Below are 63,170 nucleotides of genomic sequence, written 5' to 3'. Positions count from 1 at the left end.
CACATGTTTTTTTCACTTCCTGCAAGATTTTTTTCTTTTACACTGAGAAATAATTTTTTGCAGGTGGGAGGATTCTCAGCTTTAGTGACCAGTGCCCCCTTTGCCCCCTTGAGGATATACCCACCGTATTGACGTCATTGATTGGTGCAGTTTTGAGGACTGGCGCTGCAGCCTGTTGTAGTGAATGAAGCTGGTATCGTTTCACTGACTACTCATTTCCAGCCTGTGTGATAACGCACAAGGTAAGACGAAATGTATTGTAATTAGCTCAAACGAAAGACAAAATTCTCAGAAATGTAAGTCTAAATTGTGACAATGTTGACTTCCATTTGTTATGAAAACCACCAAACCTGTAAAAGTTTATTTGCAACTGGTTGACCTGCTGGGCTGGGAGACAGGCGCTGAACGATCTTTAGATGCTCTTTGAATAGCATTTGAATAGCATGCAAAAGTTTAAGTGAAACTGAAAAATGGTGAAATTCATACAGAAAGACTGGATGATTTTTCAACACTAATATCACAAAGATTCAGCTTTTCATCACTCGTTAGGGGTGCATTTTCCTTTTATCTGATTTCGGTTAGGACATATTCCATCCCACCGCCGTCCTGCTTAGATAAGCGATAAAAACATAAATGGATATAATTCTACAGGCTACACTCCATTTAAACTTACCTAATTTACCCTAATTAATTACCCTTAGTGCTTCTAAATGATGCTATCCGTGTTTGTTCAAACCACCTGCCTTATCTCTGAGAGAAGAAAAAGGGGGGAAGCATGGAGAAGTTTAACAGTGCAAACTCCTCTCTGTTCTTAGGTGAGTAAATGTGTGGGAGGTGATCGTTTGAAGCTCCCAAAAAATCAGTGATAAACAAGACGGGTTTGCAGTTTTGTGAGCTAATAAAGCGTATATAACGGTGCGCCTCTGTGAGGTTTGCGCCTTTACGCACGGAGCTGGATTATATTTACTGCTTTTATCCGGCCGTGCCTCAGGCACATCTGTGATCTGTTAAGGACAGTAACTTGAGCAATACTTGAGCTGCAGGAGGCGGCTATATTTTGATGATGTTATTTTGATGTACTTTAGATTTGATGAATCTCTGCTGATCCATCGCTAAATTTGTCTTTTCACGTGTTCCAGCCGTTTGCAGTTTCACAAATGAAAGGTACACACGCCAAATTATGTATTGTCACTGCATTCATATTAAAATAATAATTAATGAATAGTTTATGGACATTAATTATTTTTATTTTATTTTCGAATAACCTGATGTAAACCTTAAACGTTACACACTGTAGGTTTTTGTAGCACAACTGCCATCTAGCGTCAGACTGTTGTGCTTGACATGAACAGTAAACATCAGGATTGCATGAACACAACCACTATTATTATTGAGATTGTTTTAATTGCACATATTAAGGTTCGCAGAGAAAAGTAGAGCAGTTCTGCAGTGTTGTTCACGGGTCTGTTGGAGATGTATTTTCCTGATACACCTTATTTATTGACCCTGATTTCATCTATTGATTTAGACCTGTCGGTCACTATCTGATTTTCGTTGCTGAAGCAGAATGGATGCATGAAAAATGGGAGTGCTGATGATACTGGCAGCTTATACAGGCATGTAAATACACAGGTCCTCCAAATATTTTACGATGCTGAAAAGAATTACACAGCCATGCATTTTGTTATTGTTTTATTAGTCCCCTCTGACACAAGCTTATGAAAGACATAATTCCATATATGTATATGAAACAGCTTTTTTTCCAGTTGAAGAACATTACATGTGTATAATTAATCTTACATTTATAATATAAATCATTGTCAATGTTTTAATGTGACAAAATTCAGGGTCTCTCTCTAGATTTATTCCATGTTACTGTTTAAGTTCCTTATTTACACATCAAATGTCATCATTTGTTTGAAATCTATCTACTTTACATCCAGATGTTTAATCAAAACATGTACTAATTATACCGATTGCTTGTTTTTCTTCTATGAGCTTTTTAAAACTTAAATAGTGAAATACTTCAAAATAGTAAAAAAAAAGTATTGAATATTTTTTTAATTTTCAAATGAAATAATGAAAAATGTAAATAATCAGATGAATATAATGAGATAAAAAGTACACTTGCCTGTGTAGGGTGGTAAGTATAAAGAGCTATGAAACTGCAATACCTCACATTATGGAATTACAGTAAATGTACCTGGTTCCATTCCATCACTGGTGGTCTGTGGAGCTATATAGTAATTAGTCCAATGTGCTAAAAGCTCCCCTGTGTTGACATGGCTCTTTCTACCTGGGCCCGTCTGCTCTGAGCAGTTAGTGTAAGAGCTACTTTAAGGTAATGTGTGAAAACCATCTACTTATTGCATTGAAAGACTAAAATATTTGATGTGAAGTTCTACAAAAACATCACAGTTTTGGATACATTTTTCATAAGACACAATCAGAAGGTCTGAAATTTCGCACATGCAATATGTGAGAACAGTTAACAGAAAAGTTTCTAAAATCTGTTTACAGATGGGGTTGTTAAATGAAGACATTGCATTCCACTCTAGCATACCGGCACCACTGGATATAACCGTGGCCGTGGTCTACTCTGTTTTTGGTGAGTTAAATCTAGTTTACAATACTATCAATGAGTTTTCTCTGAGTTCTGCTCAAGCTGAAATGAATAGCAGCATGAAGCAAGGCATCCTGCAGCGAAGCCTTGCAAGTACACTTTTATTTTTAACTGTGTTACTGTGTGTTATGCATTCCACTTCCACCTATATATACCCACACCCACTGTGTACTCATCCATCTGCATTTACTGTTTGTATCACAGATGTCATACATGGTGTGTGTGTTTTTTATATATATATATAGAACCAGTGATTTTGTCAGTATTAATGAAGATACTCTACATTTAATATTTTACAGAATCATCAGCAATTCTATGTATTTGTATATGTTGCTAGGTAAATATGATAAAGCAGTATCCAGTGTTATGCCTGTAAGACAGTAGAAGTGTGAGTTTCTTATTATTCTGTAGATCCATAATACTTTGAAAGTTATATATACACTTTGTGGCCACTACTGTTCATGTGCTTGTTCGTGCATGTAGACATGATGAAGATGAAGATGAACGGCTGAAATTCAGACCAACCATCAGAATGAGGAAGAAAGTTGTTTTAAATGGTTTTGAATATCACATGGTTGTTGGTGCTGGACAGGCTAGTCTGAGTATTTCACAAACTGCTGATCTACTGGGACACAACCCACACAACCACCTCTATGGTTTATGGAGAATACACGGCATGTTGAACCTTGAAGCAGATGGGCTACAGAAGCAGAAGACCGCACCGTCACTCCTGTCAGCTAAGAACAGGAACACTGCCTGATCTGATAAGTCTTGCTTTCCGCTGCAACATTCAGATGGCATGGATGGGTCACAATTTAGCATAAAGAACATGAAAGCATGGATCCATCCTGGCTTGTATTAGATACTGGAGGTGGTGTAATGGGGTGGGAGATTTTGTTCTTGGGCCTCTCAGTACCAACTGGCCATCGTTTAAACTTCACAGCCTACCTGAGTATTGTTGCCGACCATGTCCATCCCGTTATGAGCACATTTCCTGATGGCTGCTTTCAGGCGGATAAACTGCCATGTCAGAAAGCTCAGATCATGTCAAACTGGTTTCTTGGACATGATCTGAGCTTTCTGTACTGAAATATCCTCCAATGCGATCAAACTAGTAGAGCACCTTTGGGATGTGATTGAATGGGAGGTTTGAGCACATCATGCTGGTGCTTCGTTGTAGTACACTTTATCTAGTACACTTTGTGTTGTGTTTGTATTAATGCACTTTATGTATTTACTTTATTATGTGGCTTTATGTTTTTTGGACAGATATAAAAGTCATATCTAATGTATTCTAGGCAAAAAGCATATTATCCAGTATGTTTGTCTTGTTTTAAACGGACAGCGAATTTGATGAAGCAATTTCTGAAAAGTCAAAACAAAATCCCTCCCATTGTCACCATCAAATCAGTATTTTATTCACATTCAGGGTTTTTGTTCTGGTTTATTTTTGCAGGAGTATGTTCACTATTTGGCAACAGCACACTGTTGTACATCTCTTACAAGAAAAAGAACGTCCTGAAACCCGCTGAGTACTTCATCATCAACCTTGCTGTTAGCGACTTGGGCCTGACTCTGTCCCTCTACCCCATGGCGATAACTTCAAGTTTCTACCACAGGTACAAAACTTGGCGCCTACTCCTTCTCAATCATTGATCTTTGAGCTATATCTTTGCTTTGAGCTGTCCTCTTTCTCACGCCCTCCCACACAGGTGGCTGTATGGGAAAACGGTGTGCTCCGTATACGCATTTTGTGGCATGTTGTTTGGCATCTGCAGTCTGACCACTCTAACCCTGCTAAGCATGGTGTGCTTTGTGAAAGTATGTTATCCGCTCTACGGTAAGTCTTCAAAGAGGCTGTTTTTGCTCAGTGAAATGACACGGGATTAACTACCCTATCCCCAAGTGGCTGAGTGTTGATTTATCTGTGGAAGGAAATGAGCCCTCTGTAAAGCACTGCACATGAGCTTTTCTTTGTTAAGTGACAAGTCAAAGGGCTGTGCTCAATAAGTACTGCTTGTGATGTTGGTTAACACTGTGCAGCTGGGTTTTCTATTTGGTCCCCATCCCAAAAAAGTGCATTTCTTTCAGTGCCTTAAAAAAAAGTGCTGGGACAAAAGTAATTTTAAAGTATGAGCCTACAAATAGAGATATTCACATTAATTGCTTTAAAATTGTAATATTTAACCTTGCATATTTAAATAAGTGCTTATTTTATTTTCAGCACTGACAGACATAATATCTGCGTAGTATATAAGGCTGACGTAACATCACTCGTCATTTGATGAACTTAGATTGCTTTAGAGGGCTCATCTTTTGTCTTCTGCTGCAGCTTAATGAGGCCTCGAGTCACCTAACCTCTTTATGTTCTACCTGAGCTCCTGTGGAAATTAGCAGTCTGTATAATTACCCAATGTACTTTTACTACTCCAGTGAAACTGGTACAGCCTACTTATCACCAAACTAAAATAAAAAAAAAAAGACCTGTAAAATGCTGTGGATATGCACAGAACCTTCTCTGGGGACTGAGCTCTCTCTGAAAAATGTTTAACCATTTTCACTTCTTAAGAAACAGGCCATTGCCAATGAATGAGAATAGGCATAATTAGCCTCCTGGAAGGAGAACTGGCATTCCTGTGAGGCGCTCTTTCAGCAGACTGGCTTACAAGCCTGTGTAGAGATTGCAAAAATTTGAACTTCTTCAGGTTGCCTTATGTTATCTTTTAACAGTAGTCCAATCACTGTCTGTCAGTTGCAGAATGCAAAGGAATGCAACATAATAAAAACACCTTTCTTGGAAGTCCAAAAAAGCCATTGGGAAAAGCTAAACACTTGTGAATTCAGATGCAGTTCTTCAGCACTATGCTGTATATTAACTAGATTATGGAGTATAAGCATCTTAGAGCACACAGAGTATTTTTCACATGGTAAAGCATCATTTACCATACCATCATTTAAAGTATAAAAATGCACTGATCCACAAATGCAGTTGTGTGTCATAAAGAATAACTCACATTCACATCATAAAATATTAACACAGTCTGTTTTTACAGGAAACAGGTTTAACTCTGTTCATGGCCGTCTGCTTATTGCCTGTGCTTGGGTCTACGCCCTGCTGTTTGCATGCTCCCCACTGGCCCACTGGGGGGAGTATGGACCAGAGCCTTACGGCACTGCCTGTTGCATTGACTGGCGCCTGTCCAATCAACTCAGCACAGCACGATCTTATACTGTGGCACTGTTCATCTTCTGCTACATCCTTCCATGCTGTGCTATCTTAGCATCTTACACAGGAATCCTGGTCGCAGTGCATGCATCTCGCAGAACTATGGAGCAACATGCATTGAGGCCGACTCACATGAGCAGCATCCAGATAGTTATTGTTAAGGTGGGTTAAGGTAAACTTCACTTAAACACTTCTGTGGACTGCTTTACCATGTTCTCCCCATAATGTGTGTTTATGTGTTTAAATATGTTATACTGAATGATTATACAGTGCTCGCCAATCACTAAGTAATAAGTAAAAAATTAAAGATGTAGTCAATTTATTCATACCTGCAGTTTTTTTTCACCTGCACTTTCAATTTTAAATTAAAGTGCAGGAAGACAAAAAAACGTGCATAGTGTGATCACCCAGTTATTGGTGGAAAGGCCAGGGTTTATGGGTAGCTTATAAAAACACTGCCTTAGAGAGAAGAGTCCTGTTTAGAGTTCCTCGCCTCGATTTGTTGTAGAAATTGACAGTGACCTCAATATATCTCCCTCATGATGCAGTTTCTCATTAAGAGAGAAGTTCTGGTTTCACTGTGATGGATACTGCTGCCTTTGCTGATTAATCATCATATTCTCTTCTCTGTAAGAACATCTGAGATTCTTTTTTTTTTTTTTTAAAAACTCATCATGAGGAGTGAGAAGAATGCTTTTTAAATCTTTGTGGCCTCTGCATGTTCTCTTTTAAATACAAACTGTTCATATGGGGGTATAGTGGTAGATCTCCTCACCCAGCTTTTTTCTTTAAATTTGTTTTTTGTTTTTCTTCCACCACAGTCTAGAGAGAATGGCAGGGGGTGTCAAAAGCACAAAATTAAATACAGGGAAGGCCAGCAGTGATTGCACAGGCTCACAAAAACACATGGAAGAAAATCTCAAAATGTAAAAGTGTGTCTTTATTTTCTTCCAAGGACACCATTATTCAAATTTGTCTTTACAACAAATAGCCGTTTGTTTCCAGTGCTGTGAAATAGTATTTGCTCCTCATGATTTTGTAGGTTTTTGTAAGTATTTGTCATACTTAGTGTCATGAAACCAGCTGTGTGCAGGCAGGAGAGAACCCAGAAGCAGACTCACGGAAATGGGACGTAACTCAAAAAATGGCTTTATTTACAGAAAGGGGAAGTAAACAATACAAAACTAAACCATATTTTACTGTTGTTACTGTCTTCCTTTTCTGACATGCTGGGTTACTCTTATGCAGTAATACGACTCAAACCTTCAAGAAAGCTTAGCTTTTGTCTCATCAGCCCACAGTCCAGTTTTCCTTAAAGTCTTGGGGACCAACGAGATGTTTGTTGGCAAATATGAGACGAGTCTTTGTGTTCTTTTTGGTCAGTAGTGGTTTTAAACTTGGAACTATCCCATTGATGCCATTTTTGCCCAGTCTCTTTCTAATTGTTAAATCATGAACTTTGTAACCCTTTCAGGATCTTTTAGCCTGCTTCACTCTGTCACACATATTATATTTAAGTGATACAACCTGTATTTAAGTGATTTCTTCATCCAGTATTCTGACATAAGGTAATGTTTTTCAGATAGTTGGGAAAGTTGACAAGTGTTACAGTTGTGTTTTTTTTTTTATTAATTGGATTTGGTGAAAAGAAATGTTGAATTACACTTTCTGTGTTCTTTCTCCTGCTAGCTGAGTGTGGCTGTCTGCATTGGTTTCTTTGCGGCATGGAGTCCATATGCTGTCGTATCCATGTGGGCTGCCTTCGGACACATCGAAAACATTCCTCCCATGGCATTTGCCATGCCAGCCATGTTTGCAAAGTCCTCCACCATCTACAACCCGATCATCTACCTGATGCTAAGACCAAACTTCCGCAGGATGGTATGCAGCGATCTGGGTGCACTATGCCAGGTCTCTATGAAGGGCTGCATCTGCAGCCAGTGCCAAGTAAAGTGCTGCTTAAAGCCAAAGATCAGGGTCAGACTTCGTGCAGTCCACAGACAGACCATTCACTTTGCTTCATCCAACTCTGCTGCTCAACCACCAATAGTGACATTAAAGGGTCAGAGCTGTGAGAAGGGCAAGGATGTGTTTGAGTGCTTCAAACACAGCCCTCAAATATTTGGTGTCACTAAGCCAGCTGCCAGTAGAGAGTTATCACAAGATCGAGACATTCCAGTTCCTCTAACGCACGTGCAGAACGCAAAAAGTGAGTGCCGAAAAGAGAAATCCCTTATAGCCACCTCATGGGGGAAAAGAACTTTAGAAACGAATAATTTCTGTATCAATCTGGAGATGGTTCAAAGGCATGCAAAAGTGGCCTGGCCCTGATATTTGTTTAGATTTGTGAGCTTATTCACAAACTGTATCAATATTTTCAGGCATTAATGATACATACCTGAAGTGTTTGAGCAACAACCATGTCATATATTTATTTATTTATTTATGCTTCTTTAACTTCTCTTCCTATTCATGAAAAATGTGCCAAGTTGCATGGCTCGGATGACTTTCTTGGGGGGATTCCACCAACTGAAATAACTTCCCAGGGAAATTTATCAGATACTTTGAAGGTATTCACTTTTTAGGTATTGCTCTGGGTTTCAGTGCAGCTAAATATGTAAAATACATTAAAATATTCCTCCACCTCAAACACTCTTCCAAGCACTGATGGAAAAAACACGCCTACATTTCGATTCCACATTGGCTAGGTCAGACGAGTGGAGTCTCTCTGTAAATGTTCAAAATCATCATTAATTCATTTCTACTTTCTAGGCTTTACATATCTAGGATTTGTTGTTCATATTTGACTATTCTTCTGGCTAACAGTGCCCTCCAGTTAAAGGTGAAATTATGCACTCTAAGAGAAGTGCTATGCAAATAGCTGCCAGCCTTTTACTATTAAAATATTAGTCATTTGTTCCAGGTAGAAGAAAAACTTTAGTTTGACCTTTGGAGATTCAGCATGTATGACACACCCAACTTATTACTTTAGCATGTTTGGGAGGCATTTATTATATTATACTACGTATCATTATCCCATAGCAATATTGAGTTAAGCTATTTATAATCATGGCTTTGTGTATAAAAGGTATTTTGTGATTTGCAAGGTAATCGTTTTTCCTTTGATTATTTATCACAGCAGCACACCCCTGTGTATAGATAGAAACTGAGAGTCAGCACTTCCTTTACTGTAACATTACAAACAGTGTTTACACTGACCACTTGCAGGTACTGTAATAGTGGATGGTGCTTTGTGAATTATCTATGTATGTGATCTAGAAAATGAAATATTTGTGCTTAATACTGTTTTTAAGTTATTATTCAGTCTAACTCAATAACACAAACTTCAAATCAGTCTGAGTAGAGAATACTCAATACTCAATATTTTATGCAACAATATTTTTTTTTACTTGTATATACTCATGAGCCACTTCATTCGGTGTATATGTATTCAACTGCTCTGTCATGCAAATACCCAATAAGCCAGTCACATGGCAGCTATTCAATACATGGTCAAGTCAACGTGCTGAAGTTTAAACTGAGCTTGAGAATAGGAGAGACAGGTGATTTTATTTGGTTTACAGAGTACGGTCTGAAAAAGAGAAAGTATCCAGTGAGCTGCAGTCATTTGGGTGAGAATGCCTTGTCAGAGGAAAATAGCTGGTCTGCTATGAGCTGACATTATGGCAACAGTGACTTCTTGTTAAAACCAAGGTATGCAGAAGAGCATCTCTGAACACTGAAGCAGATGGCCTTATCATACTGTGTGTCACTCCAGCTAAGAACAGGAAACAGGCTACAATTCACACAGGCTCACCTAAATTAAAAAATGCATCCATTTATGAGCACAGTGAACCCATCTCCTGATGCACCATGTTAAAAAGCCCAGATCATCTCAAGCTGGTTTCTTGAACATGACAGTGAATTCACTGTATTCAAATGACCTCCGTAATCACCAGATCCCAATCCAGTAGAGCACCTTTGGGATGTGGTTGAATCTTTTCTGTAAAGGTAATGTGAATCTGAATCTGGACAGTTACTCAGGACCAAACAGACCATTTACATAAAGCTTTGTTTTTAGATTCATGGCTGATGTTCCTTTACATGAGGTCATCCAAGGACTCTACAACAACTTCATCTAAATAAAATATTGTTGTTGGGTTTTTTTGCTCCCTCCCATGTTTTTCCTTTTATGTCCTGTGTACATAAGTAGATAATCAGATAGTCTACAGACCCAGAGAGCACTATTTAAACATCATCAAATCTGAAACTAAATCTGCATTTGTATGTAATATAAGTATGTATATGTGCCTTTGTAGCTCAGAGCGTTATCACTAAACCATCAACTTCAAGGACTGATGTTCTTTATCTAATAAACTCCCCATAGAAAAAAATTCTGATTTGCAAAAGTACACTAGCACCATGTCGGTAATTCATTAAAAAGTCCATCAAAACACGAGTTTGAATTTCTTTTGGCTTTTTATAGTCTGGATTGCTCAGTTCACTCAGAGATCACTCAGCTCCAATGATTTGTCTCACAATTTTTTATTGTTAAAAAAATGACCTGTGTCTCACATCTCACCATGTATCCTGGCAGTTTGCCATATAACTGGCATTGATATTGGGTATGACGGAAAAATAAACACACACTGGGGGCGATCGTGGCTCAAGAGTTGGCAGTTCGTCTTGTAATCAGAAGGTTGCTGGTTTGAGCCCCGGCTCCGACAGTCTCGGTCGTTGTGTCCTTGGGCAAGACACTTCACCCGTTGCCTACTGGTGGTGGTCAGAGGGCCCAGTGGCGCTAATGTCCGGCAGCCTTGCCTCTGTCAGTGCGCCCCAGGGTGGCTGTGGCTACAGTGTAGCTTGCCATCACCAGTGTGTGAATGGGTGGATGACTGGATATGTAAAGCGCTTTGGGGTCCTTAGGGACTAGTAAAGCACTATACAAATACAGGCCATTTACACAATATTTACTTGGAAGGAAAATGTGTTTTTCGGTGACATAAAGTATTGTGCAAAAGTCTCAAGCCACCTGTCAATTCTTTACATTTTGCTAGAAACAAGAGAACAGTGTAGAGCGATTTACTGAAACGTGCAAACATGGAAATACAGTATAGGAGGCAAAAACAGAGTTTATACAATTCTAATGATCTTAAAACCATGACTGAGATAGATTGCTGTAAACATCTGTAAACATCTCACTTGGTACATATTGATTTGAGCCACAAATTTTAAATTTGGTTACCCACTGATTTTCAACCCAGTTCTTGTGTTTCTTGTGTCATACCTCAGCCTTTTCTCCCCATTCATCTGGTGTAAATGCATATTTTTTAGGCGTGCCACAGTGTTTGTCCTCCATTTATTTAGTTTGCTCATATTTTTTTAAGGACAGACGCCACATCATACTGAGATGTAAGTTTTCAGCTAACTGCTCTTTGGAAATCCCCTTGTTGGTGCAAAAAGCTATTTTATGCCTGTCTAACTGCTTTATCTTTGGTCTTTTTCACAGACCCAGCTAAAATGTGAAAAACAAGAATTTGTTTTTGTTGCAAGTAAAAAAAAGCACATGTGCCTAAAGATACAACTAAAAATAGTTTCTTTCCTAGGGTGTCTGTTATGTGTAGACACAACACTTGCTCGTCCCTTGTGTTAGGTGCATTTCTTTTGCTTGAATTATTCATTCTGTAGAGTCAGGTGACTTAAAAAACAAGAAAAACATTCCTCTGAAAGTGGTCGGCTACAATGACTGAACTGAAAATGAGTGAAAAACAGCCCATGGCAAAAGAAACACATATTAAGACTTTCAGAAAGCCTGGAGAGCTACAGCTCAGGACAAATCTTTTCACGCACAATATGAAGAGTGGCTCAAGAATATTGCACAGTACTGCACTGGAGAACGACACACTTAGAAATTAAAGCCTGTTGCTGTTTTAAAACATATGATATAGTGACCGCTCGGGACTAGTTATCAGTAACTAACTTCATAAACATATTTGTCAGAGGATAACAGCTGTAATGAATATGATGAAGACTCTGCTAGACTAAAAAAAATCATTCAAAGTTTGAAAAAAAGGAGGGTTTTTTCATACATGGAGTTCTTTTGTAATGCTGAAATTTAGTTTGCATGAAGATGAAGAAAAGACATTTGACATGCAGACCCTCAATACTGTCTCTAACTATACACACACACACACACTCTCTGTCTTTGGCAAGACGCTATAATTCTGACGGAGAGAAAGTAACGTTTCAATCCAAAATGCTTATTATGTTTGAATGAATCACTTCATTAACATTAAAAGAATTGAATCACCAACTCACGCGTACTTTTGCTTTACCGTCATCAGATTAATGGTAGCAGTTTGGCTTACTCGTGACAGCAAACGTTTTCATTTGTATTTCATTGTTCCTTATGACGTTTTGCTGATGATGTTTTCAGCTTGTCACAGGCTCATTGGCCTTACCTGTTCTGTGATTGTAGTCATTATGTTTGTGTTGGACTGGAATAAACGTGTGCCACACACCATTTGACAGTCCCTGTACATGAATTCATTATTCTGTTAATGTGCACAAACCCACTGGCTTCTTCATACCAACCAAAACCCAACAACCTCGAAACAGTTCATATTCAAATTTAAACCTTAGCCTGAAATGAATATTTAGAGACTTGTCACCATATAGAGCAATACAAAAATCCACAATTTCATGTTAATATCTTCTTAGCAGGCGAAGCTATATCACAAAGGCATTCAATTTCATCGAAACAGTGTTTAGTAACTTGTCAAAGACTATTTCCTAAGAAAGTTTAAAGAAAACTTAATGACAGTTTTCTTTGCTCACAGAAAACTGACATTAAGCTCTATGTTTATCATTTTTGAAAAGCAGAGAAATGTATTTCAGATGAGGTGATAAGTTTTCAGTGTGTCCACCTCTACTAAAATGATCCTTCAGGCTCAGAGCCATGAGCAGAGTTTATAATTGCGGCCACCGTAGATGATAAATCAATCAGAGAACATGAGACACGTCAGTTGCTGTAAGGTTTATCCCAGTGAGGAAGACGAATTGCAGATGTCTAGTATTTTCTGGATGACATCTACCTTTATGTTTCCGTCTAGAGCTCGGCAAAGCTTCCCAACTGTACACCCAATACAGCCCTCCTTCATTTTCCAGCGCTCCAGCATCTGGTGCACCATTTCTGGCAGGCCATCACGATAGCAATCATGCTCTATGGTCTCTATATCCACATTGGTCAGACCCAAACGCCGCGCACAGCGCTTCCACTTGGTCCCAATGTTTTCTCTCAGCACGTCCAGGTGCTCCTCCATCACAGCATGGTCCTCTAACGGAAACACAAGATAAATATATTACAGAGGTGCCAGCAGCAACAGAATATGCTGCATCCAGCGAAAGAAAGTAAAGTTTTATGAGGAAGGAAATGCAATATGTTTGTTAGAACTCAAGGAAACACAAAATGCGTTTTGGTGAATACAGTACTGTGCAAAAGTCTTGAGCCACCACTCTTTTATTTGTATCTTGCTTCCAAGGAGCCAGGAGTCATTTTTAAAAAGTGGTCTTGATCAATAGTTCTCCAGGCTTTCTGACAGTCTTTCAAAGTTTTTCTTTGGACACTGGCTGCTTTTTTCACAGATTTTCATTGCATTCCTTGTACCTGACCGTTGTCAAAGGAATCTTTTTTCTTTAAATGAACCAGTGCTGTGTCTCCACAAAGCTTATTTCAAATTGTATTTCTAGGTTCTTTGTTACTAGCAGTCTGTTCCAAAAACACATCATTTGTTCACATTTTCTCCAGTCGAATTGATGAAAAATGCCAACAAACAGTATTTTTGCACAAAAAGATGTTTCCTAAAGACCTATTCTCTAAAACGTTGGCATATCTTGGCATTAAGGTTAGTTTAATTTAAGATATATTAGAGATAGAGATATATTAGAGCCATTCTCAATGAAGGGAAACCAGGAGACGAGGCTGAGGTATTCCAAATTACACAAGAACTTACTGGAAACCAGTGACAACACTCATATGGAGTGATGAATTCAAATGTTAAAGTTTTAATTCAGATTTTGATCTGCCATTCAATACCATCTGGAAAGCAACAGCTTAATTTGCAACAGCCTGAATTTTCAGCATGACAATGCATTACTGCAGTATAGGCCTACCTGGATAGAAAAACACTGTCATGGATTGAGGCAGTGTGGGATCATCTTGAGAACAGAAGAAAAGGCAGCAAACATCCAAAGAAGAGCTTTGAATGTACTTCGAGAACCCTGGAGAACTACTCCTCAAGACTACTGAAAGAGCTCAGTCAGAAGAATAAAGATGGTAATACCAAATACTGACCTTGTACAAACTCTATTATTGCCTTATATACTGGATTTCCTTTGATGTTTGCACGTTTCAATAAATTTCTGCACCTATTTACCATTTTTTTCTAGCAAACCATGAAGAAATGAAGAGTGGTTGAAGACTTTTGCACAACACTGTAACACTATATGCAAAAATATTTCATTGCTCACAGAAAAACTTAGAAGGGCAAATTAAAGCTTATGGGTTTCTAATGGTCATATGTGACTAGGGATGGGTATCGTTTAGGTTTTATCCGATACCGGTGCCAAATCGGTACTTTTGAAACGGTGCCGGTGCTCAAACGGTGCTCAAACCGGTGCTTAAAGAATGGAGAACACAAAATTGGTCCAAAAACCTCTCATGTTCAGCTGTTTTTTGTAAAAAGATAACAATGTTAGCCTTTTCTGCAGCTATGGGGCATATATGGTATCACTCTTGGCTGGAAGCAGTGCTTAAACAATGGAAAAAACACAAACTTTGTCCTAAACCTCTCATGTTTAACTGTTTTCCACTTTTTCTTTGGTCATTTTAGCCTTTTTGGCCAGGGTGAAGGGAGTATCTGCCATCAAACAAGAAGACAGCCGCATGTAGCTATGATGATGTTTGCTAGTTCACCTTACCTGCATTAATGTAATAACGTGGTTAGCCTACTCAACGTAAATTAGCTACTCACGCAGAGAAGAACTGCTGCTGCTGCCACCATCATCCGTCATCATTTCTGCTACACTGGCAGGGCTAGGGGCCAGGACTCTCCTCTTCGTGTTTTTGGGGGATGTTGCATAACAGGCAACCCACCCGCAGTAGATGTGCTCGGTGTGAGGTCTCGCAGCAAGCTATCAAATACGGCGCATTTCTGGGCTTTTAAAAAAAACGCTATGCGTCGCCAGGTGTTTCATCGGATTTGAGGTGTTACCTCCTTTGACAGTATCACAGTATCAGCTTAAAGCACTTGTTGCAGGCTGCTGAGTTTGCATATTTTGCTATGAAGTACAGCCAGACTTTTGACCGCTTCGCCTTGGACATTTTTAATCTGTAGCTCTGCTCTAACAGAACGTACGTACCTGGCCCCGCCTACTATCCTCGGAAACGTAAAATGATTGGCTAGAATCTAAAGTGTATCACAGCTCAGGAAAAAAAAGCACCGAAATAAAGCACCGAAATAAAGCACCGAAATGTGCGCTGCTTTTCGGTCTGGTTACTACCGTTTATGTCAGATGGCACCGGACACCGGTACCCATCCCTATATGTGACCAAACTATCTCCGGGGTTTGGAAAGATGAGCCAATAAAAATAAAAATCACAACAACGTGTTCAACTACAGCTCTAGTAAATTAAAAGTGCATTTGTGATCTTCAGGCATGAAAAGTTCATAAACAGACAGAAATGTTATGTTTTACCATATTTCTGAATGCCTTCTTTGATGGGAGAGTTAGTTGAGCTGTTAGCAGATACAGATGACAAGCTAAGAGAGGGGTCATAACCTCTGATGCTCATTGTGTTGTTGCTTCCAATCTGAATCCCGCTGGCATTCTGAATGTAAAGGGGTCCTGGTCAGAAAACAAAAACAAACACACGTAAACACAACTGATCCAAAAACAAGGAGATAACACAAAAAGCTGGAGACACCCCTCAGGGATTAGATTCAGAATTTCTTCAAACACTTATGTTTTAATAGTACCCTGATCGTGCATCTGGCAACTCTTTGAAGTGGTCAAAAGATGTCCAGAGGTGAGGTCAGGGGCAGACGTATCAGACACTGGGTAAGTTGGCCAGGACTGCTGCCGGTCGAAGTGGGAGTGGGGATGTTGCTGGTTAAACGCTGACAGAGAGGGTGTGCTCGAAGATATAGGTAAGGGGAATGGAGTAGGTGTGGAAGAGGTCTCAAAGGCACCTGCAGAGGGACGATACCAAGGCTCTTCCTGGTTTGCGGGCCGCAACGGCTCAGCTTTTGTCCAGGAGAGTACAGAAGATTTTTCTTGTTCTGGTTGCCGTGCAGAGTGATCCGAAATGCTGACGTTGCTTCGCAGGAAAGGATTTGCGGTATGGAAGGAGTTGCCAGCATCGGAGTGGTTCTCACAGTTATAACTGCCGTGTTTGTGGTACTGAAGCTCCCGATCCAGCTTCTCCTGCAACTCTGAAGGGCTGTTACTTGCCTTAGCATCTGTCTGAAGATGCCCTGGACATTGTTCATATTGGTTGCCGTGCAGATCCTCGATACTGGCTTCAACTGGCACGGACACACTTCTGTCTGAACTTATCAACGGAGCGGGGCAATCTACAAGTTGAGGAGAGACAGTAAAACAATAAAGCTGCTCAAAGGTTTTCAGGATTTCTAAACAGCATTAAATGTAGCACAGAATGCAAAGGAGGGGATCAGAAAATATACAATGCGTTTTTTTTCTGACGACCGGGTTTACGGAGCACACTCACCTCCTGAAAAACTTTCAGGGCTCACTGATAAAGACTTCATCTTCTCAACAAGATCATCTGGGCCTTCGTATGAATTCTGCAATAATAAATAAATAAATTTTAAAAAACTAAAATTTTAATAACACTGTCATTAGGAAGATATGTTACACTATATATATAATGTTTGTTTTTATTAAAATACTGCTTAATGTCTGTGATTATTTTAAAAAAAAGATCACATATAGAAAATATTTATTCAACCTTCAGGTGAAGTAAATCTTCCTCTACAAGCGGTTCAAGGTTTTCCATGTAGAAAGGATGGAAGATGTTGTAGGCCTCTGCGAGACATTAAATAAGAGGAAAGAAAACTGACTCAACAAAACTCAACAAACAAAAGTGTTGCATTCACTTTATACACTCACTGGCCATTTTATTAGATACATCTGTTCGACTGCTCGTGAACACCAACAAGCAACTCGATGCATTTAGATGTGTAGACATGGTCAAAATGACCTGAAGTTCAAACTGAGGATGATTTAAGTGACTTTAAATCTAGTGTGTTTGTTGGTGCCAAAGTGGCTGGTCTGTTTATTCCAGAAACTGCTGATCTACGGGAATTTTCATACACGACCAACTCTAAGATTTACATATGAACATGATCTAAACAAAGAGAAAATATTGTTATTGTATTGTATACTATTGATACTAGACCTCAGAGGACAATGGACAGACTGCTTTGAGCTGACAGGAAGGCAACAATTACTCAACAGCAAGATTAATTCACATAACCACTCATTACAGAAGAGCATCTTATCTGAATGCGCAACAAGTCGAGTCTTGTGGCAGATGTGTTAGAGCAGCATAAGACCACAGACTGAGTTCACTGCACTCAAACTGCCAGATCTCAGTCAGACAGAGCATTTGTTGGATGTGGTGGAACAGGAGATTTGCATCTTGGATGTGCTGCTGACAAATCTGCAGCAACTGTGTGATCCTATCGTGTTGATATGGACCAAAATTTCTGGGAAATGTACCTAATGAGTGTACGTGGTTTCATCAATGAGTGCTATTTTGCTTATAATTCACAAATACAAAAAGGAAACCTTTAAAAGTCGGCCGTTCCTCAGGATTGCGATCCCAGCATCTTTTCATGAGCTGAATTATTTCAGAAGGTGTGTCTTCTGGAATAAGATCCTCTGCCGGTCGGTCACCGTTACGAACACACTGGCTGATTTGGTCTTCACTCCTGGCATCTGGGCATAAAAAGATGCTTTCTTTAAATGCTGTATGCAGTGGATATGCTACATCTGGTAATCTTTGGCAAACTTTGGCATGTCATGATATCACAGCTCACTTGCATATGGCTCTTCCCCTGTGAGAATGACCCACACCACGATGGCAAAACTGTACACGTCAGACTTCTCAGTGGAGGGATTATGAATACTCTCCAGGTGCTCCGGGGCCATGTAGCTCAGTGTGCCAGCTCCTCTCACACCAGTCGATCGCCCCATACGGCTCTTCCTGCGAGATTCCTCCTTGGTGAGTTTACTCCACGTCTGGCAGGTGGCCAGACCAAGATCTGCAATCTGCAAGAAATCCTTCACCATGACTGTGAATGCCAGCAGACAGAATCCTACATGTGTCATGACCCAGAGAGTGTAATGTACCTTGATGTGAAAATCCTTGTCCACTAAGATGTTTTCTGGCTTGATGTCCTTGTGTATGATACTCTTTTCTGTGAGGTACATCATTCCCTCCAAAATCTCTAGAATGATTCTTCCCTTGATAGATATCGGCACACTGACCTGAAGAACACAGAGATTATAGTGTAATAATGCTCCAGTTCATGATAAACTGACAAAAGTGGAACTCTTTAAGGCGACACGCTATCGATGAAAACCACAAAAGCTGTGTTTGTTACAGGTATTTATTGATTTAAGCCTACTAACGGTCTCCAGCATGTCCAGAAGGTTGCCTCTGGGGATGAGTTCCATGACAAGAGAGCAATCTCGATCCTCCATAATCACACCCAGCAACTTGACCACTCGCTCATGGTTCAGGCTCGCCATGATCTTTCCCTCCTCCAGTAGCGATTTTTTACTCTCCCTGGAAAGTTTGTTAAATGTAATAAGAGAAAGCTTTTGCATAGGAAAACTGACAATGCGAGCATATTCTTACCGACTTCAATAACCCAATTCTGATATCTAAGCATGTGTGGGTGTGCAGTAACAGATAAGTAAGAAATATAGTCTTTAATTCTGTGTTTCTGTTACCATTTATAATCATACAGACAAGCCAGAGCAGTGATTCTGTTTCTAGTGCTACAGAAATACATTTATCATCTTATACTGATAGGGATTAAGATAAAGACAACATTTTTTAAAATTATGTTAAACATTTTTTTGGTATTTGGTGGAGCTGATTGAAAGTACTGAGGCAAGACTTTGGATTGGCACGTGCCTCACAGCGCATCTGAGATACAAACAATAAGCTGACAAGTAAAAATATAAGCAACAATTTTTATAATCACTGTTAATATTTTGTATTTATAAATACATAAATACAATTATAAATTCATTTTGTGTTTATTTACATGCAGACTGTTATGGGGACAACGCACTACATTTGAAATTTTGTCTCAAAAAATAAAAAGTGAACAGATATTCTTCACAATTTAAAAAAAAAACTAAATAGTCAATAATTAATAGAATAATTAATTCATGGGAAAGAACCGTTTTGTTTTTGTACAGTCCAGGCATGTCTCACAAGAAATCTTATGGCCTTGGATCTAGTAGCTAATTTAGTCTGTGTTCTTAGTGCTAGACTGAGTATTATCCCTAACTTTAAAACTTTACCCTTTATAGGAACGAGTTTTCTTTAAATTCGTGTATATCCGGATATAAAAACTGATTTTGGACTTCTTCGACATTGAGCTGAATCAACCTGTCTCCATTTCCTTGTTCAAAAGGGAAGTGGTAGTGTCCAAGGTAGTGTCCCTTTTCACAGCACACTACCTTGGTATAGACAACCGTAATAACGAGTACATTCATTTACATACGTGTGTATTCATCTGTGTTATTATACTTTCTGCACGCTCTAAAAGTGTCTCGCTTGGTTGCGTGGAAAACTTCGCAGGACACATGATTCAAGTTATCGTTGGACGAAGGGGAATACCCTTGGGTAGCACATGCAGTAACATATTACAACAACTACAACAACTTACTCGTTGCGCAGACGTCCAGTGTACATAGTCTTTAACACCACCTGGCCCAGCGTCACATGATAACATAAGTAAACTTCTCCAAAACCTCCGTAATCCAGGGGTTCTTTTATAATGAGATCCGTCGACCTCATGTGAAGTGAGGACTCCGGCGCGGTGGCCATCCCTGGGAAGAATTCACAGTGTCACATCGGAAAAAACAAAAAACCTACAGCTCAAACAAAGCCGTGACAAAGCGCACAGGACACAGTTTAATTAGTGAATCGGCTAATCAACATCCGTAACAATCACAACACTGTGACAGAGGTCAGCTAACAACACAGGCTATCCCAAAGTGTCGGCATCTTTAACTGACTTACTTCCATAACTAAATGAATTACTCGGGAAACAAAACTGTAGGGGGAACACATCCATTCACTTCCAGTATCAAACAAAACAGTTACCGAAAATGTGCTGGAAAGGTCCAAGTAAAGCAGTTTATTTCTATTTCCGGGATTTCCTCGACGACCTACTTCAAAAGTGAAAAGCGCAAGATAAAAAGAAAAAAAACTACAAGCAGGCTTATAAATCGATGACAGAAACAATCCAGGGGTGCTAGTAGATTCAACTATGTACTGTCGGAGATGCCTTTAACACAAAGCAGAAATACGGGATAAGATTATTAATCTTTGTGTGCGTTTGTCTTGTCTTATCTGTTGTGTTCACATTGTTTTTTCTCTTTCTCTTTGGGGGGGGGGGGGGCAACACTGCAATTTTTGCCGATCGCTGTAAATCGTTGAGTGTCACGTTGGTGCCACCTAGTGGTGAAACTCTTTGAAGGAGAGGCCTGTTCATATTTCATGATGGTGACACTGATGAATCGCTCTAGCTGGATCTAAACGGCAGTTGTCATAGGAGGGAAAAACAACGTTCTCATCGAATTAAAAAATTAAGGTGTAAGCTAAGCTAAGTTAAGATGAGGACTTTGACGTTTTATTTTATTTTTTTTAATAATAACAAAAAACTCCAAAAGACAAGTTAATATGATGGAGTAATTAAAATGAAGCACTGACCGAAAAAAAAAAAACAAGTTCATTGATAAATTGAATATTTATGCGAAACTAGAGCGGGAAACCACCTGAATTGTAGCCACTGACAATGTGGGCGATGTACTACAAGTAGGCCTACATTTTGGGCAGCCTATCTGTGAACGCCCACACTATAAATTCCTCCTTTTGCACACCAAAGCCACATCAAAGCAGTATCATATTTACCTGGCTCATATTGTCTCCATTTTATTGCCTTGCAAGTTTTTTTCTTCAACTTTTTTCTGTTAATTACATTTATTGGTGGTAATTGACACTTGAGGAGAAATGGAGTGCTCTTACCAACAATTAAAAGACAAAAACAAACTGGTGAGTGAAATGACTGAATTCAAGCTTAAATTCCACCTACTTATGACTGCTTGGAGATTCACATAGATGACCTTGTTTAGTGGCACAGTATCGGGCAGCGTTCTCATTCAGTTTTGGCAGTTTACAAATGAGTTTAGGTCCAATAGTGTGTTGACTCTCTCTATAAACTCAACTTACTTTATGGCAAAACTACAAGAAGTGATAAAAATATCTGATGTTGTCTCCTGCCCAGTTTTCTTGTGAATCCAAGTAACATTTTAGATTGATTGATTACTATTAGAGTACATTCACCAGTGTGCAGAGCTCTTAAAAGCAATAAAACTAGGGGAAAAGTATACATACCCTCATGCATAAACCGGATGGGTGGACTGATAACCAGCTCGCATTACTCTGTGTAGTAAGTGCATCACATCTCTGTCGCAGATGCTTTCCTCCCATTCAAGCTGTAGAGTAGAGGCTGGCAGTCACAAGCTGCCCCACATAGCAAAACAACACATTACCAGGAAGTTAAGTGAACTGGTGTCTGCGGTGTAAATGTGCTGTCAATGTTGGGCAGTGGGTAGCAGCACTTCCTGTTGATGTCTTTATCACAGTAATTATCAGTAGAGATCTGACATATGCCATCATTTCTCTGTAATAGCAGCACTGTAGAGTCCCGAGCCTGTCGTTGGTTTCTCAGTGCCTCCTTCAGCAGTCACACTCTATTTCTGTTCAGACTGGTTAACTGCCAGAATGCATCTAGTTGATTGTGTCTGCAGCATAGATTAAAGTTTTTTTCTAACCAAACGTGCCTTCATATGTTGTTTGAAAAATCATTTGGATAAGCGCGATTTCTGGAAGAGCCTTTTCAAAGGTGTCACAATAAAAGTTGTGTTGTTGGTGGAGAGGGCATCCACACTGGCTGGTCTGTAGGGGAAATCAGTAATATTTACTGATTTTTTTAATAAATAAATCAGTAAATATTTTATAATTCACTTTGTTGCAAACAGTGGTTTTCGCTGTGTTTTCAATTTATTTTAGTTACTTCAACCTGTTAGATAAAAGGAATAAAGTCAAGGTTCTCTTGGTTGAGGGTGATAAGTCACATTCTATACTCAGCTTGCAGATTCTGTTTCCTGTTTGTCCTGCTTAAAAGCCTTTCCACAGGTGCCATCATTCTGCTGGTGGTGGTGATGGCATCCAAACTGGGTCGTCTGTATGGAACAGAACAAACAACCTGTGGATACTTTGTGTTTTGCTTTGTTAGAAACCGCGATCTTCAGTGTTATTGCACTGTGTTGTTATAATGACATCAAAGGAAATAAAGACAAGTATTTTGTGAGGTTTTGGTTGAAGGTGAGAAGATCCATTCCTGTCTGTCCTGGCTCTATCTATCTATCTATCTATCTATCTATCTATCTATCTATCTATCTATCTTTACATGCAAAATGATCAATATTGATTAAATTACTGAGCTTTTCGTTGATTTCGATAATTATATTTTTATGTGGGGCTGTTTAACTCCTCCACACACATCTACTACAGGTCTGCAACGCCCTTTGCGTTAGGAAACTACAGCTCCCAGCATCCACCTCGGGAACCTCGGGCAGCAGTGCTCGGCTCGCTCGGACGCAGAACTACTGCGTTTGCTCCCCTTCAGCGGGTTTGGGAAGGCATCGAGACGCCGGATACGCGTTTTCCAGCGCCGAGGCTGCAGCGTGTGACATTTGTTCCAACTCTTCTCCTGTGAGGCGGGTCTTTCAGCATGGGTAATGGCATCAACAAGGTACGATTTTCCTCTCTTCCGTGCTCCTCAGGTTGGAATTATTGTGTGAGCGGTGCTCAGTGTTTTAAAGATAGGTGCTGGTCATTTTTGGACGTTTCATAGAATAAAAAGTTTGGTTCCTCGTTAACTTTGCAATATTAGAAAATGTAGCATCGCTGTTAGAATACTTAATCACAGCACAGTTCAGTGATCAAACTAGAATTATTTTTGGCATAGTTATTGTTTTTGTTGTTGTTGTTGTTGTTGTTTTAGTTATTATCATTTAGTGCCTGAATATTTATCTATTCAGACCATCAAATGACACAATTTGTAATTATAACTTCATATTTTAGGGTTTCATTTATCTTTGTAGCTGACTGGTCTTTAATCAGTTTGCACCACCTCAGTATCAATCATTGGTTTTTGATATAGCAATCGGTATTCTTTTTCCTTATAGGTCCTTCCTGATTTATACCTGGGAAATTTCAAAGGTGTGTCTCATTTTCTCTTTATTATTATTATTTTTAAATTGACTTCTTATATGTGTGCAGATATAATAACGCTGTTCGACTGTGCTGTTATGCGTTTCTGTCAGATGCAAGGGACAGAGAACACTTAGCCAGAAACAACATTACACACATCCTGTCGATTCATGACAGTGCAGCTCCTATCCTCCAGGTGAGAAGCTCCCTTTGCCTTATAATGTCTCAGCACCCAGGTGTATCATAGAGGTACACATATTGAATTTCTAATAAATTTTTAAATAGAGTCATCCAGCAAACAAGCTGAGCAGATTGATTGGCTGAGAGCAGTCAGACACCCTCCACAGTTGACCCGGTCTGTCAGGTTGTTCAGGAACCACTGTGTATCAGTAGCTCTTTTCCTTGAGCAAACAGCTCTCATTTCCGTGCGAGTAAAACATACACAGGGGACTTTCTTTTACTCATGTGATTCTTTAGAGTATCATGTAAAATGCCAGTCAACAGCAGTTGGTTTGTCAGTGTGCTGAGTTGTGTGCCTGCGTGGGTTTCAGAGTAGGCGGTTGTTCTTGTCTCAACCAGCTCGGACTATGCGGTCTCTCTTCATTATTCTTTTTTTTCTGGATTATTGATTTTGACGCTTTAACATGTAAAGACTAGAGATGGACCGATCCGATATTACGTATCGGTATCGGTCCGATACTGACCTAAATTACTGGATCGGATATCGGAGAAAAATAAAAAATGTAATCCGATCCATTAAATATCACGAAAGCACCTCACAAAACTTGCAACACGCCGTAACTCACCTCAGAACGTTAGCACGTCGGAGCAGTGTGGTCACGTGATAGAGCGGCTGTGGCATGCGGGACCTGTCGGTGGTCTGGATAGCATTTGGAGCTTCGCTAGCAACCCGGCATTTCATCTCCGACAAAGTTATCCCGAGAGAAGTAAAGCAAGTGTGTAAGTCCATCTCTGAATGTTTGTAAAGCATTCCTGCGTTAATCTTAACAAGCGACTGCCTCTCGCTCTCCGGCTGCTACTTCAATCGTGAAACTGCTTAACGATCAGCTGATCGGCTTTTCTGTCGCGAGTCCGTGTCTCTGGTTTGCTTTTGGCCCACTTTGCACCAGAAAGAGGAAACCAGTGGCTGAACAACAGCAGCACGTTTAAGCTTGATAAGCTGTTGTTAGAATTTATTTAATATTACTTTCTACACCAGGATCTTTTTCTACGTAGCTGACGCTGGTAACTGTGCAGGGGCGGATCTAGCAAAGTTTAGCCAGGGGGGCCGATAGGGCATGAACAGGGAAAAGGGGGCACAAAGACATACTTTTCTTTCTTATTCTCATTTAAAATGTCGAGCTTTTAATAAATAATTATCTGACACCCAAAGTTTTAATTTGATGTAAAATGAATAGAAGTCCATTACTGTATATAGTAACTATTAAGTCTAATATATATACCCTAGTAAGCTATAGTACTTTTTACTTTGGGAAGGTACCATCTGTGCAGTCTGCAATTTTGTTGAAGAAAGATGTTGAATCTATTTAATATTTCTTGAAAAATAATTGATTTCTGTGCATTTTTTTCACACTTCATCAAATTAAGGTTGATTACGTCGATTAAGCATCATAAGGTGGAGCGTGAGGGGTGGTTCCCTATTTTTTATTTATTTATTTTTGTTGTTGCTGGGAGTTGGAACCCTATTAGTTAGGTTGCTTAATATTTACGCTAAGTACTCTTTAAAATACCAGAATAGTGAGGATGGTGTAGGTTTAAGTTTATTAGATTGATCAGTATTGCTGAACTATGAAATATTTTTTTTGTATACAGGTATAACAGAATAGCTTTAGTGTAGTTGTTGTTTTAAACTTGAGTATGAACTTGCAGACTTGCAAAATGCAGCAAGATATTTTAAAAAACAGTTTTGTTGATTAAAAAACATTATATCGGATTCATATCGGTATCGGCAGATATCCAAATTTATGATATCGGTATCGGACATAAAAAAGTGGTATCGTGCCATCTCTAGTAAAGACACCCCCCACCCTGCCAATGGTACCTCCTGAACAGCAGGGATAGAGAGCACAAACTATTTACAAAGAGAGAAATGCAACAGAGAGCCCGAGGTTGGTCTTGTCATGGTTTCTGAACTTCCAAGATCCCATCAAGCATCAGCGGGATAAGTTGGAACAGCTGAGGTTGCCGCAGGACATCAAAGAGTTCCCAGGTCCATGACCTGACAGCTCAGAGCTAATTTAATGGGACAACAGAACAATTAGGCTGGCGTTTTTAGTATAGTGGCTAATCAGCTTTAGTTACACAGCCTGCCCTCACCATAAGCAACACACATCGTGAATCACTGATTGTGTTGGTGTGTTGGTGACATTTATTATATTCTTCATTCTGTTAGCTGATCTGTGTTAAATATTTAGGAGAACGTGACATTTGACTAGTATACTCTGTCCACCAGGAGATGACCTATCTCTGCATTTCAGCAGCTGACCTTCCCACACAAAACCTGTAAGTACCAAATTGTGCAGCACAGCAGCGCGGCACAGAACAATGAAAAGCTGAGGCAGAGTGAGAGAGTACTACATCCATTTGAGGCTTCTTTGTGTGGGTGTCTAAGGTTCATTTTCTCCAAGATAAAGTGTAAATGATATGCTTTCCCAAGCTAAACATTTATTTTCTGACAAGAGCACAGTAACACAAATGGACTGAGCTCTTGGCTCTTATTTTGGTAGGTATGTGTGACGTTCAAATACACGCAGTTATTTCTATGTGAAACTAGAGAAGATGGCCAAGGGTGGTGCTTGTGTTACAATAGTCTTTAATTATATTCACACTAAAAGCAATGACCAATGTCTTGCAGCTAAGTCCTTGAATTATAGCACGATTATTGGCAAATGGTATGCTGGCTAGCTAGCAGAGGTATACAAACACACCTAGACATGTTCAGTGCTGTGAAAAAGTGTTTGCCCTCTTCCTGATTTCTTATTTTTATAAATGATAGTTTCATTTATTAAGGGAAAAAGTTATCCAAACCCACCTCGCCCTATTGAAAAAATAACTGCCCCTAAAACTAATCACTGGTGTTGCCACCCTTTAGCATCACTGTGGAGAAATGTTGGCCCACTCATCTTTGCAGAATTGTTTTAATTCATCCACATTGGCGGGTTTTCCAGCATGAAAGGCCTGTTTAAGGTCATACCAAAGCATCTCAGTCTGATTTCACTAGGCCACTCCAAACCCTTCATTTTGACCCCTTCAGAGGTGGACTTGCTGGTGTGTGCATAACTCAAACGTGCTTAAACTTCAAGAACTGACACCCAAAAAGTCATTCTCCTTCATGACTTTTTGGTGGAGAGCAGAATTCATGTTTCTGTCAATTATGACTTGTCGTTCAGGTCCTGAAGCAGCAAAGCAGTCCCAGACCATCACACTACCACCATCATGTTTGACTGTTGCTATGATATTCTTTTTATGAGATGCTTTTGTTAGTTTTACACCAGATGTAACAAATTTAACATGTCTGGCAGTAATCCAGGCTGGATGTGGAGTGAAATTCAAAAAATCTGAAACACATAAGTATGACAAAAACACACAAAGGAACTCAGGAAGGGAGGAAATCTTTTCACAGAGCTGTACATGTGATATGCTACAAATATGCACACATGTGCACCTGCCATCTTTAGCACCCCCATATGTCTCATACCTCTAAGGTTTTGAGAACATGACATTTGCTGTTCGAGACCTGTTGCATGAAATATGACACCAGCTACTTGAGATGAACACACCCTGATCCTCATGGGGAGAGGATGAGCAATAGTTTCACATGCCAGTTACAAAAACATTCCCATGCCTTTCACAAAAACATGGCAAAGATAAAATAACAGCATATAATCTGCGATTTTGTGTTGGCATAGCAGTTTTTAGGTAGTCAGGAGCCATTTTTACATTCCTTTTTTTGTACCCCACAGATCTCAGTACTTCAAACAAAGTATTGTTTTCATGCACGAGTCCCGCCTAAAAGGAGAAGGCTGCCTAGTTCACTGGTGAGACCTAGATTACTTGTATCTTTACCTGCAAGCTAGAATTTAGGTTCACTCAAGCTTGAGAGGTGAAATTTGAATAACGGACCTACATAGATTCACTCTGTCTGTCTCAAACAGTTGCAGACATGGTGAAATTTAAATGTAGTTAATTTAAAGCTGGAAAAAAAAAACCCAGATCACAACAAACAAGTGCACAAATGAACTCATGTGTGACTGCTTTGCAGAAGAGATTAAGTGATAAAAACCTATTCTTGAACTTCCTAAAACAGAGTACAGTAACAAGTCTGACTGCATTGTGTTCGTGTACTAGGGTAGCTGACCAAGTGTTCACAGGGTAAAGTTATATTTGGCTAGACAGAGGGTCTTCTCAGAAATACAAGTGGCTATTTTTAAGAGCTGCTTTTACAATGCCTTCTCTAATTATGAATGCTTAGTCCCTTGTTCATTGCAAAGGCCAAAACTTATTCATTTATTTTATGTATCTCACCTTTACCTTTGCTTGCAGTATAATTGTGCAATAAATTGTGTGCACAGAATACAGAATTATAAATATTCCTGGTAACAAATCTTTTTTTCCAGTTGCTGGACTGGACTTCCTGAACTTATCTTCCTTTTTAAACAAGATGCGCCGTGTTAAATGCAGTGATTACTGTCAGAATTGGACTTTCATTCCACCTTATTACCACCACTACTTCTTTGCATGATAGTTTTATTTGCTTGTGTTATTAATAAACATCTGCACACTCTGAATATTCATCTACATTTTTCTAAATGAGGACAAATTGCTCAAACCAGGACATTGCGCTTGCTTGTACAAATGTAACACGAGTCATTTGCTATCTACAGTAAATGTGTCATGGGTGAATACTGACAATGATTTATTCATAATTGCTAAATCTTGTAGTGTTTGTTTTCCATCCCGCTCTTCATACAGTTTGGCTGGTGTGTCCCGTAGTGTCACGCTGGTTGTAGCTTACATAATGACGGTGACAGGATTGGGCTGGCAGGAAGCCCTGGCTGCGGTGAAGGTGGTCCGGCCGTGCGCTGGCCCAAACCTGGGCTTCCAGCGGCAGCTCCAGGAATTTGAAAAAACTGAAGCTGAACAGGTTGGTGGTAACAAAGCGAGCATATTGAAAATGAAGCATGAAAAGACAGGAAGTATACCCTTGCAATTCAAACTGACATCATTGTTGTTTTATATGTAGTAAAATTGCCTACGTTGCTTTTAACAGACTTAACCTTTTCTTCCTATAGTTCAGAGAGTGGCTACGGACGGAATACAAGGAGAATCCTTTTAATGATGAAGCTGATATACGTGACTTGCTTGATCAGGCATCCAAAGTCAAGGCTGAAGCAATAGAAGAACTTGCAAACACCCCACCTGGAGGTATCTGATGAGCTGTTTTGATGAGGTCTTTGGAAGATTATGGAAAGACAAGTTACAGACCCATCTGGAAGTCTGTGTTTGTATCGCAAATGGAAGGATTCTTTAAATATCATGGACATAAAATACTGCAAAAGACTATTCATTATTGTGTACAGTCCACAGTCATTTTTAGTGTTGATTACTTGATGTTCCTGGTACTGTTTTCTTAACTTATAAATGTTCTGAACTGTGTGCTGTTATGATTTCATATTGTCCAATAAAAGTAATGAATTCAAGTGTTTTGTGAGGTTTCTGGTCAGTGGGCTGTCATGTTGAAGGTGATAAGACACACTCTGTGCTCAGTTTACAGCTCTGTTTCCTGGTTGTCTTCCTGTTTGTCTGTGTTCCGGGGGGAGGTCATGCATGGTGGCATCAAAAACACCAAGATAGAGTTCTTTTAATCGGTCTTTTTTGCAGGTGTCGCAGAGACTAAAAGAAACTAAAATACATCACTTTTGTTTTACCATTATGAGATTTTGTATGCAGCAGTCTCCTATACACACTTCAGATAGCTGGGGAGGAGCATGGGCAGCCACTTGATGGCGGTATTACTAACAAAGCCCTCCTATAATGAGAAGCTTTTTGAATTCAACCATGGCTTTTCTTTTGACGATAATTAATTAAACCCTGTCATCATCTACCTCTGCTAACAAATAGCACATGAAAGACTTTAAAGGTCAGCAGTTTTATTTGTGGAAAATAGGTTGGACGTGCGGACTTTTGCAAGAATAAATTGGTGGGGAAATATTTTTGTGAGCGTAGCTTACAGGTAATTGTTCCATTCCGTCCCGGTGTCTGCTCAGGGTGTCTCTAAAGGGATTCCCCACCGCAGCGCTGTGTGGGCGCCGAGTTTCACAGAAATGAGCGCCCGAGCGCTTAACATCTCCTCTTGAACTTCTCAGAGCCCGATAGGCTCCTCCCTTTAACAAATTAAGATGTGATAACGTTGAAGAATTGGAACCCGAAAGCTTCAAAACAGATTTCAACGGTGGACCTGACATATTCAAAGGTAAGCCAGATCAGCGCATTTTATAAAGAAAATTCACACAACCTCTCTGTCTCGCTCTCTATATATTCTTTCATTATAAAAAAAAAATACATGTAAATATTTAATATTCTTATGAGACCCCACAAGTTTCAGTCAGGTGAAAATGTCAGCATTTAACTACACGGGCAAAAACATGAACTAGTTTGTGTAATTTTGGCATTAAATTAGAGTTATAGCTCCTAAACAATACAGCATTAAAAAAAAACCCCGCTACACACCTCTGTAAACCTGGGATTAAACTCTTGCGGATGAATCATAACACTTTCTTTCTTTTTAATTTATGCACGCGTCTCATATAAGTCACACTTCTCTGACAGAAAAAGGAAATTGTGCCAAACGTGATTGTTATATTTACTCACTTGAGCCAGATCACGTCCTTTACTAACGGCGTGACTGCATGAGGAAATTCTCTGCGAGCTTGAGCTCACTAACAGGGCAAATCTTTCATTAATTAAAAAAACGATGACTTTTCGGTTTAAAATTGCAACCAAACATGTTGTAAGTGGTCGAATCGGCAAATTAATAATATCAGATTTGGGGCGAGGACTAAAACTTAGAATCAAAAATAATAAATAAGCTAGAACGTTTACTGCGCCCACAGGTCTTATATGTGTTGAGTTTGATCTCATTTTATCTCAGTTTGCACAGATGAACCTGGATGAAGACAGTGGCCTGTCAGTCAGTTGCGGCAATGGCAAACTGAGACAGTGGCTCATCGATCAGATTGACAGCGGGAGATATCCTGGCCTGGTTTGGGAGAACGATGAAAAAAGCATCTTTAGGATTCCGTGGAAGCATGCAGGAAAACAAGACTATAACAGAGACGAGGATGCTGCACTCTTTAAGGTCAGACCATCCCGTCTTTCTCCTCACAGTGCACCTAAAACATCTGACAATTGCATTTTGAACGCTTTGCATGAATTATTGCAGCAAAAAGTATGAAAAATGTAAGCTACTAAACATGTGCTATTTCATTCCAAATTCCTGACTTGCTTTGGCATGACTAAAGAGGAAGTTTAAAGAAAAATCTCTTCACTGATTAATGCAGGCATGGGCGATGTTCAAGGGAAAATATAAGGAAGGTGTAGATAAACCAGATCCCCCTACATGGAAAACCAGACTACGCTGTGCCCTTAATAAAAGCAATGACTTTGATGAAATAGTTGAAAGAAGCCAGCTGGACATCTCTGAGCCGTACAAAGTGTACAGAATCATTCCAGAGGGAGCCAAAAAAGGTAAGTATTACATATAGTTAGATATTGTTCATGCAAAATACTCTAAAGCTGTGTAGAATTACATGAAGCACCACTTTTAACAACCTGTGTAGGACATGTCACATGTAGCTTGGAGTAAAATGGTTGTATTTGGATTCCTGTGCAAGTAGTACAGGCTACAAGCATGCCATAGCCATAGCATTGATTCACCTGCACATACAGAATACTGACACATTTCACACAGCAACTTATATTGTTTATAGTCTATGGCATTTTTTTTACATACATATGCACCACTGCAGTTGTGATGAGGCAGGAAGCACAAAGGAAGCCAAAGCATGTACCAAAAAGGCCGTAGTGCTTTTTTTAGAGGGCTTCGGTTACTAAGTGCAGGGTGCACATAACACAACCAGACGACCTCCAGCCTTGCATAACTAAGTCTCTGCCATCATACAACGCTTTTTGTCACACCAGAGCAATTCTTGCTATCTGTACTAACACTTTATTCTCCAAATAAACAAGATTCAGATGAACTCAATCATCTGTTGCACTAGCTTTGAAAATAACCCTGTCACTCAAATTAAAATAGCACAGCTTCACAAGTGTGCAAAACGTATTCACAGTTCAGCCCTGCCAAAATAAATTTGATTAGTGTGGTTTGTGACATATTGCACCTCACATATTTTTACAACTCTGTGCAATAAAGCATTGTTGTTCTGAATCTTTCTTTTCACACTATTTCTCCTTTATTTTTAAATTGATTATTTGGGAAATCATTTTTGGGTTGTTTTTTTTTTTTTTTTACAGGAATGAAGATGACCAGTGTGGAGGAGACCTCACCACATGCAAATAACCTTAGCTATATTCCTCCATATACATCCCTGCACAATCAGGTCAGCAGATTTTGTGGCTGAGCCTAGCACATACATGGGAACGAAATGTTTCGGTTTAATGACATACTTTCTGAGTGACCACTCGTTTGATCTTTCAGGTACCTGGTTTTATGGTTTCTCAGGAGAGAAGGGACTGGAGAGATTACCACGCACCTCCAGAACAACAGCCTCTTCCACATCACCACGGGCCACTTCCAGAGCTGCAGTATAGTCAGTGCCACTATCCATCATCAATCAGTCGGGCCTGGCCAGGGTCACACTCAGAAAACGGTACAATATTCACCTATACATGTTACGCTTTACAGATATGACATTCAGAATGGGCTAGCATTTTTCAAAAGTTTCAGTGATTTCTGTTCCAGACTGAATGATGTAAAAGATTAAGTATAAAGGGAACTTCCAATCATGTCTTTTTATTTTGTAATGTAATGCTTTTATCCAGTCGTAGTTGTAGGAGTTTATTTACTTTCAGTCAGAACGTTATATTTTAAGTATGTCAATATCCTGTTAATCAAAAGCAAATCTTAAATAACATATAAACAACTATTTAGCTGCAGTATCTTCCTTACAAATCATGATATATATTTGATGTTACCACCTGTAGGCAAACCTGGCTTTAAGAGTGATTATCCACAGTTCCACACTCATGCTATGGTGCGCTAGATGAGATACATTCTTCATACTTCCTTTGTTAAAAATAAGAGTTTAAAATTATTCTTCCTGCCCTTTTAAATTTTTGCATGCTCCCCTTCTAATCATTGCACGCATTTATTTTATTTCATTAATTTCATGCAGGTATTCAGCTCTCCTTCCACACCTACTTTTCAGAGTCTCAACCGCCCATGTATGCAGTGGACCATAACAATGCCATAACAGGTAAAGAACTGTTTCAGGCCCATTTAAACAGATACTCTTACTAACTCCTATGCTTGTTTCTAAATATTCACTAATCTACACTACATCTATTTGTGTGGCTAGGTAAGAAACTACAAACACATTACACATTTAGTATTTCCATTTTTTAAATCTCAGAACATGAAACATGTCTATTTAAAATAGACAAAAACTCAGGGTTGAGAATATTTGGGGAAAGGTTAGAAGGAAATAAGCAATACTCTATATGCAAAGACTGCGAAAATAAAAGTTTTATTTAAGTTTAGCAATTTTCGAGACCTACATTTTATCATACAGTAAGGCTCAAATTTTTATGTTCCTGATGTATGCTTTTCTCTTTCCATCAGATCTTAGCCTGCACGTGTCCCTATTCTACAGAGAGACTTTGGTAAAGGAAGTTACCACCACCAGCCAGCAAGGATGCCGGATCACTTCTTCCTCCTCTCCCTCCTCTCCCTCTCCTTCTTCTCCATGCCCAGAGGACAAGTTTCACAGTGGGGCAGAAGTCATTCTTTTCCCATTCCCATACCCTGAATCTCAGAGACAGGGTGCTGAGATGCTTCCTAACATACTAGACAAGGGAGTGCTTCTGTGGATGGCAGCCGATGGGCTGTATGCTAAGCGCCTGTGCCAAGGCAGAGTATATTGGGAAGGACCTCTGGCTCCATATATGGATAAACCCAACAAGTTGGAGAAGGAGCAGTCATGCAAATTGTTTGACACCCATCAATTCCTTATTGGTAAGTGATATCTGCTGTGCTACAGTGTTTCCACCTACAGCACACAAAAACGCCCAAGAAAAGTGATGCAGTCCAATGCAATATTTCTGCTTTTGTGAAACTGTAAATGTTAACTTTCTGTTCTGTTTGTGGACCACAATGGTGAAAGTGCTTTTCAGGGCTTTTATTTTAGTTAGGTCAGAAAATCTTTTCACTGATTAATGTCTTTTTTTTTTTTAAATAGGAAAAAAAGTCTTTAGAATTTGCACAGAATATGTTAACCTTGAGTTTCATGATGAAAAAACATTTTCTATACTTATACACTGGTTGCCCACTGACAAATCCATTTAACAAACATATGCCCAGATCTGGACTGTACAGCTGCTTTTAAATGCCAAATAGGTAAGGTTAAAGTAAAAGTGTTACCATGTAAAATCCTGGCTTTCTCCATAGTTTAGTAGTTTGATCTATAATGAAGCAATATTACGGATCCAAAATCTGAATCGTCAAAGAAACAAGTAACTAAACCTGCCTTATACTGTAGAATTTCCCCATAACTGTTGGCAATTTAGACGTAACGTATAGCACACACTGACTGCCTTTAAAATATAAGAGCTATAAATATATACCGAAGTATATTAGTAAAATGTGTTATTTTTGCGAATTAGTTATTTTTCTTATTTAAAACTCATAATTTGAGGTGTTTTTATTCCATTATGCTGAATTGTATTGCAAGCTTTTACAATATTTCTTGAAGGACAAAATGATTTCATGAGTTTCCATTCAATTTGCTATTCAGATCATACAGATTACACACACACTTGTTTTCAATAGACATTTTTGTCTATTTAAGCCAATATATCTTCTGCTCCATCTTTTCTTTTGTCCTAGCGTAGAGGATACTCGTATGGAAAAAAAACAATCGGTCATTAAATTCCTTGACAGGTTTGAATAATTAACATTGTAATGGTAAACAGCTTCAGTTACTTAAAGCATGTCGATGGCTTTTGATCATATTGATAATGGTTTTGATAATGGAGATGACAATGAAGAAGGTGGAGATAGCTGCAGGTGGTGTGTCTGGGTAAGTCCCTCTTAAGTCTTGAGGTAGCATTAAGAAGCCACTCACATTCTCAGCAGGGGGCCGAAGCATGTGGAGTCCCCACCCACCTCCTGTGGTCCACCACACTGCAAGATAATGCTTGGTGTGCCATTTTACGTTAAATTTTGCGTCATTCTCATCAGTAGTTTCCAGAAAAGTCATCATGATTAAGGAAAATGTCACGTTAGCAAGAAGGGGATTTTAATGTCTTTTTTAGTAACCTGAAATCTAAACATGTCATGGCTGAGTACATATTGGGTTTTGTGTTTATTACACCTCATTTTTTTTGGTTAAACTTTCTTACCTTGTTCTTTTTTCTAACAGAACTTCAAGATTTTGCCCATAATGGCCGTCATGTACCAAGACACCAGGTGGTGCTATGTTTTGGAGACGAATATCCTGACCCACAACGCCCTAGGAAGATGATCACAGCACAGGTACATAAAACTCGCTTAAAACTGTAAAACTTTACCCAATAAAACAAAAAACAAAGCAAAAAGAACAATAACTGTAGGCGATGAAAACAGATTTTAAATGATCAATCAAAGTAGTCTGTATTAATATTAGAAAATGCATATTTTCAGAAAACAAGAGATCTGAATACCATCCTTTAATTGGAATCAGTGTAGTTAAACAAGAGCCTCTGCTGTTTATGATACTGGAGCTAAACTTAAAGCTATATTTCACTTGCTTTCTTAGATTTTATTTGTAACTGAAAACGGTCTGTTTCTTGGAAGTTGCATGTTAGTTATACCATTAGATGTATAACTAAGGTCAGCAGCTTTCATTCGTCATTCGTAAAATAACAGAAAATGGATTTTACTGTTGATTGATTAGCATGTTTTTATGTGAGAGATGTACATTCATAACGGCTACTGGAGAGAGGGATGGATGGTGGCTGAAAAGGCGATATTCTATTTAAAAATTAATAATTAAAAAAAGAATTTCCTAAGTCATTAATTTTGTTTTATAACAAATGGGCCTAATTTCCCATTATTTGTTTAAAAAAAAAAGAAAAAACGTAATTTTCTTTCAAGCTAGCGAACTAGTTAGCTAACAAGACTGATATATTATTTCGCCATTTTTGATATTAATTAGAGGTTATAGTCATGATTTTTGGGAGGGAAAAATCAGAAATAAAAGCCATAAAGTCTCCTTTTTCCACTGGTTGTTTTAGTTGTTTGGTCTTTGCTTGTATAGGTACGTTAACATACATGTTTCATACATCGTCATGTTCTCCTTTTAGGTGGAGCCTTTGTTTGCCAGGAAACTCGTGTACTATTACCAGCAGAACAATGGTCACTACCTACGGAGCTATGAACACATCCAGGAACAAAACACCTCTCCTACAATTGACTATCCCTCTTCCCAGAGACCTCTGCAGCATATTCAGGAGTGACATGCATACAAAACACACACACACACACACACACACACACACACACACACACACACACACACACACACACACACACACACACACACACACATACATACATACATACATACATACAAATGTACAGGACTGTGAATGTAATGCTTCAACTTTTTATCATCGCTTGTGACTGCAGTCCTGTGTACAGTAAGCGGTAGAAACTGTCACGTTAGCTAGGGGTAGAGATGGGGAAGACCCTGTTTTCACTTGCACACCTATGCATCGTAGTCTTTGTGTCTGTGACTGTGGAGTTTTTTTTTCAACAAATATTATTGTGACAGTGTGAAGGATGCGGTTTGTGGGTGGGGGGATGAGGAGAGCGGAGGGCAACTGAGACAGGAAGTACTAGCACAGGTGCACAGGAAGAATGGCCCCTAAGACAAACACTGATATGTTAAAGCGATAAAACAACATGAATGAATAGTTATTTAGTTAGTTATTTACAGGTAACAGCTGAAAATGTGATTCTTGGTCTTATGCAGTTAAGTGGCACTGAAGACAATAGCCAGCTCTACTTCTTAGCACAATGTATTTCTACACTCGACTACAATACATGATATGGTAAATAACAGTTGCTAGATAGGGAAGTGAATCATAAGATAGTGTAGTCCAATGTATTTCCCAAATTCTTAGTTTTATTGATAGAGCTGGAAGAAAGTGAGAGAAAATTATAATACAGATGCACAAAAAGCCTTGAACACTGGTTCTCAATCTCAATCTGGTTCTCACGCAGCCCTCCTGCAAGATGTTGCAAGATAATCTAAGGGGTCAAAAGCTCATTACTGATATTAGAGTTTCTACAGAAATTTTTTAAAAAAGTTTCAAAACAGCCTTTTTGTAACCATGGACGCTGTCTTCTTTGTCAAGCATTCAAAACATAATTTTGACCCATTTCCCCTATTGAAACGTAGAGAGATACAGCATTCTGCATTACAGGGCTTACAAACCATGCTGTTGTCCATGAGCTGTTCTACTGCTGGTCATGATTAGCACTGAACTAAGTGAACTGACGGAAGCTGACTGGAAAATCACACTCATCCCGTAAGTTGTAGGGAAACTATACCTGTTCCTCTTGACCTGAAACTAGTGGCCTAATAAGTAGGAAGGAAAACTACCTTTGTGGTCCAAGTGCCGGTTTACACAGGGAGGAGTTCTCTGTTTCCCATGCCTGAGGGTAGATTCTGACACACAAGGTAGCCAACGAACGATATTCATGACACGAGATGGCACTTTGTGAATCGCTAGGCAGTATAAGATGAATAATGCCAAAATGAGTCGAGTGGAATTCCTCACGCTGCTGAAGCCCTAGAGGTTAATGCTGAAGGACGAGGGATAAAGGTTTTGTTATGTTTTTCTTCTGTGATCCAGAGTTTCAATCTCTGCATTTAGTTCCTTCACACTTAAACCACATTACTTTCACAATGGCTTCAAATGTCTGACCAAAATGTTTTTGTTTTTTTTCATGAATCTTAAATAATTTTCCCTCTTAAAGATCGCTCTCCTGAAACTGCCCGATTGTCCACTGCATGAAATTGTGTTTCACATTACTTCACAGTCAGAAATGTCACATAATCAGAATCAGACAGCTTAATGTACAACGTGCCGTTGTGTGTGTGACAAAGCACATGTGTCCATGTGTGTAGGTGTGTACGTGTGTGTCACACAGTTGCAGAATTACTGTTATCTGGAAGTGACATTTATGGACTCAGGACAAAACATGTGACTCCCCCACCTACAGCATCAGTGACTCAAACACAAACACACACCCTTTTCGCGTCACAGGTTACAGTTACAGTAAAAGCAAACTACAGCTAAAACCACACGATTTTCTTTAATTGTTATTGTAAATGTTTTTTATTAAAAAAAAAAAGGATAAGAATCAGATATTAACATGGAGATTATTTTAATATAAAACTGCCATGAGAACAAATTTATTTTGGAATAAACTTTTTAACTACTCATGTGTACTGTGCTTGGTTTATGTTTGAGCTCCCCACATTTGCAGAAAAAGGGTGGATGAATAAAAGTCACATTTGGTTAGAAAAACAAAAAAGAAAAGAAAAGAAAAACACATTCACACATTTGCCATGGTGTTTCCCCCTTTGCAGGAAGCCACATAATTTGTAGTCAGGCTTCAGTTTTTCCGCCTTTATGAGCCGTTACTCCAAGTGACATTGTCTAAACTCGCAGCTTGAAGCTCTGGAGCTGACAGTTTAGTCAGCTAATGCACACGACATTGTTTAAAAGACTTTATAGAGGAAAATGAAACCACATGCAACACATCAGCTGCAACACTTTCTCCAAAAGAGAGTGATTCTGTTTGTTCCGTCTTGACTCAGTGACTTGATGAATCTGACTGTGGTAAGAATGCAATATGAGCACGATATACACAAACTAATACTTGATATTTTTAACCTCAAAAATGACATTGCAAAATACATCACAGCATTGTAACACTGTTGTGAATTTATCCATGATACATGTGTGTATCTGACATCCTTTGATTCTGTTATTCAGAGTGACAGAAATTTGGCTGTGTCACAACGGCTGGGGTTTATTTATTAATTTATGTGAAAAAAGACATGATTTAGTCAAGGCAAATAAATAGGTCTGCTCCCATTAAAAGTTAACAATGTTTTGCTGACATCTGCTGGTTGGTGTAGGTTCAGTTAAAAAAAAAAGCTATTGGTTTATTCTGAAGAACTAGTGTCAGAAAAGTCCAAAGATAACATCAGCAAATAAACTGTAAGAATACAATTTGATCTCACTCCATTACTATGTAACTTTTAAACACCTGTCAAACTGCAGACATGAGGCTACTCACCAGGAGTGGCTGTAGTCAGAACACACATTCAAACACACACACGCACACACGATCTATCTATCTATCTATCTATCTATCTATCTATCTATCTATCTATCTATCTATCTATCTATCTATCTATCTATCTATCTATCTATCTATCTATCTATCTATCTATCTATCTATCTATCTATCTCTGTGTGTGTGTGTGTGTGCGTTCCTGTCTAGCTATCTTTGTGAGGACCGAAAAAATCTGCATTCTACTATACTTGTGAGAACCAACAGTCACTTGTGAGGACACACTCACCGGTCCTCACAAGTTTGAAGGCTATTTTGAGGCTCAAAATGTGGTTTTAGTGTTAGGGTTACAATTAGGTTATGGTTAGGTTTAGGGTAAGGGTTAGGCATTCATTTTTAAATGGTTATGGTTAGGGTAAGGGGCTAGGGAAACCATAATGTCAATGAAGGTCCTCACTAAGATAGCTGAATGGGCTTTTGTGTGTGTGTGTGTGTGTGTGTGTGTGTGTGTGTGTGTGTGTGTTTTGGCTAAAACAAATTTTTCCTTAGTCTGAAATTCTGAGATTTATTTTCAAAAATATATATTTTAAAATATGTATTTACTTTTGTAAATATGTATAATTTTTTGATACTGTCAAAACTGTTCTAGGTCAAATTCTACCTTTATATATTCAGACTGATTTTAGATTAGCTACATGTTGGTCAAATCAAGGAAAATGATTAAATGTAAAATTGTATTTTTTTATGGAACAGTGGTGACAGATATTGACACCGTTTAGCTGAAGGATTGTGGGGGAATCTCAAAACAGTGAAATAATAACAATCATCATATATGGGGAACGTAAGGAAAAGAGAATATTCCAAAATCAGAGGGTGTCTATAGATGTGGTGCCTTGACACAGACAGTGTTGAAATATGTTGGTTCAGTGGTTAGTGTTGTTACCTCACAGCAAGAAAGTCACCGCTTCAAATCTCAGGGGCCCCCCATGTATGGTAAGAATATTCTCCCTGGGCCTGCATGTGTTTCAGTTTTTCTGGCTCTGTGCAACAGGTAGGTTAATCACAGTGGGGATTGTACACCACCTATTGATATGTGGTAGATAAAGTGCTTGAAATGTACAGCTGAAGTTTGACTTTTAGTTAAAAACACTTTGAGTGGACAGAAGATCTAGAAAAGTGTTATATGAATGCAACCATGTTACATTTGGGCCTGCAAGCACAAGCAGCCATGCTAGGTAAGTAAGCTAAGTAACCTAAGATTCAGCTCAAATTCAGAATCAGATCCAGATCAAATCAGAAGAGTGGTTGTAAGACTGCAAATGTGCCTGAACTGCCATTTCAGTGAGTGTGGGAAACACATGTACAAGCCCCACACAGTCCCACAAATCCCACACAGTCCCACCGCTACAGCTTTAAAAGTACAGAGAGTTTGGAATAAGCAAGTTTTGTGGTCTGTTAATTACTTTTGAATTAATATTGATAATTATAGTAATTAATAATATATTATTTTTTTTATGATATAACAGTGTTTAACCTGGTGGCTAGTGATTAGACATTGGTTGTATAATTAACCCCAGTTCCAGACCCAGAATGTTCAGTCAAATCTATTTAAATCATTGTGTCTGTTATATATTTATATCAGGTTAAACAGGGCAGATGTTTTTCTCCAAAAACAAATACTATAAATGACCCCAAAAACCCCGTCACTGGTCTCTGAAACTAACTCTGAAACCTAACTAAGATGAATCATCCATTTATTAATGACAGATAAACTATTACCCACATTCTAAATAAATCTGTAGTTAAAAATTTTGTGTATACACTTATTATGAGCGAATTCTTGGGGTGATACTGTGAAGGCATGAGATATGAAAAGCGTGTAAGGGTTAAACAGCCCTTGCGAGCCGACAACCAGTTGGTGTTGGTAGCAAATACTTTGATAAATTGTTGACAGATGATTATTTGCTCACTTTTATCACAGAACAATACAAGACAGAAAAGCTGTGTTAGGGGAGGATTATATAGCTATTGGTTACTATTACCATGCCATTTATTTTTCTTTGTGTTATAATTATTATACCATATTATAGTTAAAATAATTTTTGCATCTGAGCTACAGAGGGCATGGGAATTGGCACTCAATAAAATCTCTATCAGTGCAATTAATCAGTTTGAATTGTTTTCAGATGCCTGTGTTTATGTGAGTTGCTTCAGACAACGCACTTGACCCAATATATTATGATGGCAGGAAAGCAATAACAGTTGTCGGATAAGGAGCAGCAAAGTAATGGAAAACAATCATCTGATGACTTCAGACAGATAAGTGTGGATAAGCAGAACAATGTGGTGTATCTGGCGGTGATGCAAAGACTGTTCTGTCTATTTAGTTTGGCTGGCAACTTACAAAGGCTTTGGATACAAAGGATGTCATACTAAAATGTCATTAGACAAAGTAAGAAATGCTGCAGTTTCAACGTAATCTCCGGAGGCACAGAATAAACAGAAAAGCTGAAGGTTTTCAAATTGAAACAAAGCAGGGGCTTCCAAAATGATTGGGCACTGAAGACGGTGTAGTAAAATACATGACCAGCAGGGAGTGATATATCATTGGTTGTCTAATTGCTGTCTGCATAGAGCTATAGGACCTGAGACTCTGTTATAATGCGCAAGCATTTGTATCCAGGATTACTAATTTCCTGTACACATTTTTAAAAGTGTCTAATTCCTCCCTTTATTTAGATTAATTAATAAATCCTGCTGTCTGGATTTGATGCCAACTTGTAAAACAAACTACTGATGTTCAGGCACTTATATGTTCCTGCTCTCTGAGCAGAGACTCTTTGTTTTATGTGTCAAGTGACAAACAGGTCTACTGCTGACAGAGAGACAGAGGTGGTCAGAGTGACAGTAGGCCTTATTGCATGAGAGTGAGCCAGGCTGTTCTCAGACTCTGTGTGGTCTGGGTGTGTGGTCTCCAGCTGACAGGCAGGGAGCAGGACGGGAGAGCCCTGTAGATTTTCTATCTGTGTGCATTTGTGTGTGTGCACTCATATGTTTACACTATCCAGATTCAGGACCAGCCTCTCTTTAGCCATGGCTTGACTAGAAAGCTGGGCCGTCCACCACTTCGTAGTCCTGGTCTGAAAGATAAACACACACTGCCACCACTTTTTTTCTGTGTGTACACTTATGGGGCCTAAGAAACCTTTAAGTTAGCAGGTCTGTAGTATACATGCATGCATTTTTTAGAACAATACACACACTGATAAGTGATGCCCACATGCATTTATGCTCAGCCTGTCGAAGTAGGACATCAGTTTCCTGGCATGAGACTTGATTTTGCATGCGGTGTTTACAAGAAAAGTCATTCAAACTGGTTTTTACCCTCTATTTATTCCCTGTTTTTAACATTCAGAGAAGTATAGGATGCTGCTTTATTTTTAATAAAAACAAATCAATGCTGTCATGTTCTTCTTCTCATGAGTGTTATTTTTAGAGGACAAAACAAATAAGTCCGATTTTATTGATCACGAGATGGAATTTCCTTGTAAAACCTCTACACACACACATGCACATAGCATAGTCAACCACTGGGCTACTCTACAGCTCTATGCACCTCTCCCACAGAGATCTCAGGGGAATGCTTTGTAATGCAGCACCACTGAGAACGCGCCATGAAAATATAAATACAACCTCGCCGCATTTCACCCATGTAAATAAACAAGGCCACCCAAATTTCCAATTAGTGCTTGTGTTGAAGGCAGGAAATGGGGTAGACAAGAGGAGACCACACCTCCTTTTTCTAGCCTCCACTCCCGAGATGGATCCAGGTCCAGGTCCAGGTCAGAGACATGGGGCAGTGGCAGAATGGACGCCTCTGGAAACACAAAATTCAACCCTCCACTTGAGCCTGTTTTTTTCACATCCTCCTCACAGTCTGTTGTAGTCCTTTTCCCATTATTACTTAAGGGTGGGACTCACTTAAGCATCCACAAAATTCAGATATGGGATGGGATTTGACACTCATGCCTGTAAAATTGCCTTAATTTTGATAATAGGGAAGATTACTTGGTTCGCATGTCTTCACCTTGCAAACATTTAATGTACTTCATATTGAACAGCCAAGCTTTGCGCCCGGCTTGTTTTATCAATCCCATCATGGTTATGAGGTGATTCCTATCTGGCTTAAATGAAGCATTCTCACTGTTTTCTACAGCTTCTTGGAAGAGCAAGGCACAGTTATTACGCAGCTGAACCCAAAGACCACCCAGGAGATGTGGTCCAGTTGTGAAAGGCAGATGCAGGGTCCTTATTGTGATAAGAAATTCAGGCCTTTTCTAAGGAGGGATAGTCCTTTGGTAGTGTGGAGATTTTCTTGATAACTCAAATTATCAGTCAGCAAACATCATGGGGCCTATTAGCTAACATAAGCACATCTTAGTGTAATTACCCCAGAGAGTCAAAGAGCTGTGTCATGAAAGTCACTTTCACTCCAGATATGGTTGTAAAGCACATCACATTGTTTCTTAATGGCTATAATTCAGTCGGAATGGGCAGAGCTCAATTAGGGAGTCTGAGAAAATTGTGCCGAGGTTTAAATTTTTTCTGTATCCATGCAAAGGAGTTAAAAATACTGAGTCTTGCTTGGATGGCATCAACAGAGACACCCGAAAAGTCAGTCGTTGGAGCAAATCCTTCAGCGTCCATCATCCATTGTTCGGTGTTTATGTTTGATTGGTCTGTGACTGCAGTGTCTCTTCCCTCACAGGCTCCCAAACAGCCACACAGGAAACAGGCAGTATAAACACGGTGCTCAGCAGATCCTCTCTTGCCTTGACTGAGCTGCAGAACCACAATGTAAACACATGGAGACACCGGCTAGTCATTTTGAAAATGTCTGTAAAACTATGAGCCATCGCTCAAGCAGAAATTTTACCAGTGCCTTGTGAGAGTAAGAGATTTCAGAAAATTATTCCGAGACAGCGTTTCTTCTTTTTGTGTCAGTGAAATGCAGCAGGCAATTCTCCGAAACAGCGTGCCGTGGATTTGACTGATTTCTCTTGTATTTTCTAATGAGGCAGAACAAAACACTTAACCTCCTAGGACCTGTCGTCCACATATGTGGACATCACATTTTGGGTTATTTAGACCAAAATACTCAATTTTGCTCTACATCGGCCTGATATCCACTTACGAGGACATTATACTGCTACTGTTCTATCAAAATTTTAAATGAATATCCTCATATATGGCTCTTATTTTTCTTAAAAACAAAAATAAGGTTAAAAAAAATCTGGTAATTCTTTGTTTTTACATTCATCGGGCCCCAATATGCCCAAATATCAAAGAGAAATTAAAAATGCATGTCGTGGAAGAGTTCGGGTCTTAGGAGATTAAACAACTGAAGTACTCGTGTTCTGTGCGGCTATACTTCCATGCACTGAGCCAAATGCTAAATGAAAAATGGACTGGTGCTTATATTGTGCCTTTCTACTCAATTTTAGGACTCCAAACATAAAATTGTAAGCACAAACACCAAGAAGTTATTTTCTCACAGTGAGAACACATTCTAATGTTTAGCTCTTTGGAGGGTGATGTTTATATAACTGTACCATATTCAGCATCTAATATACAAGTATATGATTATTTAATGATTAGTAGTAAAAACGAAGAACAGTTAAGTTTAATTGAAATGTCCGTTTTGTGGGTAACTAGCTAAAAACCAAAGGTGCTAAAGTGAATGCTAAAGGAAAGGAGTTCTTTTTTTCTGGGAACCATAAGCAAAAATCTTTTGAGATGTTTATTTGTAAAACCAAAATTTTTGGCCTGCTTGTGCCGAAAGGAGGAAAATCAAGGGAATAACTATTGCCATTTCAATTTATTCTCAAATAATTGTAAGTGTATAAATTAATAGTTGTTGAGGTATTTTAGCCTCACCATAGATAGATGTAAAAAAAACAAAGATAAACTAGAAGTGAACTGTATAAAGTAAACTATAAGGCAAAGATGGAAAATAATAATTTCCTTAAATAGACAGTCTATTATCACTCTCTATGTTATGTCTTATAATAGTGCTGTTTTGTTGAGGAAGAACTGCACTGTTGCAGTTATGTTCTTCAAGGTGTAAAAATGAAAAGCACAGGCTAAAATCTTTGCACTGTTACTGATTTTTTATTAAATGATACTTACAGCTTTTTGGCCTGCTTTAACATTTAGACCTCTGAAAGCCCTTTGGGGAATGTATTTTTAGCAGCATTGTGGTGGTTTTAACAACCCCGGTCAGAACAACATGCTGCAGATTGGTAAAGCAGGGAAACACCCTGGTGTTGGATTAAACGGCCTGCTGAACATCAGCAGCAACAACATTGCAATGTATTTAGCTAGACAATATTCATTTGCTGTGTGATGATAAAGATTACTGTTAAGCTGGTTTGTCAGTGTAATATGAACGGAGCTCTTGTGCTCTAGTTTACAGCAGTATACAGTAGTTTTAATGGGTTTTTTGGACATAATGTGCACTCCTTGTGCACTGTAAGTGCAACACTTTAGAAACATTAAAAACATTAAGTGTGTTTTGGCCATATATGCAAAAATAAAGCTTGTTTTTCCAGTGTAAAATGTAACCACTACTGCTGAGAACTTTAGAACTATTTTAAAAATAGAAATTATTAAATGTGAGTCTGTAATGCATGTTTTACTGTTAATACCATTTATACATTTATCTATTAATTATTATTAGGTTGCCCGGTAGAAGAAAAAAGCAAAAAGCTTAATAACTGAAAGTAGAAATATTATAAAGCAACTGACATGAAAAAAGTTTTATTGCTGTTTAGTGTTAATGTTTTTTTTTTTTCAGATTTGAAAAAAAAGAAAAAACTTTTCCCACTATAAATATAAATAAACATGTTTCCTCTTATTCAGTGTCTTTGCAGGTTCTTAGTCATCTAGGTCATAGTAGCTGTGAGTGCCAGCATTGATTCTCATTAAAATGTTTCTACTTGATTCAATTTAATGCACACAAAGTTACCTACAATGGTTCAGTTACACTTAAAAAGAGAAAAAAAAAAAATATTATCATGCAGCCAACTTAGAGTCCAGAGAAGCAGAAATACTTTACTGACACGTCTGCCATGAAACACACTAACAGTTTTTCCTTTGTACTTAGAATTTGTTTGTTTTTTCACCCTACATGACTAAATACAGGTTTGATTGCTTACTGGTAACAATAGCAGTTTTAATATATTTTTAACTTGTAAGATTTGGAATAGAAGTGTTATGTATATTTATTTTTGGTTAATGCATTAAGGCAGTTTATTCTTTTAATTCAGTAAAGTAAACGAGACATTTACTGTAATAACAGGTGAACTGTGCAACTTGTTTTACTTCTGGGCTGTTCATAACTTAAGGTGGACTGTTTATACTGTATAATTCTAATAACTGCTATGTGGTTAGACTTTTCCAAATTTCACAATTTTCCAAGTCAGAAGTATAACAAACTTGACAAAATAACATTTTTCCTTTTTTGTTTCGTAGGTATATGGTTACACATTTTCAAAAAGGGTAAAAAATTGCTCTTTCGTTTACATTTTATTATTGTTTTAATATATAATGTGTACAATGGCAACATTTTGATGCAGTCTGACTTGATTGTTTCAAGATCAGCTATTATTTGAGTTACAGTAAATTTTGAAAAACTGCTTTCTGCTGTTCTTGGCTCTTTGTGAGATAAGGCAGTGTAAAGGTAGCTACAACAAGGGACACTTTTGATCTTAAACTAGACAAACCAACTGTATGCAGTTTCCAAGGCTGTCATTGTGCCCAGCAGGGGGCATGTTTTAACACATCATTTTAAACTATTTAAACATGGAATTTAACATACTGCATAATTTTGGTTTTAAATCACGAAAAATAGGCATACATATTCTTTGCCTCATTCCCTGAATGTCATTCAGAGAATTACTTGAAAAGGATGGACATACGTTTTTGTTTTTTTTTCCCATTTCTGGGTACAGCAGGCAATGGAATATCAGACGTTAATTAGATGTACACAATAAATGACGTTCACTACACCACAAAATATGGGATGTTTGTCCTGCCCATACAAACAAATGGAGCCGAAAGAGCATATGAATTTTCCATAGTGGTGGGAGTGCAAGTGTATGTGTGGGTGTGACAGAGTCAGTATGCCACTTCAGTTTGGACACAACACTGGACCTTTGATCTTCCCACTGTGTCCCTGCCTGCCTTGCTGTGGCACAAACAAAGCTTATCTGTACCCTACTGGGGTCACAATCTCCCCCTAACCTTACACTTACATCGACTAAACTCCAGAATTTACTGTGAAAGTTCTTGTGCACTATTTCTCGTTTTTCCAAATGCCTCCTGGTTATTGTCAATTTAAAAATCCCCCTGTGCTAGCTCAACAAATCCCTTCTTAAGCAAGCAATGGAAGAAACTCTGTCTTTAGAGCACATAAGTTTTATAACACATATTGCGTTCAACATGACACTACAAGTTTTATATGAAGTGTTCATCTTATTGAGTAAGAACACATTTCCACAGTGACAATCCATTTTTGGGTTTAGTTGCTGTACTAGTGCACATGTTAACTTTACATAATGTACGATAAGATAAAAAACAAAAAACTAAACTAAACCAGAATTTAGAAGGAACCCCGTCTTTGTAAATATAGAAATGTAACACAGTCATCCATAGAGTATGATCTATGGACAGTTTCTAGGGATACTAGCACTGGAAAAAATGTAACCTCAGGTACTGAGGTTGGAAGCAGAGATTGATTGATTTATTGGTTGACTAACTGATTTCACTCTGTTCACAACAAATTAAACAAGCTACAAATAAACTGACTGATGAATACTGACCACAACAGAACAACTAATGTGCAAACAGCCTTTCATATCAAACTGACTACAGTGGTAGATCAAATAATAGGAGCTGCTATTGTCACCCAATGTCAAGTCAAAGTCATTATGCAACATCAATTCAAAAACATTTAACCACATGTACATAAAATCCTCCATGACGCATCTCTGAGCCTCACCTTCATACTGCACTAACTAGTCACTAAATTGCCTTTGTCCATATCAATTGTACTATAAATGTTTAAATAACTCACACCCTTTTATAACAAAAACTCCCACAATGGTAAATAATATCATGAACTCACGTGACTTATGACTCAATTTACTGTTCGTTTTCTTTTTTGTTTTGTTTGTTTGGTTGTTGACCATTGGTCTTACTTTTCTGCTGTATCTTTCTGATATTCTGACAACATTCAAAGCATTTCTTACCTTAATATTTATACTCTTAAAGTCCAAATTAACGTCAGGGATTCAGACTTTTTTGTGATTTCTGCTGAGACATTCTACATGAAGCTTTGACCTTAGAGGACCAAGAAAAAAAGTGAAACAGCATCAAAACGTGCTTGTTGGTCATATATTGAACTGACTGTTTCATAGTTTTTAACCAGGTTTGCAGCCTACAGCTCCCTGTTTTTATCTTCTGTTGTTGCTTTTTCAGTCTTGATTAAAGCAGCCTGATTAATCATTTATTATTAATCATTGTTAATGTAAAGTTCTCATAGTACTATAAGAACTATACTATTGTATTTATAATATAGTAAGAACAAAAGGAGTGGCCTTGGGTTTAACTAGGAAGTATCTTTTAATAGGGTTATCAAATGCAGTAGGTGGATCATTAATTCAACAAGTGTTTTAACTTGATAACAATGACAAAAATGTTCTCTCCTCCCTGTTAAAATATCAATCTAAGCCATGCATTAATTATCCCAACAGTCCTGTTTTGCTTCTTGTCAGTGTTTCATTTATAAATGAAACAAAAGAACAAAGTTAGAGGTGAGGTTTACACCTTACCTTGTTGTGGTTTTATTAAATATTCTATCTGCAGGATTTAGTTCAAGATTCTGGGACTCTTAATTTATATGTCCAACTCTAGAGGGCTCTGTAGTCAGAAGTGCAGCCCACTGCAGTGCCTCTATAGCGTGACTGAGCACAACACAGCTGTCAAGATGTGTGGAAAGGCCTCTCTGCTGTCATCAGCTGCAAAAACAGTTAGCAAGAGGCTGCACACAAACACACTAACGCACACACACAGACACACACCCGCACACACACACACACACACGCACACACACACAGATCCACACAAACAATCGCAGACACACAAAGAGTTGTTTCTATATTATATCTTGGGACTTCTGTCTGTCAATGAATAAGTCCTGATCATGTAACAGGTTGCAATAAAAAGTTGTATTTAACACAATACATTACTAATGGTCTAATAAAATGAGATTAGCCTGATGTATTCAGAGCCTATTTTAGCAGGTGCCCACAACATAAAACCTAAATATCGTTACTATTGTTTCTGTCTGCTTAACATATACATTGACAACAGCTAATTGAAAAGGGTATGAAACATGATACTAGCTGTAGCTTATTGCATTTGCTTAATAAAACAAGAAGTGCTTCAAAACCACAAACCTCCACCAAGGCAGCACACTCTCCGGGCAGTATTTGCTTTTAAGGGAATAGCATTGCATTTTCTACATATTCATCTTGTTTTCTTTGTTCTTTTTCATTTAACTTTAAAAAGTTTGTACAGTAAAATTAAGTGCAAAGTGCAGGCTTTTGTTATCTACTTTGTTAAAACCCATTTTTACATATTTGACATACTTTTGAGAAAAATATATATAGATATATATTTTTTTATGTGGATACGGTGCATGTGTAGCATTCATTCACTGTTTAGTACATTTGTTTAGTAATAAATATGAAGCGGACAAAGTGTTGCCCCCAAAAAACTGACCTTCAGATTAATCTATTGACCTTGAAGGAGAGGTCAAAGGTCAACTGTGACACAATATTTTAAATCTTTAAACCTGGCCCTTCCTGTATGTTCAGAATACACACCACATGTAAGAATCAGAGTTTCTAAGTTACAAGTTTAGTTTGTTTTTTTTCTTTTGGGTCAGTTTGTGACCAATAAATCATCAGGTTGACCTCTAAGTCCTCATGGATGTAAGCCAAGTTTAAATTGACTGTTAACATGACCACACTCTGAATTGAAAAATATTTGCACTATCGTGTTTAAAAACAGAACGATCACATGCATCCGAGCAAAACATTTGCTACTTTCATAAGAATAAGAAAGAAGATAACAGGAAGCATAAAATGACACAGAAGTTCACAGTGTAATATGCAAAACTGGTGGAGGTAATGCAGCTGAAAATTAAACTATCCTCAATCTGCAGCTAAAAAGGATTAGGATTCAGCAATAAGGAAAAAACAGTGAAGGCTCTGTTTGAATACATGAATGCTCTTTGCTTATGTAGGGTCACCGCTTGTATGTAAGGGAATAAATGAAACACTTTACATAACAGCCAAAGTTTAACCAGGACATGTCTTGTTAAAATCCCACACATGGCAACAAAAGAAATATTGTTTCCCAACTGCTGTACCATAGAGTGCAATAACGCCCTAATTACTTTCCAGTATAAAGTGAATGTGCTTAATGTTCAACCAAGGCACTGCCCATTTTAGTTCAACAGCTTGATAAGATAGCATTACCCGACATTATGATACAATGTGAAGGGAAGGAAGAAGTAGCGGAAAGAATGACTATATATCAGGTATCATTAACCTCCTAAGACCCATACTCTTCCACGGCATGCATTTTTAATTTCTCTTTGATATTTGGGCTGATTGGGACCCGATGAATGTAAAAATAAAGAATTACCAGATCAGATTTTATTTTATTTTTTTTACCTAATTTTTGTTTCTAAGAGAAATGACATCCACATATGAGGACATTCGTTTAAAATTTCAGTAGAACAGTTGCAGTATAATGTCCTCGTAAGTGGATATCAGGCCCTTGTAGAGCAAAATTGAGTATTTTGGTCCAAATAACCCAAAATGTGATGTCCACATATGTGGACGCCAGGTCCTAGGAGGTTAAAATAGAAAATATGCGATCCCTTCTGGGTTTTGGGTAACAACAAATAGGAGACATGTATTGTATATATATATTTTATATTATACCCAGAGAAACAAACAACTATTCACACTCATATTCACATCTATGGCCAATTTAGAGTCACCAGTTTACTTTATGTGCTTGTCATTGGACTGTGGGAAGCAGCTGGGGCATCTGAAGAAAGCCCACGTGAACACAAGAGGAAAACTGTTAGATGATGGTGCTGACCACCACACTGTCATGCTATTTAACTATGCTAATTATCATTAATATATTATTAATATATTATTTGATTATTTGACTAAAACACTGATGTATTATAATATTGTATACTATGACTATTGCATTACCTGGAGTGTGTAAATCCAATATTCATGCACGTAAGCTGTGCTCTATAAGTATCTGTAGATGCTATCTGTCTCTCTTGCTGTTAAAAGATTTACTATGTTAACAAGTGAGTCACTAAACAGATAAACAGTGAGATTTTTGAGCTAAAGGCAGTTGAGAAGTGGAGGGTCAGTGAACTGAAACTATGAAGATAAGGCCATAAAAGTAAAGCATTTGGACTAGTGGGGGTGTCAGGTGAACTGTACACAGAACCAATCTCTGTGTGGACCTGGCAGATCATTCCTGCCAGAGAGTTGGGCCTATGAGTCCTGGGCAGAGTCAGACAACACTTGTTTATGTCCTTAATCCCACATCGCGTGCCAGACAGCAGTCATCCATGTCAACACCAAACCCAAAGCTTAGAATTCCCTTCCATAGAGACATTAGTCATTACTGTTTACTATAGACACTGCTTGTGTCATTACTGTGTGTCTTAGTCATCAGTAAGCCTATTAAGTAAGCTTTAAAATCCCTAGAAGAATAACACTGAGGAATTTTAGGGCTGTTTGTATATGTGTTCCTCACTGCTTCTCATCCGATTGCTTAGATTTGGGCCTCACCCCAACTGACAGCCCTCATTCAAGCAATGCTGCTTTTGTTGTTGAAGTGTTTCTCTGTCACCACACATGTCAGTGCTCAAGTGTAAGACAGGTTTATTTTTCCTGACTGGCATGCAAACTTCAAACTTCTACCGCTGAAATCTGCACCTGAGGGATTTTATTGGACAATAATTTTACTTTTTTATAGTCTATAAATATAAAACTAGTAACCATGGCACGCCAAATATAGCCTTGCATGCTAAAAGGGTGTGTTTATTACAGTCAGCCTTTGCCAAAATGTTAATAAGATGTTTTTCATAACTATAGTTAACCTAATGTCTTTTAAGTTCAACTTAGCATTGTCTCTTGGTAGCTCATGTTTAACTTTGTATGTCTTTAAAAACAGTGATAAAACATCATTTGTTGTTCAGACATAGCAGTGATTTAAGTTTCCAAAGAGCCGTTATTACACAGACACTGATGTTGTACAATTACAATCATCACATTACTGTGCGGGAAAGAAAAAACATCCACCCTGATACTATGCTTTGTATAGTACTCATTAATACGCTCCCTTCCAAATACTCATACTCTAACTCTCCCAAATAAACATGCATTACCGATCAAACATTTAGTGATTGTGGCACTGCATGTTTCTTTATTTTTAAGGAAAATTCCAGTTTATTATAACTTTGGTCTCATTGCATAGTCTTGGCTATCATATCCATCTGTTTTGCAATAATGTTTTGCATGTTTTGTTTTGTCCCTGGGCAGTAGACATAATATAACCTTTAAAACAGATATGCCTATATGAAGTTGATACTCAGTGATTATATAACCAAGGATACACACCTTTTATTGAAAAAAACAATAATCCTAGATTTTACTCTTTAATAATCGCTCTACAAATGAGAACCATATGGTGATTAAATGCTGCGTCTCATACACACTGGGAAAACTGATTCCATTGATTTTTTTCATACAAGCAGATCTATATATTTATATTAAGACTACGAGGAGCTGGACTAGCCAGATGAACAGAATCAACCTTTTGAGATTTACTTACCAGGATGATTGAGCATGCATCGAGACTTTTTTCTGCGTCTTCTATGCTTTCTACCTTCTGTAACATTCACATTTAGGTGAATGCATCAGGAGCAACCTGGGGTTCAGTATCTTACCCAAGGATGCTTTGGCATAGTGCATGCCGGGGATTAAACCACCAGCCTTCTGGTTAGTATATGACCTGCTCTACCTCCTGAGAAAAAATCGCACAAAACTTTTGGATTTTTTTTGAATTTGGGGTGCTACCACAGCAAACCTTTCTGTTGTTGCCGATCATAAAACCTCAAAACAAAACAACAACAACTTTTCAAAGAAGCGCCAAATACCATTTAAGAAAGAGAGAAAATGCTAAATTAAACTGAAGTACAGGGTGGGCCATTTATATGGATACACCGTAGTAAAATGGGAATGGTTGGTGATATTAAAGTCCTGTTTGTGGCACATTAGTATATGTGAGGGGGCAAACTCCTCAAGATGGGTGGTGACCATGGTGGCCATTTAGAAGTCGGCCATCTTGGATACAACTTTTGTTTTTTCAATAGGAAGAGGGCCATGTGACATATCAAACTTATTGGTAATGTTTACGGTGTATCCATATAAATGGCCCACCCTGTATATTTAATGAAGACATGCAAAATTTTAAGGTCACAATATGAAGGCCCTTAAAATAAGTGTGGGTCTAAACTTTTTAGTTCGGCATGTTATCACTGCATGTGTCACAATCTGAGCCAAAATCTTGTCTTTGCTGGGAATTATTTTTAATGACCAAACGTGAACGTAAATATCATGAGCGAGGTCATAGTTTCAATAGCCAAAGTAAATGATTTAAAGTCTAGAGCAGGGGTCAGAATCGGCCCAGCAAAGATACCAATGTTGTTTACTAAATGTTTTTGGAAAATGTAAAGGAGAGCATAAATTTGGACTGTATTTTCATAAATTTCCCTCTGATTTTACACATTTATTTCTAACAATTTAAGCTCAAAGACACATACATATACATTTCCTTCATTACTACCACAGCACTTCTTTATCGAGTATTAAACCTGAGACTTGTTGTTGTATAAATTGCACTTTTTTCCTCTCATGTGCAGTTAAACTTCTTTAAAGGGGGATTTTCGCCAGTCTAGTTTATATTAGTTTGACATCACCAATATAGAGAAACACAAACAAGCACTGAAGAAAACTTCAAAAAGTGCATTTTTCTAGGTTCATATCACCATGTAACATATGTGACATGTATAACAGGCCCGCTTTTGGCCTACACTCTGAAACTGGGCTTATCTTGTGATTCTTCAAGGTAGTATTATCTGCCTGTTACTTCTTTTATGTTACCTTAACAATTACAATCTGTATACACCCACTTCGCATAATCAGGACTTGATATTTCGCTCCTTTTATCATGCTGCTCACGTTGCTCTTGTTTTTTTCTTTATACAGCATGTCTCAAAACAGTGGTCTTCCTGATAATTTCTGAATGGCTTGCTAGCAAATGGAAGCAACTGAAAAATGTTTTTCTGCTGTTACCTCGTGCGTCATGGTGACTTAAACGGCATTCATGTTTTTTTTCCGAATGTACATCATCATCTGATATTTTCAGGGAGTGCTTGCTGATTTTTAAACTGTGATTGAGACACCAGCCAAGTCAGGCTCCGTCTCTCACTCCATTCACACCCCCACCCTAGAGCAAACCACAGAGAGGTGGAGCTGGACTCGTTTGGCCCTGAAGTAAACACTGGCCTTTGCAATCATTAAAGACGGAATCTTTTGACCTGTCAGGAGTATAAGCTACAAAGTTTAGCTATAGAGAAAGTAATCAGAGTCATGGATCACATGGGCTATAAATCACCAAACATACTTCACATGTAATTTAATACTTTTTAAATTACATTTTGAATATGTCAAAGGACGATTTAAGGAGAGTAGATTTTTTCACACTAACTTTACATCTGTGGTTTATGGAATTTCGGCTATTCCAAGTATTGCTTCTTAGCTTCTTTGTAACTCGATCTCTGGGTTGTTTTCCAGATGTAAATTTTTGCACTGTTGGGAATATTTGACTGCGTTATTTCAGTGTTTGCCAAATGATCAAAACAGTGTTTGTGAAAAAACAAAGGTGTGTCTGACCACAAAGCAAACAAAATGCCAGTCTCTCCCTCTTTTTTTTTTTAACTACTTACAATAGCATTGTGCTACGGCCCTTTCTCCAGCTATTTTTTGAACCCTTTTACTTCATCATTTGTTTCTTTGTTGGTAGTGGCTTTTTGATGCTAAATGAGGATCAGATTTCAAAGTTTGTTTTGATCTCCCTACATAACACAGCAGTCTGGGAATGAGAAGAGGTCAATGGACAGGAAATGCTTTCATCGTGTGTGTGCCTCTTTGACTCTAGGCCTCCATTGTGTTTATGGGCTTCACACTTTTTGATGGAGTTCCCAGATCATTATAAGGTAAAGAGCGCAGTATCACTGAATATTTATTACAAATTTGAGGTATGATGTTTACGTCTTGTTATGATAAATACTATAAAACGCTGATTTCCTGTTTAAAGGTTGAACAGGCACATTTTACTACTTGTTTGTAAATATATTAACAGATTTAAGATAAAGAACAACATCGACATCACAAAGATGTGCTGTTTGTCTTCATCTGCCTGTTTAATTTCTCTGTCCAAGCCTCAGGGTTCTCTCACTCTTCTTTTGGCCCATAGGTCTGGGTCAAAGGTAAGCAACAGACTCTAAACCCTCAAAGGACAGGAGTTGCTGTCTGTTAGTGAAACCAAAATAGAAATGACAATTCACCCAAATTCTCCTTTGACCTCATCACAACCCACCTTCCCTCCTCAAACCTAACAAACACTGGGTGTAGCAAAGAAAACATCCTTTCACGAGCTGTTCCACTTCCAGTTTCCTGGGAAAGACGTACACAGTCTTATGCAGAGTGTCTCAGAACTTGAACTCCCCAGTTTAGCAGCAACAGCTGGTGAGTCATTGCATGTGATCCTCACTGGAAATTAACCACTGACAGTTAGTTTGAACCGCAAATGTTTACGCAGCACTTATTATTTACATAATGTCTTCTGGTGGCCTGATCACATCATAAACTGGTGCAGCCCAAAAAATAAACAAAAAAAATATTCTTCCTTGTGAAATAGGTGGTGCTAAAAACTTGATGAAGTATATTTGCTGTAGTAGTTGGTAAGTTCCTGTAGCTGGTGAGCTACATCGGCTATACCTAACACTCTAGCACAGCGGTCCCCAACCCCCGGGCCTCGGACCGGTACCGGTCCGTGAGTCGTTTGGTACCAGGCCGCGAGAGTTGAGGCTCAGGTGTCAAATGTATAGTTTTCAGGGTTTTTATCGGGTTCCAGCGTTATTTTGTTATTGTTTTTATCGTTTACTCGGTTTTCCTGGATCTTTTCACGTGTGTTATGAATAAACCTTCTTTTTTTTGGTACCGGTACTAGTTTTATTTTGTTGTATTTATCCGCGACACCTTAAAGGCCGGTCCATGAAAATATTGTCGGGCATAAACCGGTCCGTGGCGCAAAAAAGGTTGGGGACTGCTGGTCTAGCAGGCCAGGACATGGCATTGTACTCACTGTCCAAGGTAAGGCCTCACTAAAGGACACCTTGCCCTTCTCCTTTTTCACCATAATAGGGACCATAATTTACTGTATAAACAAGTTGTCGAACTAAATAAGAATTAAAACTAATAACTGGGGCAATTAACTCATTGAGAAAGTGTTTCTAGAGATCATAGTTCACGTAAGCCATAGGGCCATTTTCCCATAGATTGCAATGCAACCAGATTCCTTCTTTGAACCAGAGAAGTTGCCCCCTGGTGGCCATAAGAAAGAATGCAATTTCAGACTTATAAGAAATTAGCAGAAGAAATATTCTGTATATTCTTTGTGTTAACCTTTCTGCAGAGGACTTGTGGTATGTTTCGTATCACATCATCATAATGTATTTTTACATATTAACATATTAAAAACAACACATAGTTCTTATCAAACATACATCTGATATATAACATAATAGGCAGTTCACACTTCAGCATTAGATGTTGTGCTTTTGTCATGCAGCCCAGATCTTTGTTTCATCTCCATCCACATCCCTAAACCTAACCTAAACCTTAACCTAAAATATATGTTAGTTTTTAGATAGATAACAATGAACTCTTGTAGTGCTTTTAAGACTATTTTGTAATTCATATTCAGCAGTACACATCTTGATTCTCTTGATCTATCACAGCAATAGCGGCTCTAACAAGATCACATGAGACTTGATTTTTCCATTTACACCTGTTGGATTCCAGCTTAGCATATGAATTCATATGACTCTAATTTGAGCCTTGCCTGCATGAATCATGCACAGACTTGGCTCGTTTTCAAACACTCATATACACCCGTCACAATCAGGAATGTTTATATAGACAACTGATTTGTGTTGCTTTAACTGATGTTACTGATCATTTGGTTGAGAAATGATTCATAAAAAGAGGTGGAGTAGAGTCTCTCACGCACCTTGACTGACGCTCGTTGATGGGTGATGAGGTGATAGTGCAATTTTGTCCTTGAAAATTTTATGAAACCCATGCTGGCAAGATTGTTTGACCTTGTCAGCCAACCAAAAAACAAACAAACAAAAAGCAAGCAAACAAACAGAAAAGCACAAATAAACAAATAGAGATTCACACAACTAAAAGATGTTGTCCTAGGACTCATTAATTCGAAATTATATAAGCAGTGAAGCCATTTTTTTCATAATCACTAACAAACTTGAAAAACTGTGTGTGCGTGCCATTAATCGCTCTGATCTCCAAACCTGGGAAAACTATGAGAGGCCAAAGATCACATTTCACCACAGTTTACATTCTCCTCATTGTAGACATACCACACACCAAGACACATACTTTACTTACTCCGTGAGTGAAAAGTAAGTAAAAGTAAGTCATTTTTTCTTCTTTTCTTCTTCTTCTTCTGCCTCTTCTTTTTCTTCTTCTTTTTCTTCTTGTTATATGGCCTTTTATCAGTTAGATAGATGTTATAAATTGACACACCAGCATTAAACAAAAACACAGTTTTAGTTATAAAAGATATTTTATCCTTTGTCAACATTGGGTCCTGAGTTCATCGCATTTGGGTTTTAAAGATCAAAGTGCTATTGAGCTGTGACCACACTTTCTGGCATACTGAGACATAAAACTTGGCGAAATAAGCAGACTGCTTCAAATCAGCAATCTGCGCATGTTATTTTTATGTAGATCAAGCTACTGCTTACTGAGAATTGAAACTTCCACTTAAAACTCTCAAAATATGTTTCTAACTTATTTTTATCTGTCAGATGTTATTACGCAAATCCATAGTTAAAATGGGTGAGACATCTAGACCAGTGGCATTCTTTTAAATGTCATTTACAATGACATCAGGTGCCTGACAATCAAACATGACTTTCAAAAGGCTACACGGACGCTAAAGAAGCTCCTCCAAGGCGTTTCCACCCTCCAAAAATATACACTTGTTTGTCAAACTAGTAAATCTCTATAGAGATACAGAGAGAGCGAGAGAGAGATATCTCAACCATTTGTCATTTACCTAAAAACTGTGGTACAAAAGGTATAATTAGAACCAAATCATCTCTCCTTTTTCCTTCCTGTCACGCTCATATATACATACATGTTGCATCACTGTCAGACTCTTTTGGCTTGCTGAGGTAAGGATTGCTTTATTGGTGCCACGTTCATATTATTACTGCACACATGGCAACCAAAAGATTTGCTGACAATATTGCTACTTGTGTAACTTTTATCATTAAGTGTGCAATGTTTAAAGGTAAAGGTTACCATAGATGTCAGTAGATTGCAGATTACAGTCGGCTGAATTCTGTTTTCTTAACCCTCCCAATTAAAGTGTATAATTCTGGCGATGGTAGTCGAGGAAGGAAAAGCAACTCTGGTCAGTATAGGTTGTCAGTCTGTTTACCTCAGCTATCAATATGCTGGATGTCCATGTCTCTTTACTCTGGAGGAGACTGAAAAACTTGAAAAAAGTCAGATACAAGCCAGTGAGTCAGTAAAACTAGCTTCTGTCCTGTGACAGCAATACTGAGAATATCCTTAGTTGCTAACAGCTAACAGCTAACAGTTGCTGTTTTTCCTGCTTTTAGCCTGAATCAGTGAAACTTTCTTTAAAGTCGATTTAGCACTGTTGGACTTGGGCACATAAACTCAGTAAACACGAATTAAACTGGTTATCAGAGGGAAAGAGTGATTTTAAGAACACTCAAACCTAACATTAGCTGGCATGATGTTAGCTTATAACAAGTTGCTGTTTAGCTTATTGCGAGTTGTCTTTATGGGGTATGTACCACAGGCCTTCATGCTGGCAGTAATTAAACCAATTTAACCATTACTCAAAAAGCCATCACTTGATCCAAGTAAGTAATTATAGGCCAGTCTTTAACCTTTCTTTTATCTCAAAAAATCTTGAAAGAGCAGTTTTAAAACAACTAACTAATTGTCTGTAGAGGAATTGTTTATTCAAAGAGCTTCAGTCTGGTTTCAGAGCTCAAATTAGCACATAAACAGCTTAAGTGAAGATTACAAATGATCTTCTTATGGACTCTGACAGTGGACTCATCTCTGTGCTTGTCCTATTAGACCACACCGCAGCGGTCGATACTGTTGACCATAATATTTTATTATAGAGATTAGAGCATGCTGTAGTTATTATAGGTACCGTGCTGCAGTGGCTTGAATCATATCTATCTAATAGACTCCAATCTCTTCATGTAAATGAGTCATCTTTATGCACTAACTGAAGCCTTTGCATAAGTGCTATAAAAAAACAACTTTGTTTTCACATCTTCCTGCATTCTTTGTTATTGGGTCCCGGTAGGAAATTCTCAGGATTCGCCGCAGGCCACGTTGTTGAAGCACGTTCAGGTGTTGAATAATTGCACTTGTTGAGCGCCAGGTTTCACTAGCGTAAAGTGCAGTAGGGAAGACGATAGAGAGTCTGATCTTGACCCTTACATTCAGGGAGGTCGAGTTCCAAATAGGTTGGAGACGTCGCAGGACACCAACTGCCTTCCCTACTCTGGCGTCGACATCCCGATCAGAGACCTCGTCATTCGAGATGATGCTGCCAAGATGTGTAAAATTCTCCACCTCTTCAGCACGTTGTTGGTTGATCATGACAGGAATGCGGGCACATGCATAGCCAACTCGGAGTACCTTGGTTTTTTTGGCACTGATTCTTAATCCAACTTTCGTCGCCTCCCTCTGCAGGGCCGCGGTCAACTTTTGGAGGTCTTCCTGAGTCGAGCCCAGCAGCCCGAATAACAAATGAGGAGGTCCTACGAAGAGCAGGCACCCGTCCATTAGCCGATGTTGTTGCAGAAAGGCGCTTCCGCTTTGCGGGCCATATTTTACACCTACCCCCTCATTGCCCAGCTAAGATTGCCATGACATGGCGTCCACGCACTGGCAAGCGAAAGCAAGGCCGAGCAAAGACCACATGGCGTCGAACATTCATGGATGATCTGAGAACTGTCGACATTGCCTGGGACGAAGCTGAAGCAGTCGCTGCTGACCGACATCGATGGAGATCACTAGCTGCCCGATGCGCCGCCCGGCGTAGGAGGAACTAAGGTAAGTAAGTCCTGCATTCTTTAGTGCTTATGCTTTTCCTGCTGTTCTATTATTTTTGTCAGTTCTGCTTTCCCACACTGTCTGGATTTCCTCATCTTAAGATTATTGTCATTTATTTGATCCAAAAATCAGAGAAATGCCCCAAAATGCCTGCCTTTTCCAAGAATCCTCCAGATAAAATACTTTCCAGATACCCATTCATGCAGCAGCATTCTCATCTCCACCTCATCCTGGACTGTCAAAGACTGTCAAATCTCCATGTGCTACTACGCTCTCTACCGCCACAAACATTTAAATTATCCTGTCTTTTTTCTTATCGGCTGATCACCAAAATACTTTTGTTTCTTATCTGTGTATTTCTCTCTCTCTCTCTCTCTGTTGAAATAAGGAAAGCATGTTTAATGAATACAAAACAACAAAATGAAATAAAAATGAGGATTTTTTTGAATGGCTGTAAGCCACAAAATTACATAATGGGTCAATGACATACCGGATTACTTACTTGACCTACAAACTATGAAACGGCTAACAATGTGTCCTTATAAAAATCAAATACGCCCTGCTAACCCTAACCCTAAAATTTTTCTTTTACAGCAACATCAGATTGGTTGAAAACACCTACACACCCACAGATTGTTGCTTTATATGCACCAACTTTTAGTGTGATTGTTTCAGTGATGGTTAACAGTCTATTTAACCAGTGACCAGAAGTCAAAATCATAAAGTCTTTTAAGACCAGTAGGTAATTGTCCATGTGTACATGGTTGCAGACATGTCTCATATTGGGAATTTTTTTTCAGTTGGCCAGTATTTCAATAGTCATATTTAGGTATAAAATAAAGTTATTTTACTAATCACTTCATGGAAAATATAATTGATGTTACCAACTAAAGAGTATCTCAAACACTGGTTCACATTTTATTGGTTCACAATCACATAAATCCTTTATGTGGTGGTGCAGCTGACCAACACTGGTGCTGTATTTTTTGCCTGCGATTGCAGATTTTGAGCTACAGTAAGGAGAGCGCCAGCTTGATGTGGCTCTGTGGTGGGCCCAAAGGAGGTGTGTGGACTGCAGAAAAGATGTTAAATCTTCTGGGGATGGGAGGTATATACACATCCAGGTTTGTATCTGTATCTAAAATTTCATAAAAGATTCACAACTGCTGTCAGCATGTGTGCAATAACACTCTTTGAGACAGCACGAAGAGTCGGAACATGCAGTGTTGGCTGTGCACGCCCACACACATGCAGTTCATACACAGTCTCATCAAATATGTTATAAACATTCCCTCTCTCACACAAGTTATGAGCAAACTCCCACCAGGCTTGAGGCATTGTATTGAGCTCAGGTCCTGTCGAGAGAACAGATCCAGTGCAGGTCTGGAAGCGTGTTGCTTGGATACAAATATCATTAAACTTAACTGTCAGACTGCATTTGGCTCTGCTTAATGTGTCACCGTTCATAAGGGCTTGGCTGCCTTCCACTTAAGGTTTTCTCAGATTCTTCTCCGAAACACACACATGCATTCTAACATGCTACACGCACTGCTCACAAAGAAATAGATGTGAGCACATGCACAGAGAAATCCACACACAAACTCACACACACAGACACGCACACACAGACCACCTGGGAGATCTGTTTATGTATCCCGGCAGAGGCTGCACGAGAAGCAGATGTCACTTTTATTTCACTTTATGCAGAAAAACGTCCAAATAGCCTCATTTATTTACATCCAAAATCTAGTTTTATCTTTAGGGATAATGGGTAAGTTATGCTTTGATCACTGACAAGGTTTTGCTGGTATAAAGAAGGTAACAAACATGGGAATGAGGCAGAGCTTTAGGTAAATAGAATATAATTTTTGCATCTCTTATGAGACCAGGCAATTACATTAAAAAAGAAAACCCTGGTAACAAAAGCAACAATTATATAATATAGCAACCAAACACTAAAAATAAACACTGTAATAAAGATCATGATCACTCTAGATTCATATTGCATTAAATCTTCTTGACAGGATGGCATTTGCCCTCTGACTGACTTCTATCTGAGTGGGTGTAAATAAGGTGTGTGCTGGTAGATCTGTGTTGGTTTCGTGCAAAGCTAGCATTTTAAAGACACTCACCTAAAGGGAGTTCCTCCTCCTATTGGCACGCAGGCTCTTTGTTGTCTGTGCTGCCGGCGCTTTTTTTCTCCTGTCTTCTTTTCTCTCATTTGTACATAACCCAAACAAGTCCTCTGATATTATCTAAGCATACTTTTTTTTGAAGGGGATCCCAACACTGAGATTTTTTTTTGTTGGTTTCCTGCTTGCATGAATGAGACTGGGGAGGCCTGAAGGCAGCCAAAACAAGTTGAGTTGGGGCAGGCGAAGCGCTCTTAACAGCTTTTAGAATATTTTTAACAGGTTGCTGTAAATACAAAGTTCACTTGATTTATA

The 63,170-nt window shown here is 38.6% G+C and overlaps 4 protein-coding genes across 4 annotated transcripts; 3 read left to right on the top strand and 1 right to left on the bottom strand.

Annotated features, from left to right (window-relative positions):
* The first annotated feature begins 2,520 nt into the window (after nt 1-2,520).
* Nucleotides 2,521-8,180, top strand: opn7a (opsin 7, group member a). The gene is made up of 5 exons (XM_085378236.1): nt 2,521-2,608; nt 4,080-4,242; nt 4,336-4,463; nt 5,677-6,011; nt 7,539-8,180. The coding sequence occupies exons 1-5, from the start codon at nt 2,521-2,523 to the stop codon at nt 8,178-8,180; spliced, it is 1,356 nt and encodes a 451-aa protein (XP_085234362.1).
* Nucleotides 8,181-12,761: 4,581 nt separating this feature from the next.
* ripk1l (receptor (TNFRSF)-interacting serine-threonine kinase 1, like) lies at nt 12,762-20,350 on the bottom strand. The gene is made up of 11 exons (XM_085377787.1): nt 20,281-20,350; nt 19,841-20,003; nt 18,567-18,723; nt 18,285-18,422; nt 17,972-18,203; nt 17,721-17,870; nt 16,879-16,955; nt 16,639-16,714; nt 15,887-16,483; nt 15,606-15,755; nt 12,762-13,185 (listed from the first exon to the last, which is right to left on the bottom strand). The coding sequence occupies exons 2-11, from the start codon at nt 19,999-20,001 to the stop codon at nt 12,887-12,889; spliced, it is 2,037 nt and encodes a 678-aa protein (XP_085233913.1). The 5' UTR covers nt 20,002-20,003; nt 20,281-20,350; the 3' UTR covers nt 12,762-12,886.
* Nucleotides 20,351-22,975: 2,625 nt separating this feature from the next.
* Nucleotides 22,976-28,910, top strand: dusp22b (dual specificity phosphatase 22b). Its single transcript, XM_085378175.1, has 7 exons — nt 22,976-22,996; nt 23,433-23,466; nt 23,571-23,653; nt 25,931-25,980; nt 27,441-27,515; nt 28,450-28,621; nt 28,770-28,910. The coding sequence occupies exons 1-7, from the start codon at nt 22,976-22,978 to the stop codon at nt 28,908-28,910; spliced, it is 576 nt and encodes a 191-aa protein (XP_085234301.1).
* Nucleotides 28,911-29,933: 1,023 nt separating this feature from the next.
* irf4a (interferon regulatory factor 4a) lies at nt 29,934-36,210 on the top strand. Its single transcript, XM_085379060.1, has 9 exons — nt 29,934-29,950; nt 30,629-30,835; nt 31,038-31,224; nt 32,011-32,096; nt 32,195-32,366; nt 32,892-32,972; nt 33,338-33,730; nt 35,136-35,248; nt 36,058-36,210. Exons 2-9 carry the CDS (start codon nt 30,638-30,640, stop codon nt 36,208-36,210), a joined length of 1,383 nt encoding a protein of 460 aa, XP_085235186.1. The 5' UTR covers nt 29,934-29,950; nt 30,629-30,637.
* The last annotated feature ends 26,960 nt before the right edge of the window (nt 36,211-63,170 follow it).

This window comes from Diplotaxodon limnothrissa, linkage group LG18 (assembly GCF_057381915.1).
Source record: "Diplotaxodon limnothrissa isolate DT_005_m linkage group LG18, D_limnothrissa_male_GT1.1, whole genome shotgun sequence".
NCBI lineage: Eukaryota > Metazoa > Chordata > Actinopteri > Cichliformes > Cichlidae > Diplotaxodon > Diplotaxodon limnothrissa.
The sequence above is the reverse complement of the archived record's forward strand: the minus strand, read 5'-3'. Positions and strand labels throughout refer to the sequence as shown.

Excerpts from the sequence above, each read along its gene's own strand:
- opn7a (XM_085378236.1), top strand. The coding sequence starts at position 2,521 with ATGGGGTTGTTAAATGAAGACATTGCATTCCACTCTAGCATACCGGCA. Across the intron at positions 2,609-4,079 it reads CGTGGTCTACTCTGTTTTTG|GAGTATGTTCACTATTTGGC; the intron begins GTGAGTTAAATC and ends TTATTTTTGCAG. Across the intron at positions 6,012-7,538 it reads TCCAGATAGTTATTGTTAAG|CTGAGTGTGGCTGTCTGCAT; the intron begins GTGGGTTAAGGT and ends TTCTCCTGCTAG.
- ripk1l (XM_085377787.1), bottom strand. The coding sequence starts at position 20,001 with ATGGCCACCGCGCCGGAGTCCTCACTTCACATGAGGTCGACGGATCTC. Across the intron at positions 18,204-18,284 it reads ACAAGGATTTTCACATCAAG|ATTGCAGATCTTGGTCTGGC; the intron begins GTACATTACACT and ends GATTTCTTGCAG. Across the intron at positions 13,186-15,605 it reads AGAAGGCATTCAGAAATATG|AGGACCATGCTGTGATGGAG; the intron begins GTAAAACATAAC and ends TGTTTCCGTTAG.
- dusp22b (XM_085378175.1), top strand. The coding sequence starts at position 22,976 with ATGGGTAATGGCATCAACAAG. Across the intron at positions 23,467-23,570 it reads ATACCTGGGAAATTTCAAAG|ATGCAAGGGACAGAGAACAC; the intron begins GTGTGTCTCATT and ends CGTTTCTGTCAG. Across the intron at positions 27,516-28,449 it reads GAAGGCTGCCTAGTTCACTG|TTTGGCTGGTGTGTCCCGTA; the intron begins GTGAGACCTAGA and ends CTCTTCATACAG.
- irf4a (XM_085379060.1), top strand. The coding sequence starts at position 30,638 with ATGAACCTGGATGAAGACAGTGGCCTGTCAGTCAGTTGCGGCAATGGC. Across the intron at positions 31,225-32,010 it reads TCCAGAGGGAGCCAAAAAAG|GAATGAAGATGACCAGTGTG; the intron begins GTAAGTATTACA and ends TTTTTTTTACAG. Across the intron at positions 33,731-35,135 it reads CACCCATCAATTCCTTATTG|AACTTCAAGATTTTGCCCAT; the intron begins GTAAGTGATATC and ends TTTTTCTAACAG.